This window comes from Elaeis guineensis, chromosome 13, assembly GCF_000442705.2.
Source record: "Elaeis guineensis isolate ETL-2024a chromosome 13, EG11, whole genome shotgun sequence".
Taxonomy (NCBI): domain Eukaryota; kingdom Viridiplantae; phylum Streptophyta; class Magnoliopsida; order Arecales; family Arecaceae; genus Elaeis; species Elaeis guineensis.
In genome coordinates, this window is record NC_026005.2 from 22,540,754 (window position 1) to 22,612,842 (window position 72,089).

At 39.4% G+C, this 72,089-nt stretch overlaps 1 protein-coding gene and 1 long non-coding RNA gene across 2 annotated transcripts; one reads left to right on the forward strand and one right to left on the reverse strand.

Moving 5' to 3' along the window:
• Nucleotides 1–42,812: 42,812 nt before the first annotated feature.
• Nucleotides 42,813–43,459, reverse strand: LOC140853390 (uncharacterized). The gene is made up of 2 exons (XR_012136432.1): nucleotides 43,361–43,459; nucleotides 42,813–43,159 (listed from the first exon to the last, which is right to left on the reverse strand). It is a non-coding gene; the product is annotated as an uncharacterized lncRNA (long non-coding RNA).
• Nucleotides 43,460–48,056: 4,597 nt separating this feature from the next.
• LOC140853370 (uncharacterized) lies at nucleotides 48,057–50,514 on the forward strand. Its single transcript, XM_073247912.1, has 7 exons — nucleotides 48,057–48,702; nucleotides 48,786–49,030; nucleotides 49,110–49,313; nucleotides 49,416–49,508; nucleotides 49,669–49,770; nucleotides 49,864–50,223; nucleotides 50,324–50,514. The coding sequence occupies exons 1-7, from the start codon at nucleotides 48,504–48,506 to the stop codon at nucleotides 50,399–50,401; spliced, it is 1,281 nt and encodes a 426-aa protein (XP_073104013.1). The 5' UTR covers nucleotides 48,057–48,503; the 3' UTR covers nucleotides 50,402–50,514.
• The last annotated feature ends 21,575 nt before the right edge of the window (nucleotides 50,515–72,089 follow it).

The window sequence follows — 72,089 nt, forward strand, 5'->3', positions numbered from 1 at the left end:
CTGGAATGTCATTTTTTATTAACAGTATGTCATCCACATACAGTATAAGAAAGATGACTACAAAATTATTAGTCCATTTATAGATGTAAGGCTCTTCTCCGTTCCTAACGAAGCCATATATTTTGATCACCTTATCAAAATGCATGTTTCAACTCCTAGATACCTACTTCAGTCCATAGATGGACCTATTTAGTTTGCATATCTTAGATTCATCTGTGGATGTGAACCTTTTAGGTTATATCATATACACCTCTTCTTTCAGCTCTCCATTTAAGAAAGTGATTTTGACATTTATTTATCAGATCTCATAATCTAAGTGTATTGCTATTGCAAGCATAATCTGGATGGACTTGAGTGTTGCCATAAGAGAGAACGTCTCGTCATATTCTATACCATAACACTGACGGTAACCTTTGATAATTAGACAGACTTTATAGATCTTCACTTTTTTGTCTACTCCTCTTTTTCTTTTGAAAATCTACTTGCACCCTATGGATTTTATCCTTTCGAATAGATCAACTAGTGTCCATACACAATTGATTTACATGAACTCCATCTCGTACTTCATGGCCTCTAGTCATTTTTGAGAGTTGGGCTTTTGCATGGCATCTATATAAGTGATCGGATCTTCATTATTCTCATCTAGTTCGATAGGATCACTATCCCAGATCAAGAAATCATAGTATCTATTCGATTGATGCGATACTCTACTGAATCTCCTTAATGGTGCCTCTACTAGCTCAGGATTCAATTCTGTAATCAAATCTGATTCTGTATGTCCGGTTCTTCTACCTCATGAACTTCACCAAGTTTAATTTTGCTAGCATTAGTTCTTTCTTCAAGAAACTTCTTTTCCAAAAAGACTGTCCTATTGCTGACGAATATCTTTTGTTCTTCAGCAAAGTAGAAGTAGTACCCCTTGTTTTCTTTGGGTATCCTATGAACAAGCATTTATCGAACTTTGATCCAAGCTTATCTATTTTTAAATGCTTGACATAAGCTAGACACCTCCAAACTCAAAGGTGTGAGAGCACCGACCTATGCCCTGTCCATATCTCATATAGAGTTTTATTGATAGATTTATTGGAACCTTGTTAAGTATATAGCATGTAGTTTCAAGAGCGTATCCAAAAAGAGATTGATAGACTTGCAAAGCCCATTATGGAATGAACCATGTCTATCAAGGTTCGATTCCTCCTTTCAAATATCCTATTATATTATGGTGTTCCAAGAGGGATCCACTGTGAGAGAATCCCATTCCCTTCTAGATATATCAGAAAATTACTGATGAGGTATTCACCCCCTTGGTCTAATTTACCTTAATGGCATGGGTCAGTTCGAATCGACTAGTAACCTAATCAAAATATAATCCACCATGTTAGTCAGGTAAGTGAGATTAGTGGGAGGGATATACCATTAACTCACTGTAGATGCCATCTAGGTGAGTAGCTCCCAATCAATAACCACTTGATCAAAACTGCCAAACTTATTTTAGATACCAACTAGTTAATTAGTTTTGATTTGATTCACCAGAAGATTCGGACTCAACCATTGAGCCATGATCATGGTCTATTTATTAAGATAAAAAATATGGACTTGATCAAGCTTCAACTATTGAGATTGATCTAGAGAAATTCTGACGTAATCTAATTCAACCCATGATTAGATTTAACCAATTTCTTTATTCAATCAATATTTATTTCTAATCCTAGGTCTAACTTAGTACAAAGACCTGATTTATGCTAACCCATTGTTCATCGATTTATATGGTGTCTTAATAATCTTCAATTCTCAAATCTAGATCGTTTAAACTTAATTTCAAATTAAGTATGTGAAACATATGTTTCAGTTTGTAGAACTATTCTACTAGAATTTCAAGTGAAGTATACCATATGTTTTAAATCATGAAAATTAATTTTTTTATATATGTTTAACAATTAAATATGCATAAGTATGATCTAAACTTCATACATATATCACATGTATCATGACTACTTTTAGATCACTACTGATTACATCTAATGTAACATAATTTTTAAATTTTAAAATAATTTTTATATCTAAATTTATCTTATTATGATGAATCATAAATTACTTTAGATTTAATTTAAATTTATTTATGATCAAAATAATTTATAAAAATCTATTCTCTCTTCTTCTTTATGAAATTAGATTACAATGACACTCCTATACGTCATAAGAGAATCCATTGAATAGGTAAGAGAGGAAGATTAATCCCTTCTATCTCTTATAACTGGATGGTCTGGTGATCTCATCAATTTGAGTACTGGACTACTAAGATCTGAAATCTTATTTCAAATAGAATTACATCAACATGTAATTTGATAAAACAATTCATGTCATGAATATGATTTTGATCTTATCAACCATATTCTTCACCTAATCTAATCAGATTTAATGCATATATATATATCATATCAGATCTGAAATATATCTTATACTAATTATAAAATATTAATTTTAGATTTAAAATCATATAAAAAAATAATTAGATGCGCATATAAACACATAAAGATTAATTTTCTGATTAGATCTATTTCAACATTGCACAGAATTTTGTTAGAAATCAGATCTGAAAATCTATCAAAATAGATTTAACTCAGATTTAAAATAAGTCTAACTTCATAATCAAAATAATAATATTAAAATTTTATTAAAATTAATTTAAAATAAATTTTAAAATAAATTATTATTCCAATAAAAATCTGTAACAATAAAAATTTTGTTATAACAGATTTATAACAAACCTTAACCAACAATTGATTAGGTTCTTGTAATCTAATCAAATCATAAATTTTATTTAAATAAATCTAAATCAGATTTAATATTTAATATAAAATTTTAATCATATATAATATGTAAATATATCAAAAAAATTAATTATGCATCCATGTATCAAAGCTTGGCTCCGATACCTGCTGAAGGGAAAGATATCCATTTCTGAGGATGGATCGCCAGGGAGTATCCAAAAATTTTCTATAATATATTAACAAAGATCAGGTCTTTACCTAATACGCAGCGAAATAGGGATCAAATTTCTAAAAATTCTGAATCCAAAATCTCGCAAAAGTTTGAATTCACAAATCCTCTACTTCGTGCGTACGTCAAACTTCGCAGGAAAGCGGGACGAAGTCTTGGATTAAAGCACCTTCACAAGGCAGCAAAAAAAGAGAGGAGGAAGCTTCTGATGTGATGTCTCACACTAGCAAATGGGATGCTCAAAGGGCCTTCACGCCATGGAGAGGTGGGACGCCCAAAGAAGCTCACGCCAAGAGAGAAGGGGATGCCCACTCCTCCTTCATGCCTCCTCTCTCTCTCTCATCTTAGCACACAATCTAATTATTATGCTATGATGGTTAGAGGTTTTTAATCAGTACATCAAATATGTCATAAAAAATATTAAAATTTTTGATATTTAATTTTTATTATTTTGAATTTAATATTTTTTATATATTTTTTTAAAAAATAATTAATTATAAAGATGTAATCATAAATCAATAAGCAACAGTTCTTCAACACATGTAGATGAAGCTCATATTCAAATTCAGACCTTTCAGATGTATGATACGTAATAATTTATGGATGTTTGATAGAAATTTAATGAATAAAAAAATTAAAAAAAAGAAAAGATTCAAATTAGCTCAAATTCGGCCCAAATTTGAAAGAAATGCAAGCCAAATTTAATTCAAAATAAAATGGGGCCCTTGGAGATTTAAAGCATTAAAAGCTTTTGGCTGGGTATGGCTCATGAAGTGAAATGGATTGCTGGTGCTCGTGGTGGGATTCAAACAGTGACAGTGTGCAGCACGAATTTGGTGCCGATGTGGTGCAGGTCTAGGAGGTTTAAACACGATCCTGGAGGTGTATAAGCGGCACGGTTCACGGCTTGGGCATGAAGTGGGCTTTGCTGAGGTGCGTGAGTTAGAGTCGGTCTACAGAACAGTGCACTGTGACATATGCAGTGACGGAAGAAGAGTATGAAATAAACTGAGATTCGAATTTGAGATGATTTAGGAATCCACGGAAGGTTCGAACATGAGGACACTACGAAGGCTATAAAAAGCTTGGCACCCATCAATAGAAGCATCGCGCAAGCGGCAGCAGCAAGCATTGGGTGAATAGCAGTAGAAACCGAGAAAAAGAACAAGAACGGAAGCAGAATAAAATTTTTATTTTATTATTTTAGATCTTAAAAAAAAAATATGAAGCTAGAGATCTTGATGCATGGCTAAATTTTTTCAATTCAGGAATACGATAAAACTTGTCCATGAATTTTTATTTTCTTTCATGTATTTAATTTTTATATAATAAAAATATACTTTTATTTCATATCTTTTTATTCTGAGGTATGGATCTAGTCTACACGGTCTAAACCATCTACTGACGTATCATGATCTCTAGATATGGTACGTACCTAGGAGAGATAGATCATGATATGTTAGATTAAATCCTAATCACAAAATTAATATTGCAACATAGAAAAAAGAAAAATAAATCTAATTTACATGATGGATTCAAAATTTTTGGATTATCTCTCTGATTTATTTTTTTTATAAATTAATTTATATTTATAATTAAATTTTTGCTTTTTTTTTTAATCCTTCTATAATCAATTTTTTTTATTTTTTTATTTTTAAAATAATCGTCCTAGATCTCCGTGAAAATGATCCTGACTCATCTTATCTATATAGTTTGAGTTGATTTTTATTTTTAACCGTCTATGATAGTGATCAAATTTTGGCATCGTTATCGAGGATCTAGGTACGATTATTTTTTTTATTAATTTTTTTTAATTTTATTCTTAGTTTCTTTTTATTTGCTTTCTAACTTGTTTAGTTCCTTAGTCAAACATACTTTCTTCTAAAAAAAAAATCTCTATATTGACACCTCATAATCTACTTAGAAAATTAGATACTTAATCACAAAATCTAAAAAGTTAAACAAATCAATTTACTCTTGACTAACTACCAAATCTGACCACCTTTTCTTCTTGTATTACATAATTCCATAAAATATCTTAAGGGTACAAATCCTAAATAAGATAAGGTGAGAATTTTATCACCCTTCTTTGGCCCACAAACCATCATCCTGCATACTACATTGACCTAAATCTTAACCTAAAATCAATTAGACGTTGGCCCCTAAGAACTCTTGAGCTCAATAGGACAAGAGATCCTAAGAGTTGGATCGGATTAAGATTAGTCAGTTTGTCTGGTGTCTAGAAAAGTAGTTCAGAGAATGTCCCAAAGAAAGATAGTTATTTAATTGGTTTCGTTCGCTTATCTGGCCAACTTAGTTGGTATTTAAGAAAAGCAACAGGGAGATCCTCACCAACCTTACACTTACTTGGCCAGTTGAGTGGCTAGTCTTTTACCTGAAGTGCTCAAAGACAATCTTGGCAGTTAGGAGCTGTCTAGATCTAGGGTTACTCTTAGCAAGGATTGACTATATAACTTGATTACTAATCTACAACCATTAATCCTAATTAAAACACTCTTCTCTATCTTCTCTCGATTTAGGACTCTTTAAGCTCTCATTTTTAGAATTCTGTTCTCATCTATTTCTTTTTCCTCTTCTCTTAAAAAAATTATAAAAATAACTAAAAATTTTTAAATTTCTTCTTGGATAAGGATATCTGGTCGATTTTGGTCGATTAGTGAGAATAAATCCAAACTTTGCATCGAGTCCAGTAGACCTTAAGCCTACCATGGATGAACCTGAATATGAACCTCGGATACTGAAAGACCTTTACTATCTAGTTGGATCAACCCAACCCTCATGTATCTGACTACCATAAACTGATGTCAATTTTGAAATTAAATCTTAGATCATAAACTTGGACAATAGTGACATTCACTCAGAATTACATTACGAGAGTTGATTACAAGGTTCATGATTCCTAAAGCTAGAACTGGAACTTTACTTCCATCTCCAACGTTCAGGAACCTCTCGCCTTCATCAAATCTCCTACTGACCTGCAGACCCTGCATCGAATTACAGATATAATAAGGGCTTCCAGTATCCAATACCCAGGCAGTAGTATCACAAATGAAAAAGTTGCAAGGTGTTATCATATAATTACCTTGCTTCTTCTTCGGCCGATTCGGGTCTAGGGAGGCAATGTATAGAGGACAGTTTCTCTTCCAGTGCCTCTGCTTCTTGCAAAAGAAGCACTTCGCCTGGCTCTGATCGGGCTTGCGCTTCTTGGTCTGACCCTGTGCAGACGTCCCAGCATGCGGCTGCACCTTCTTATTCTTCTTCTTCTTGTTCTTCTTCCCTTTATTAAAGGATCGACGATCAGAAGAAGACCCTCCCACAACATTCACTGACTCCTTATGGAGCTGGTGGTCCTTCTCAAAGTTTTGCAGCAACCCCAACAAGCCGTGGTAGTTCACTGCAGGTTTTATCATCCAAAAATGAGTAAGGAAGGGGAGGTAGGACTTGGACAAAGAATTAAGGATCGCATCCTTACCGAGCTGCTCGTGCAAAGAAAAGCTCAGTTTACTTAGGCACTCAATCATTTCGATCATGTACAATACATGATCGGTGTCTGAGGTCCCATCCCTCATCCGAGCATTAAAAATGGCACAACTAGTTTTGTGCCTTTCAACATCGTCAGGCGTGCCAAAGGAGTCGTTCAACATTTGAAGCATCTCTAGCGGTTGGGCATTCTCGAACCTGCGGCTGAACTCATCATTCATTGCCACCAGCATTATGCACCGAATGGTGGTGCGGTCGTTGAGCCACTTCTGATAAGTGTCTCGGACCGTCCCTCTAGCGTTCGGGGCTGGCTCCTCAAGTGCTGGATCCGTTACTACATAAAGGATCCGTTCATGCTCAAGGATGATTTTTAATTTCCGATACCAGCTATCGAAATTAGGTCCCATGAGCTTGTCATTATCTAATAATGACCGGAGCGACAGGATAGTGGCCATAGCTGCATAAAAAAAAATCAGACCTTTATTAGTACATAAATTATTAATACTAAAGACTTAAACTTTAGTCTAAAGTTTCTCCCAGTATTTTTATGAACTGGTAGCCTCAACCTCCAATTCGAGGAATTACTTTAATTCCTTAGTGGTTACTAGAATCCACACAGACTACATACGAGCCTAACTTTGGCTGGTCAACCTATGTGCATCTATGGGTAGGTTCATAATCAGTTGTTTCTCTAAACAACTTTTAGTAATTGATTTTGCCCCAGAACCTAATCAGAAGGCTTTGGCCTCCACTGAAAAGATCTGGTTAGGTCCAACCATTAACATGACTTGATTTGGTGAATCTGACCAATAAATGATCAGGTCCGACTTTGGCCGGCCAACCTGACCACCATCAGAAAGACTCAACCAAATGATCATATTATGAATGATAATTCCATTAGTCAATAAGCACCAGACCTTTAGGTCTCCAGTGATTATTAAACTAATGGACTCATTATCACTTACTTAATGGGAGGCTATGATTTAGTTATCACTATAACTTAATCATTTTTAGGGACCTAATAATTTTTGAGGATTTTATTAAAGGATAGAAGAGAAGAAATTAACCAGTCAATTTCAATCCTCCCACTGACTTCATCAAGTCAGATTAAAAAAGATTTAATTAAAGTCGGCATTAGGAGCACCTGAATCATCCACACTGATTTACCTAATGACATGGGTGAGCCCTAATCACCAAGTGATCTAATCAAAATCTAACTCGCCAGGTTGGCCAGGTAAGTGAGATCAGTGGAAGGGATATGCCATTAACTCGTCAGAGATCAAATCAATGCGAGTAGCTCCCAGTTAAAAATCACTGATCAGATTGTCGAACTTACCTTAGACACCAATCGATTCATTAGTTTTAATTTGATCAACTTAGTAAATAGGGTTCCACCGTGTAGCCATGAATTAAATCCATCTTGGTCTAGTTAAAGACATGGACCCATTCAACTACAACTATTGAGTTGAGTCTAGAGTGTCCTTGACCTAATCTAATTCAACTTTTGATTAGATTTGACCAATTACTCTAATTTAGTCTATTTCTTTAAGCTAACCTTAGGTCTAACCCAATTATGGACCTAATCCATCTAACCCATTGACCCACAAGTTTATGAAATTGTCTTAGGTCTTAATTCACAATTCTAGACCAACTAGACAACACTTAATTCTTTTAATTAAGTATTTGGGCTGATGGGTTAGGATTTGACATTTCAAAAATAATTTCTAAATTTGAAAAATTTTATTTTTTGTTCACCAAATGTGTTGACTCATTTCACAAACTGATCAACATATTTCATAAACAGCAATCCTATTGCTAATTACATAACAGAAAATAACTCAATCAAAATAAATCATGAATATTCCTTTAGATCTAATCTAACATATTCATGATAAATTTTACAACTGAACCTTTACAATTAAGTCATTTCACTGCTTCGTCTGCATGGGATATAATCGCTCGGCACCCCTACCACCATAGGAGAACCCCATCGAATGGGAGGAGAGGGCCTTTAAACCCTACTTTTCTCCTATGACCAGACGACCATAGCAACCAACCCAATTAGACTACTTGCTACTTGGATCAAGTATATCTAAATATATCAATTTTAAAATTTAAATTTTAAATTTTAAATTTTAAATTTTAAATTTTTGAATTTCAAATTTTGAATTTTAAATTTTGAATTTTAAATTTTGAATTTCAAATTTGAAATTTTAAATAAATTTTAAATTTTAAATTTTAAATTTAAACTTTTAGATTACTACTTAATCTACGCATGCAAATATATATCATATTTTAGAACCCGCTCTGATACCATTTGAAAGTGAATTTCAGTGCAGGGGTAAAACGGTAATTTTAAAATCTTTTCAAAATTATAATTTTACAATGAAAATTATTAATTAATTTAATTAATTAACATGTATTAATCTTACATAAGGATTTAAATATGATATATATAGCATGCATTTAAATTTAAAATTTCAAATTCTACAGTAAACGTTTTACTATTATATGTTCAGAACACATTACCTTCGAGCAGGTAGTCGATCGCTGCAGTCCGATCACCGTCAGGAAGGTCTGATCATCGCAATACAGCTACACAGTATGTCTGACCTCTGCGGATCATCCACACGAAGCTTTCGGTCTGATCGGCTCCTCACGAATGCTAGTTCGTTGCAGAACCCTTTCGATGGTCAATACTGATCGAACTCCTTCGATCGATGTCTGTCGACTCTTTGGATGCTCTAGATTATCAGCAAAAGAACTTGAGAGATTGATGAAGCTCTTCCTGAAGTTTGGTGGGCTCACGACACTCGTAGCTCACCTTCTCACTTCTCGAACCCTAGGCAGAAACCCTAGGGTACTCATAAAAGACCCTGCGCCCTTTCTCTCTTCTTTTCTTTTCTTTTCTTTTCTTTTCTTACGTAGAAGGCCTTTCTCATGCCACCCTTTTTCTCTCAGATCAGATATGCGCATGCCCCACTTTCTCTTTCCTTTTAAAATGGTGCAAGACCGCGTCTTTACAGCATTTTCACCGCGTGAGAGGATAAAGCTAGGTGGTTAGTCACTTGAATTCAAATCGAATTTGAATTCAAATGCCAACCAACCAATCCTTATCCACTCAAGGCATAAGAAGAGAAGGGGCGTGGGTTCTTTGTGCGTGGAGAGTTTACACGAAAAACTTTTTCTCGTGTAGAGCAAGTGGCGCACAAGTGGATAAGGTGGTGCATGGGATTAGTTGCTCATTCAAATTCAAACATCATTTGAATTTGAATGGCCAACTAATCAATCTTTATCCACTCAAATGGCGCACAAGGGAGGAGTGTGGGAAGGCTTCTACGTGGAAGAAAATTCATGAGAACTTGTTTCTCATGAATTCAAATAGGCGCAGGTGGGTGAGGTGGCGCAGGGAGATAAGTCAAAGTGGTTTCAAACATTAAATCAACCTAATTGAACCAACCTTATTAAAATAGGTTAGGCACAATTAGACTAAGTTAAATCCAACATAATTAGACTTAATTAGGCTCAATAAAATTCTAATCAAATCAGAAATTGACTAAGCCCAACCCTTGATCAGATCAGGGATCAAACCACCTTGGCGATTAGGTCAACTCTTAACCTAATCGGGTTAAACCCAACTGAATCTAATTCAATTGGACTTGATCCAAAAATAATAACTCAATCAAATTGAGTTAATTAGTGATCAAATCACTAATTAAACCTCTCATAAATACTGAGTCCAAATTCGATGGACAATCGGGCATCAAAGTCCATCGATATAAAATCCTGATTGAAGAGTCCCAAACCAGTGGGACTCTTGACCTCGGTATCCAAAATATGTGAAACTCATGATTAGAAAATTCTGATTCTCGATCATAGAGTTTTAGACACATAGGACTCAGAGTCCCTGAGCATTAGGACTCTTGGTCGAAGAGTCCCAGTCTAGTGGGACTCTTCACCAGCCATCAGATCAGATAGGAATCTCTAATGTGTGTGACCCCGTAGGTTCGAACCTAAGCCGGTAGCACAGGAACCAATTTTTGTACTAATCGAAGTGACCATCTAACAATGGTATCCGATGTCTGGATAGGTCGAATAGTCACAATCGCAACATTCAGAACCTACGCGAATATGGTTACTGTATAATTCATCCCTTTTGACCCCTATGTATAGGTCGAGTCAAAGTTAAACTGTCAATCCTGATCAGATCATCTGAATCGTGCTCAACTCAAACAGTCCTATGACTCCTCACTAGGACTACCCTGGCCAAAGTTTTGCTAAATTAAAATATGATTGTACACAGCTCCTTAAACTGGAGTGGTCAATCCCATCTTGACACACGCACCGACAAGTCAAGTACTTGACTACACCCAGCAGCCTTCCATCACTGAATTAGAAATTCTGATAGTCCAATGCCTAAGTGTAGTGAGTTGCTTGTAAGTCACTGTGGCAGTCTCAGGTCGGAGGGATAGTTATATCCATATCCCATCAGAGCAAATCTTGACAGCAGAAAAAGCTTCGGAGTCGATCAAGTTCAGTGCAGATGTACCCTTACATCTCACCTGTATGCCATACCAGTGTCTCCACACTTTTTGGTTAAGAGGACAACCAACCCATATGGCACACAATGACCTATGCTTGATAAACGTTGTTGTCCTTGGTAACAATATATCATTTGATCGCGAACAGGTTTAAGGACTAAATGACAAATCCTCCTTTGTCGAGTCTAAATAGTCCTAAGGACTTCACCACAACACAGGAGTTCATTAGAAGATGAAATAATTTGTGATGAAAAATACCAAAATAATTTTTATTAATTTATAATTCATATACTAATACAAGAAAGAGGACAACCGTCAACAGGCTGACGATTGATTTTGGGATACTATTTTCAACAATCTCTCACTTGGCCTAAAGCCAATCGGTGCAGTATCTAATACCCATTTTCGATTTGAAGTCATCGAACTCCTTCACCGCAATGGCTTTAGTGAATAAGTCAGTCAGGTTCTCCTTTCCATCGATCTTCTGAAGGTCGACGTCACCTCTATCCATGATTTTTCGGATAAGATGGTAGCAGTGCAGAATATGTTTCATCCGTTGGTGTGCCTTCGGTTTCTTCCCCTGAGCTAGGGCTCCAGAGCTGTCACAGTAGAGCAGAACTGGACCAACAAGGGAGGGTGCTACTCCGAGCTTGGTGAGAAATTTTCTGAGCCACACCGCTTCTTTGGCAGCATCTGATGCAGCGACATACTCTGCCTCACAAACTGAATCAGCCACAGTGTGCTGGTTGAAACTCTTCCAGCAGATAGCCCCACCATTAAGGGTATAAATAAATTCTGACACACTCTTGCTATCATCGTGATCAGACTAGAAACTAGAATCTGTAAACCCTATAAGTCTCAAGTCCGATTCACCATAAACAAGCCACTGGTCCTTAGTATTTCTTAAATACTTCAGGATAGTTTTAACAACCTTCCAGTGATTCTCCCCTGGATCAGATTGGTATCTACTCAGTACCCCTAGTGAGTATGCCACATCTGGTCGTGTACATGTCATGGCGTACATGATAGATCCCACTGCCGAAGCATATGGAATTCTACCCATACGTTCTCTCTCTTGAGGTGTTGTTGGATAATCTCTCTTCGAGAGAGAAATTCCATGGCCTATCGGTAGATAGCCTTTCTTGAAATTCTCCATGCTGAACCTCTTCAGCATAGTATCAATGTACGTGAACTGGGATAAGCCAAGCAACCTTTTAGATCTATCCCTATAGATCCTCATCCCTAGGATGTAGGAAGCTTCTCCCAGATCCTTTATGGAGAACTGTGACGACAGCCAAATCTTTATTCCCTGTAATGCAAGGACATCATTTCTGATTAAGAGAATGTCATCCACATACAATACAAGAAATACCACTACTGGACCATTAGCCCACTTATAAATGTAGGGCTCTTCTCCATTCTTAACGAAGCCATACGTTTTGATCATCCTATCAAAACGTATGTTCCAACTCCGGGATGCCTGCTTAAGTCCAAAAATGGACCTTTGTAGCCTGTACACCTTAAACTCATCTGTGGATGTGAACCCTTCAGGTTGTATCATATACACCTTTTCATCCAGCTCTCCATTTTGAAAAGCTGTCTTCACATCCATCTGTCAGATTTCATAGTTCAGATGGGTAGCTATCGCAAGCATAATCTGAATGGATTTGAGCATTGTCACAGGAGAAAATATCTCATCATAGTCTATACCATAACGTTGATGATATCCCTTGGCAACCAGATGGACTTTATAGGTCTCCACCTTTCGATCTGTGCTCCTCTTCCTCTTGAAGACCCACTTACACCCTATGGATTTTACTCCTTCGGGTGGATCAACCAATGTCAATACATCGTTGACCTTCATGGACTCCATTTCGGATTTTATGGCCTCTAGCCATTTCTCAGAGTCAGGTCTCTGCATTGCATCCATGTAGGTGATCGGATCCTCATCATTTTCATCAAGTTCGACAGGATCACTGTCTCAGACCAAAAAATCATAATATCTGTCCGGTTGACGTGGTACTCTACCAGACCGCCTTAAGGGTGCAGGAACAATAGACTTCGGATATGATCTAACCAAATCTGCTTCAGGTTCAGCAACTTGTGTCAATTTTTTCACCTATCGAACTTTCTCAAGTTCGACCTTAGAGGCAACAGTCCCTTCACCAAGGAACTTCTTTTCCAAAAAGATTGTCTTAAGGCTGACAAACACCTTTTGCTCATCAGCTAGGTAGAAATAATATCCTTTGGTCTCTTTTGGGTACCCTATGAAATAACACTTGTCAGACCTAGGTCCAAGCTTGTCCGTAATTAAATGTTTAACATAAGCCAGACACCCCCAAACCCTAAGGTGCGAGAGTACTGGCTTACGTCCTATCCATATCTCATATGGCATTTTGGTTATAGACTTACTCGGAACCCTATTTAGAAGGTAACAAGCCAATTCGAGTGTATATCCCTAGAGGGAGATCGACAGACCAGCAAACCCCATCATGGATCGAATCATATCCAACAAGGTCCGATTCCTCCTTTCAGACACACCATTATGCTGTGGTGTTCTGGGAGGAGTCCACTGAGAGAGAATTCCATTCTGCCCAAGATATGTCAGAAACTCATTAGAAAGGTATTCACCTCCTCGATCAGATCGAAGAGTTTTAACATACTTCTCAGTTTATTTTTCTACCTCATTTCGGAATAGTTTGAACATTTTAAACAACTCCAACTCATGCTTTATTAAGTAGACATACCCATACCTCGATAGGTCGTCTGTGAAGGTTATGAAGTAGAAATATCCACCTCTTGTACTTGAGCTCATGGGTCCACATACATCAGAATATATCAGACCCAAGAGTTCACTGGCTCGCTCACCTTTTTCAGTAAAAGGTGATTTGGTCATCTTCCTAAGAAGACAAGACTCACAAGTTGGAAGTGATTCACAATCACCAAGAATTCTTTCTTGAGCCAACTTATTTATCCTGTTCTTATTGATATGACCTAGCCTACAGTGCCAAAGGTAGACTTCTGACATATTATCAATTCTAGAACGTTTACTGGAGGTTTGAACCATATTAACAGGCTGTGATAGTAAGTAAATTCTATTATTTAGTTATCCAACAAACATTGTAACACCATTCAAAATGATATTGCAAACATTTTCTTTTATTAAAAATTCATAACTGTACATGGTCAAAAGGCCTACAGAAATAATATTTAATAAAAAACTTGGACAATAGTGACATTCACTCAGAATTATATTACGAGAGTTGATTACAAGGTTCATGATTCCTAAAGCTAGAACTGAAACTTTGCTTCCATCTCCAACGTTCAGGAACCTCTCGCCTTCATCAAATCTCCTACTGACCTGCAGACCCTGCATCGAATTACAGATATGATAAGGGCTTCCGGTATCCAATACCCAGGTAGTAGTATCACAAATGGAAAAGTTGCAAGGTGTTATCATATAATTACCTTGCTTCTTCTTCGGCCTGTTCGGGTCTAGGGAGGCAATGTATAGAGGACAGTTCCTCTTTCAGTGCCCCTGCTTCTTGCAAAAGAAGCACTCCGCCTGGCTCTGGTCGGGCTTACGCTTTTTGGTCTGACCCTGTGCAGACGTTCCAGCATGCGGCTGCACCTTCTTATTCTTCTTCTTCTTGTTCTTCTTCCCTTTCTTAAAGGGTCGACGACCAGAAGAAGACCCTCCTACAATATTCACCGACTCCTTATAGAGCTGGTGGTCCTTCTCAAAGTTCTGCAGCAACCCCAACAAGCCGTGGTAGTTCACTATAGATTTTGTCATTCGAAAATGAGTAAGGAAGGGGAGGTAGGACTTGGGCAAAGAATTAAGGATCGCATCCTTACCGAGCTGCTCGTGCAAGGAAAAGCTCAGTTTACTTAGGCACTCAATCATTTCGATCATGTACAATACATGATCGGTGTCTAAGGCCCCATCCCTCATTCGAGCATTGAAAATGGCACAACTAGTTTTGTGCCTTTCAGCATCGTCAGGCGTGCCAAAGGAGTCGTTCAACATTTGAAGCATCTCCTGCGGCTGGACGTTCTCGAACCTGTGGTTGAACTCATCATTCATTGCCGCCAGCATTATGCACCAAACGGTGGTGCGGTCGTTGAGCCACTTCTGATAAGTATCTCGGACCATCTCTCTAGCATTCGGGACTGGCTCCTCAGGTGTTGGATCTGTTACTACATAAAGGATTCGTTCATGCTCAAGGACGATTTTCAATTTTCGATACCAGCTATCGAAATTAGGTCCCATGAGCTTGTCATTATCTAATAATGATCGGAGCGACAGGGTAGTGGCCATAGCTGTATAAAAAAAAATCAGACCTTTATTAGTACATAAATTATTAATACTAAAGACTTAGACTTTAGTCTAAAGTTTCTCCCAGTATTTTTACGAACTGATAGCCTCAACCTCCAATTCGAAGAATTACTTTAATTCCTTAGTGGGTACTAGAATCCACACAGACTACACACGAGCCCAACATTGGCTGGTCAATCCATGTGCATCTATGGGTAGGTTCATAATCAGTTGTTTCTCTAAACAACTTCTAGTAATTGATTTTATCCTAGAACCTAATCAGTAGGCTTTGGCCTCCACTGAAAAGATCTGGTTAGGTCCAACCATTACATGACTTGATTTGATGAATCTGATAAATAAATGATCAGGCCCGACTTTGACCGGCCAACCTGACCACCATCAGAAAGACTCAACCAAATGATCATATTATGAATGATAATTTCATTAGTCAATAAGCACCAGGCCTTTGGGCCTCCAGTGATTATTAAACTAATGGACTTATTATCACTCACTTAATGGGAGGCTATGACTTAGTTATCACTATAACTTAATCATTTTTAGGGACTTAATAATTTTTGAAGATTTTATTAAAGAATAGAAGAGAAGAAGTTAACCAGCCAATTTCAATCCTCTCACTGACTTCACCAAGTCAGATTAAAAAGGATTTAATTAAAGCCGTCATTAGGAGCACCTAAATCAGTCACACTGATTTACCTATTGACATGGGTGAGCCCTAATCACCAAGTGATCTAATCAAAACCTAACTCACCAGGTTGGCCAGGTAAGTGAGATCAGTGGAAGGGATATGCCATTAACTCGTCAGAGATCAAATCAATGCGAGTAGCTCCCAGTTAAAAACCACTGGTCAGACTGTCGAACTTACCTTAGACACCAACCGATTTATTAGTTTTAATTTGATCAACTTAGTAAATAAGGTTCCACCACGTAGCCATGAATTAAGTCCATCTTGGTCTAGTTAAAGACATGGACCCATTCAACTACAACTATTGAGTTGAGTCTAGAGTGTCCTTAACCTAATCTAATTCAACTTTTGATTAGATTTGATCAATTACTCTAATTTAGTCTATTTCTTTAAGCTAACCTTAGGTCTAACCCAATTATGGACCTAATCCATTTAACCCATTGACCCACAAGTTTATGAAATTGTTTTAGGTCTTAATTCACAATTCTAGACCAACTAGACAACACTTAATTCTTTTAATTAAGTATTTAGACTGATGGGTCAGGATTTGGCATTTTGAAAATAATTTTCAAATTTGAAAGGTTTTATTTTCTGTTCACCAAATGTGTTGACTCATTTCACAAACTGATCAGCATATTTCATAAATAGCAATCCTATTGCTAATTACATAACAGAAAATAACTCAATCAAAATAAATCATGAATATTCTTTTAGATCTAATCTAGTACATTCATGATAAATTTTACAATTGAACTTTTACAATTAAGTTCTTTCATTGTTTCGTCTGCATGGGATATAATCGCTCGGCACCCCTGCCGCCATAGGAGAACCCCATCGAATGGGAGGAGAGGGCCTTTAAACCCTACTTTTCTTCTATGACCGGACGACCATGACAACCAACCCAATTAGACTACTTGCTACTTGGATCAAGTATATCTAAATATATCAATTTCAAAATTTAAAATTTAAATTTTGAATTTCAAATTTTAAATAAATTTTAAATTTTAAATTTTTGAATTTTAAATTTCAAATTTTAAATTTTGAATTTCAAATTTAAAATTTCAAATAAATTTTAAATTTTAGATTTTAAATTTAAACTTTTAGATTACTACTTAATCTACGCATGCAAATGTATATCATATTTTAGAACCCGCTTTGATACCATTCGAAAGTGAATTTCAGTGCAGGGGTAAAACGGTAATTTTAAAACTTTTTCAAAATTATTATTTTACTGTAAAAATTATTAATTAATTTAATTAATTAATATATATTAACCCTACACAAGGATCTAAATATGATATACATAGCATGTATTTAAATTTAAAATTTAATATTCTATAGTAAATATTTTACTGTTATGTGTTCAGAATACATTATCTTCGTGCAGGTAGTCGATCGTTGCAGTCTGATCATCGTCGGAAAGATCTGATCATCACAATACAGTCACACAGTATGTCTGACCTCCGTGGATCATCCACACGAAGCTTCCGATCTGATCGACTCCTCACGAATGCTAGTTCGTTGCAGAACCCTTTCGATGGCCGATGCTGATCGAACTCCTTCGATCGGTGTCTGCCGACTTCTTGGATGCTTCGGATCGTCAGTAAAAGAACTTAAAAGATTGATGAAGTTCTTCCCAAAGTTTGATGGGCTCACGATACTCGTAGCTCACCTTCTCACTTTTCGAACCTTAGGCAGAAGCCCTAGGGTACTCACAAAAGACCCTGCGCCCTTTCGCTCTTCTTTTCTTTTCTTTTCTTTTCTTTTCTTACGCAGAAGGCCTTTCTCATGCCATCCTTTTTCTCTCAGATCAGATATGCGCACGCCCCACCTTCTCTTTCCTTTTAAAATGGTGTGAGACCGCATCTTTACAGCATTTTCATCGCGTGAGAGGATAAAGCTAGGTGGTTGCTCACTTGAATTCAAATCGAATTTGAATTCAAATGCCAACCAACCAATCCTTATCCACTCAAAGCGTGAGAAGAAAAGGGGCATGGGTTCTTTGTGCGTGGAGAGTTTACACGAGAAACTTTTTCTCGTGTAGAGCAAGTGGCGCACAAGTGGATAAGGTGGCGCATGGGATTAGTTGCTCATTCAAATTCAAACATCATTTGAATTTGAATGGCCAACTAATCAGTCTTTATCCACTCAAATGACGCACAAGGGAGGAGCGTGGGAAGGCTTCTGTGTCGGAGAAAATTCATGAGAACTTGTTTCTTATGAATTCAAATAGGCACAGGTGGGTGAGGTGGCGCAGGGAGATAAGTCAAAGTGGTTTCAAATATTAAATCAACCTAATTGAACCAACCTTATTAAAATAGGTTAGGCACAATTAGACTAAGTTAAACCTAACACAATTAGGCTTAATAAAATCTTAATCAAATCAAAAATTGACAAAGTCCAACCCTTGATCAGATCAGGGACCAAACCACCTTGGCGATTAGGTCAACTCTTAACCTATTCGGGTCAAACCCAACTGAATCCAATTCAATTGAACTTGATCCAAAATAATTACTCAATCAAATTAAGTTAATTAGCAATCAAATCACTAATTAAACCTCTCATAAATACTGAGTCCAAATCCGATGGACAATTGGGCATCAAAGTCCATCGATATGAAATCCTGATCGAAGAGTCCCAAATCAGTGGGACTCTTGACCCCGGTATCCAAAATATATGAAACTCATGATCAAAAAATTTTGATTCTCGATTATAGAGTCCCAGACATGTAAGACTCAGAGTCTCTGAGCATTAAGACTCTTGGTCGAAGAGTTTCAGTCCAGTGGGACTCTTCACCAGCCATCAGATTAGATAGGAACCTCTAATGTGTGTGACCCCGCAGGTTCGAACCTAAGTCGGTAGCACAGAAATCAATTCATGTACTAATCAAAGTGACCATCTAGCAATGGTATCCGACGTCCGAATAGATCGAATAGTTGCAATCGCAACATTTAGAACCTACGCGAATATGGTTATTGTATAATTCATCCCTTTTGACCCCTGTGTATAGGACGACTCAGGATTAAACTGTCAACCCTGATCAGATCATCCGAATCGTGCTCAACTCAAACAGTCCTGTGACTCCTCACTAGGACTACCCTAGCCAAGATTTTGCTAAATTGAAATACGACTGTACACAGCTCCTTAAATTGAAGTGGTCAATCCCATCTTGACACACGCACCGACAAGTCAAGTACTTGACTACACCCAGCAGCCTTTCGTTATTAAATTAGAAATTCAGGTAGTCCAGTGCCTAAGTGTAGTGAGTTGCTTGCAAGTCACTGTGGCAGTCTCAAGTCGGAGGGACAGTTATACCCATATCCCATCGGAACAAATCTTGACAGCAGAAAAAGCTCCAGAGTCGGTCACGTTTAGTACAGATGTACCCTTACATCTCACCTGTATGCTATACCAGTGTCTCCACACTCCTTGGTTAAGAGGATAATCAACCCATATGGCACACAATGATCTATGCTTGATAAACATTGTTGTCCTTGGTAACAACATATCATTTGGTCACGAACAGGTTTAAGGACTAAACGATAAATCCTCCTTTATCGAGTCTAAATAGTCCTAAAGACTTCACCACAACACAGGAGTTCATTAGAAGATGAAACAATTTGTGATGAAAAATGCCAAAATAATTTTTATTAATTTATAATTCATATACTAATACAAGAAAGAGCACAACCGTCAACAGGCTGACGATTGACTTTGGGACACTATTCCCAACACCCACACCTAGAATAGAAACTTGGAGGCTGTGCCAAATCATTTATGAAAGATTAGACCCAAACTCTAGAACTATGTTAGTATTAATGTGTCAGGGTCAATTCATGAATAAAAAGTCTATAGAAACCTGATAATTTCTAGAGGACCTAGCAAAAAAGAGCCTACAATGAGAGATTACTAGGAAACCCAATAGACTCACACTTTTTTCGAGTGCCTACAATGAGATAGCAAATATTCATGGATGATTTTTTTATCTTTGGCTCCACCTTTTTTGAGTGCCTACATCACCTAAGACTAGTCTTAGAAAAGTGTAAGGAGAAACACTTAGTGCTTAATTGAGAAAAATATCAATTCATGGTCAAAAAAGGTATAGTACTTGACCATGCTATCTCAAAGAAGAGAATTAAAGTGGATAAAGCCAAAGTAGACCTGATTGTAAATCTTTTACCATCCAAATCAGTCAAAAAAATTCACTCATTCTTAGGACATACTGGCTTCTATAGGAGATTTATCAAAAATTTTAGCAAAATAACTCGATCACTGATCAATCTTCTTGTCAAAGATGTCAGATTTGATTTCACTTCCGAGTGCCTTGATTCTTTTGAGCATCTTAAAAAGGTATTAACATCTGCACCCATCATTCACCCACCCGATTGGACTCAACCCTTCAAACTCATGTGTGATGCATCTGATCACACCATCGGAGCTATTTTAGGATAAAGAATTGAAAAGCTACCACGAGTCATTTACTATGCTAGTAGGATCTTTAATGATGCGCAACTTAACTACTCAACCATTGAAAAAGAGTTCTTGACTATCGTCTTTGCTCTTGAAAAATTTAGATCTTATTTGGTTGGATCGCATATCATTGTATACACTGATCACTCAGCTATTAGACATCTCTTAATAAAGAAAGATTCAAAAGCATGCTTGATCCAATAGATTTTACTTCTTCAGGAATTTGATCTAGAAATTAGGGATAAAAAAGAATAAAAAATATAGTGGCTGATCACCCATCTCGATTGACTGATGCACCCTCTAACGAACCATCAATAGAAAAGTCTTTTCCTGATGAATAACTCATGTCCGTGATCAAAAAATCATGGTACGCTGATATTGTCAATTACTTAGCCACTGGTAAGATTCTCTCTTACTGGACCACTCAGGACAAACACAAATTTTTTATCCAAATAAAATATTTTATTTGGGACGATTCATATCTGTTTAAACAATATCTTGACCAAATCATTAGAAGATATGTCTTGGACCATGAGATCAAGAGTATCTTATCCTTTTGTCATGACTAAGCCTGCGGTGGCTAGTTTGGATCCAAGAAAACTGTCGAAAAAGTTCTCCAATATGGATTCTATTAGCCCAATTTATTTAAGGACGTACATGAATACTGTAAAAGCTGCACTAGATGTCAACAAGTAGGACGGATCATAAAAAAATATATGATGCCATTAAATTCGATCTTAGTTATTGAGATTTTTGATATGTGGGGTATTGATTTCATGGGACCACTTTCAAACTCTTTCGAAAATGAATATATCTTAGTGTGGCTGTCGATTACATGTCCAAATAGGTAGAGACTATACCGTGTAGATCGAATGATAGTAAAATTATTATCAAATTTTTAAAAAAAAAATATCTTCTTTCATTTTGAAATTTCTAAAGCTATTATAAGTGATCAGGAAACACATTTTTACAATCGATCCTTTGCAATCCTGATGAAGAAATACAACATCACCTATAAATTGGCCACACCCTATCACACCCAGACTAGTGGACAAGTTAAAGTTTTAAATCGTCAAATCAAATAAATCCTAGAGAAGATTGTGAGCACCAATAGAAAAAATTGATCATTGAAGCTAATGGATGCTCTTTGAGCATATCGCACTGCCTTCAAAATCAACTTAGGAATGTCTCCTTATAGGTTTGTATTTAGTAAAGCATGTTATTTGCCAGTAGAGCTTAAACATAAGGCTATGTGGGCTATCAAAAAATTAAACATAGATCTAGATGAGGCTGGACAATATAGGAAGTTACAAATTGATGAACTTGAAAAAATCAAGAATGAGGCATACGATAATGCTAAGATATACAAAGAATGAACTAAGGTATTTTATGATCGAGCAATCTTTAGAAAATTATTTTCATCTAATCAAAAAGTTCTTTTGTATAACTCTAGACTACATTTATTTTCTAAAAAACTTAGATCTAGATGGACAGGGCCCTATATAGTAAAAGAATTTTTTTCTCATGGGGCTGTAGAGATCAAAAATCCAAGCAATGGTGCTACTTTTAAAGTAAATAGACAACGATTGAAATCATTCTTGGAGTTGCCTACTGAAATTGAGAAGGAGGTCATGGTTCTCCATGAGCCTATTTATTCTGATTGATTCTGTATCACGGGTTCAATCTGGTTGAAGATTTGAAACCTAGCGCTCTCTGAGAGACAACCCAGTTTTAGCTTCTATTTTTTGATATGTTTTGCATTTTATTTAGGTTAATCAAGTCTTGCTTCGTATCTTTTGTAGAGATTTGAGAATAATATTGGCTAAGTTGGGGAGAGAACTAATTTTGAAAAAACTTTTGGATCAAATGACATCTCTCCTTTTTCTTTCTTCTTGTATGTACCTTTTATTTTTTTTTACTCCATTGAGGACAATGTCGATTAAGTTGGGGGAGAGAATAAAAAATTTTTAAGTCTTCAAGTAAGTTAGTATTTAGCATTTAAGCACTTAAGTATACTTAAGAATCGAGTTAAATCAAGTATGTTTTAAAAAAATTGATGTATAGACCAAAGAGTTTGTGAGATATCGAAAGATCAAGTATTAAGAAAACTTAATAAAAAGTTAAGTTTAGAATTTAAACAGTTTTCTTTGAGCATTTTTAAATTTTTTTACTAGCATCAAAGAAGAGTTTACTTCTCATGAACTTGTATAGAATAACTATACATTTCTTCATATATATATATATATAAAATAATATGAAAAAAAATTTTCAAGTACTTCATGCTGAGTAACCGGGCCTCTTGGCCTAAGCAAGCATTGAGTTTCACATCAAAAGATATAAAAGATAAAAAAATTTTGTTGTAAAGCTAGTTTTAACTCATAACCTGTTTAATTCGAGCAAGTAAGTTCGAGGGGTATTCTATATCTAGTGCCCTAAAGCCATCTGGTTCGGGAGTCATTGGCTGAAAACTCGCTATATGGGTCAAACAAAAAGCTTAAGGGGTTAAGACACTTAATAGAGATACAATGTTAAAAAAATAATAATAAATGAAGGACGAAAGTAACAATATATTTGTCCATATAAAAATTAATGATTTGGAGATAAAGGTAAGAGTAATTTAGAAAAAATTCAGAAAAAAATTAATATTCTTAGCTTAACTCCCACATTGATTAGTATTAATACTCTAATAACATATCTCACTTACGCTCTACTGAATATCAGTGGTTTTTTTGAAAAATACTTGATGAAATTCAAAACTTTAAGTTAAAAGATACTTGATTCTAAATTTTTTTTTAGTCGAGGACGAGTAAAGTTCAAATTGGAGGGTGCGATCAATACATCAAATATGTCATAAAAAGTATTAAAATCTTTGATATTTATTTTTTATTATTTTAAATTTGATATTTTTTATATTTTTTTTAAAAATAATTAATTATAAAGATTTAATCATAAATCAATAAGTAACGATCCTTTAACACATGCAAATGAAGCTCATATTCAAATTCAGATATGTCAGGTACATGATACGCAATAATTTATGGATGTCTGATAGGAATTCAATGAATTAAAGAAAAAAAAACTCAAAAGCATCTCAAAATTAGCTCAAATTCAGCTCAAATTCAAATAAAATGCAAGTCAAATTCAATCCAAAATGAAATGGGGCCAATGGAGATTCAAAGCTTTAAAAGCTTTTGGCTGGGTATGGCTCATGAAGTGAAGTGGATTGCCGGAGCTCATGGTAGGATTCAAACGGTAACAGTGCGCAGCATGAATTTGGTGCAAGTTTGGCGCAGGTCCAGGAGGTTTAAATGTGATCCTGGTGGTGTATGCACGACACAGTTCACGACTTGGGCATGAAGTGGGCTTTGCTAAGGTGCGCGAGTTAGAGCCGGTCTACGGAGCAGTGCATAGCGACGTTTCATGTCGTGATGGAAGAAGAGTTTGAAATAAACTCAAGTATGAATTTGAAATGATTTAGGAATCCACAGATGGTCTGAATGCGGGGACACTACGAAGGCTATAAAAAGCTTGGCACCTATCAATAGAAGCATCGGGCAAGCGGCAGCAACAAGCATCGGGCGAACAGCAGCAGAAGCAAAGAGAAGGAATAAGAGTGGAAGCAAAATAAAATTTTTATTTTATTATTTTGGATCTTGAAAAAGAGGAGAATATGGAGTTAGAGATCTTGATACGTGGCTAAATTCCTTCAATCTAGGAATACGATGAAGCTTGTAAATAAATTTTTATTTTCTTTCTTGTATTTAATTTTTATACAATAAAATTATATTTTTATTTTATATCTTTTTATTCTGAGGTATTGATTTAGCCTACACGGTCTAAACCATCTACTAATGTGCCATGATCTCTGCATATGGTATGTACCTAGGAGAGATAGATCGTGAGATAGATCGTGGTATGTTAGATTAAATCTTATATCTTATAATTAAATTTAGATAGTTTATACTCTAATAGGACGAGCCGTGATCTACTGATACAGTCCGTACTCCTTAGAGATAAGCTATACTAATACCCTAATCACAAGAATTAATATTGCAACATAAAAAAAATAAAATAAATCTAATTTGCATGGTAGATTCAGAATTTCTGGGTTATCTCTTTGACTTATTTTCTTTCACAAATTAATTTATATTTACAATTAAATTTTTACTATTTTATTTTTTTAATCCTTCTACAGTCAATTCTCTTTTATTTCTTCTTCTTCGAAAAAAAGAAAAATAATCGTCCTAGATCTTCGGAGAAATGATCTCGACTCATCCTATCTATATGTTTGAGTTGATTTTTATTCTTGACCACCTACGACAGCAATCAGTCTTTCCTATTTATAGATGATTCTTGATGACCCATAAGATTAGGATTCCTATTCAAACAGGTTTTGAATTAATTCATCACTTATCTAAGAAGAAATCCTAAAGGAGATAGGATAGGCGCCTAACTAGGCATCCATATGCACCCATGCCTACACCCAAGTATGGGGTGGCAACAACCAGCACCCCACCATATCTTGATCAGCCATAAGGAGCGAGAGTCTCAGTAAAAGTGGATTTTAAGAATCTAATCCCAATATGGATCAATTCGAATCCAATTCGATCCTGATTCGAATCAATTTCGAAAAGACTATCAATCCTAAACTGTTTAGGATTGAGGACTAAGTCCAACTTAGATTTTTTAACTCAATTAAGTCTAATTAAATCAGATCTAATCTAAAATTTATGATCACTTAAATTCAATCTTTCATAGACTCCTTGGATCATAGATCAAATCTTGTTCATCTCGAAAATGAAACTTAAACCTCATGTCTAGTATTAGCTAGATATAATCAACTGTTTAATCCTGTATGACCCATAACTTAATTCTCAATTAAGTTAATTTATATATTCAATCAAATCATGTACTTTCAAATTGAACATATAGACATAGATCAATTTTTTCTTACGTTGCTTGACTTTATGCATAGCTGCATAGATTAGAATATTAAATCGATAGCACAGAAATCGTTTTCTGTACTAATCAAAGTTATTATCTAGCAATGATTTTCGATGTTCAGATAGGATAAATATTTGTAAGACAATATTCAGAAATCTATGCATATGGTTACTACATAATTTATTCCTTTGATCCTGAATGCTCTAGAATGATCTAGGGTTAAACTGTCAATCCTGAAAGAGTCATTCATATTGTATTTCAACCTTTCAAATCCATCACATGGATTATCCTGATTAAGATTTTACTAAATTAAAATACAGCAATGCATTAGCTCCTATAATCCGGAAGGGTCAATCCCATCTTGATCTACACACAGATTTTGTAAGTACTTGATTGTACCCAGTAGCCTTCCATCACTGCATTAGAAATACAGATAGTCCGACATCAAAGTACAGTGAGTTGCTTGCAAGTTACTATGGTGATCTCAGGTTTAAGGGACACTTATGCCCATATGCTTCATGAGTAGCTCTTGACAGCAAAGCACTCAGCAGGTGAGTCATTTGTTCAGTGATGATGTACTCCTATATCTCATTTGTATACCATACCAATGTCTCTACACTTCTTGGTTAAGAGGACAACTAACCTATATGACACACAATGATCTTCACTCGATAAACATCATTATTTTTTAATGACGTATTATTTGATCGTGAACATATTTAAGAACTATACGATAAATCTTTCTTTATCGATTATTTCATAGTTCTAGGAACTTCATCACAACACAAGAGTTCTAACAAGGAAGATATATCTTTGTCATGAATAATGCCAAAATAACTTTTATTTATCGATCAATAATTTATATACATATTATAAAAAAAATATAATCGTCCATATGATAGATTTTAGGACACATTTTCTAACAAGGACTTAATGTATTTCTCGCCAATGCATAGTATCAAGATTACTCATGTACCTGGAGAGCATACACACCGCACATGCAATGTCCGATCACGTGCAATGCATGGCATACATCAAAGTACCTATCATGCTAGCGTACTCCAGCTGTGCAATGGACCTTTTGGTATTCATAGTTAGTTTGATTGAAGGATCCCATGGAGTGTTAAATTTCTTAATTTTCAAGTGCCTGCATTTTTCCAGCACTTTCTCAATATAGTGTGACTGACACAGGACATAACTGTCATCATGTTTCCTGACTTTAATCCCTGAGATAGTATCTACTTCTCCAATATCTTTCATCTTGAATTGAGAAGATAGAAACTCCTTAGTCTCAATAATACCTTTCATGTGAGTCCCTATAATCAGCATGTCATCTACATAGAGATACACTACCACTCCATATTCATCGGTGAACTTAGAATAGATGTATTTATCTGCACTATTATATCAGAATCTATTTGACAAGATCAGCGAATCAAACTTTTCATGCCACTATTTAGGGGTCTGTTTTAGCCCATACAAGGACTTAAACCAATTTACACACCTTATTCTCATTCCCAAGCAACACAAAACCTCTCGATTGTTCCATGTACACCTCTTCATCTGAGTCACTATTTAAGAATGCCATCTTAACATCCATTTGATGGATAGACATCTTATAGATCAAGGCCAAAGCAAACAATACTCTTCTGGATGTAATCCTAGCCACCGGTGCATAAGTGTCAAAGTAATCAACACCCTCTTTTTTCCTAAAACCCTTGGCAACATGCTTGGCCTTGTATGTTTGTACCGATATGTCTGTATTGTATTTCTTCCAAAATACCCACTTGCATCCTATAGGCTTAGAACCAGATGGCAAATCAACCAATACCCAAGTATTATTTCCCAAGATGGAATCCATCTCATCATTGATTACCTCCTTCCAGAATTTAACATCTCTTGATACCATTGCTTCTTTATAGTTCTTTGGATCTTCTTCCATGTTGAGAAGTACCGCAACTTCTTGAATCAAGAAATCCCTATTTCCCTCGACAATGAATGCAACAGCATTAGGGGAGATAAAATCCAGATCGAGATCCTTTTCCTTTCTTAACTGTTGATTCCTCCTAGGTGCACTAGGAATGTCAACTTCCTTTCTTGTTTCACCAAACAAACCAGTGGGAAGAGTATTCTCAATATGTGTTTTTGTTTGCTCATCATCATCCAAGTCCTGTACGAACTTATCCTCAAGAAACTCTACATCTCTTGATTCTACAATGATATTTGAGCTCAAATCAAGCAATTGATATGCTTTGGAATTCTCAACATATCCTACAAACATACTCCTTAGTGCCCTAGGTCCCAACTTTGTTCTTTTTGGATCTAGGACTCTATAATATGCTAAACAACCCCAAACTCTAAGATAACTCAGGTTTGGCACTCTTACCTTCCATATCTCATATAAACTGAACTTATTTTTCTTTGAGAGTACTCTGTTATGCATGTGACAAGCCGTCAATATGGCTTTACCCCATAAATTCATTGGCAACCTTGCATTAAGCAATATGGCATTAACCACATCATTGAGTGCTTGATTCTTTCTTTCAGCCAATCCATTTTATTGTGGGATATATGGTACACTTGGTGTATAATGCTATTCTCTTCACAAAAGTGAAAGAATTTCGAGAGAAAGTACTCTCCACCTCTATCATTTCTCAAGATTTTGATTCTACTCCCGATCTGATTTTTCACTACGGGTTTATACCTTTTGGATATATCAAAAGATTGGTCCTTAGACCTCATCAAATAAATATGTACATACTATGAACAATCATCAATAAAGATAATGAAATATCTATTTCCACCCTTAGTTAACACACCATTCAGCTCATACACATCAGAATGTACAAGTTCAAGCATCTCATAGTTTCTGTCCATCCTAAGATAAGGTTTCTTAGTCATTTTTGCTTGAATACATATTTTATATTTTCCAAAATTCATATCCTTGAATGATATCATACCATATTTAGACATAAATTTCAGAGAATCATAATTCACTTATACTAAATGATCATGCCATAAAGAAAGAGACTCAACGGTATAAACGGAAACAACATTTTCATTAACAGAAAGTTTGTACATTTCATCACTTACATACCCCCTTCCAACAAACACATTGTTCTTACTAAAAATTAGCTTCTCGCCCTCAAGGACTACTTTGAATCCTCTGTTACCGAGAAGACTTCCGGACACTAAATTCTTTCTAACATCAGGGACATAAAGAACATTAATAAGAGTTGTTGGGTATAAAATACCCCCAGCCGAAGTCTTCAACAGAATCAACGACTCTGCCCACGATGCCGACCTCAAAGGGAGACTCCGCCCGGGCTCCTACGGGAGTCGGGCTTCGCCCTCGACTCCAACGACTGCAGACAGACTTCGTCCGGACCCCTACGGGAGCCGGACTCCGCCGACAACTTCGACCGCAAGTAGACTCCGCCCGGACTCCTACGGGAGCCGGGCTCCGTCCTCAACATCAACTGCTGGTAAGCCCCGTCTGGACTCCTACGAGAGCCGGACCTCGTCTTTGACTTTAATTGCAGGAAGACTCCGCCCGGGCTCCTACGGGAGCTGGGCTTCGCCCTCGACTCCAACGACTGCAGACAGACTTCGTCCGGACCCCTACGGGAGCCAGACTCCGCCGACAACTTCGACCGCAAGTAGACTCCGCCCGGACTCCTACGGGAGCCGGGCTCCGTCCTAAACATCAACTGATGGTAAGCCCCGTCCGGACTCCTACGGGAGTCAGACCTCGCCTTTGACTTTAATCGCAGGAAGACTCCGCCCGGGCTACTGCGGGAGCCGGGCTTCGCCCTCGACTCCAACGACTGCAGACAGACTTTGTCCGGACTCCTACGGGAGCCGGACTCCGACGACAACTTCAATCGCAAGGAGGACTCCGCCCGAACTCCCGTGAGAGCCAGGCTCCGTCGCTAACTTTGATTGCCGGTAAGATCCGTCCGGACTCCCACGGGAGCCGGACTTTGCACCTGACTTTAGTTGCAGGGGACTCCGCCCGGATCCCTACGGGAGCCGGGCTCCGCCCGTGATTTCAACTCCGAGAGGACTCCGCCCGGACTCCTACGGGAGCCGAACTCCGTCATCAGCTCCGACCACTGCCGAGCTTCAGTCGATGGATCTGCACTCCCAGGCCACAATAACGGCTATGATCCTGCTCCACTCCCTGCGGCAGACCCTACGCGACCCCATTACTCCCTGACAGGCTGTTTTAACGGCCATGATCCTGCTCCACTCCCTGCGGCGGACCCTACGCGACCCCATTACTCCCTGATAGGTTATTTTAACGGCCATGATCCTGCTCCACTCCCTGCGGCAGACCCTACGCGACCCCATTACTCCCTGACAGGCTGTATTAACGGCCATGATTCTGCTCCACTCCCTGCAGCGGGTGCTGCGTGACTCCACTACTCCCTGGCAATTGGCGACAACGGACGTCACTCCACTACCTACAACAGGCTCCACATGGCAGGCCATAGTAGTGGCCACGGTCCCACTCCACTACTCCTCATAACAGACCCCTCCTAACCCCGAACGGCGCACTGACAGGCGGTTACAAACGTCGCCATCAATCCGTTACCTCCTCCGCCTATAAAAAGGGGGATCCAGATACGTTATTCTCTAAGCTCTCATCTTTTATCTAAAAACTCTGCTAAATTCTTCGTTCGAGCACTCCATTCTTGTTGAGGCAGAGAACTGACTTGAGCGTCGGAGGGTCTTGCCGGAGCAACCCCACCTCCGGTTTAGACTTCCTTTGCAGGTCCCGACGGCGACCGCGACTTCCTCGACTCCAGCTTCTCCGGCGCAAGTGAATTTTTGCACCAACAGGATTGGCGCTAGAAGGAGGGCTGAACCTTCGCAGTTCCCTTGTTCTTAAAGGAGCGCTCAACGGAGCCGCCTCCGACCGTCTCCTCCAGCACCCACTCCTCCTTTCCTCATCCGATGCCTTCTCGCGAGGCATTCGCACAACTACCTCCGGTTATGGTCGCCAACAAGGAGTGGCCGGACGATCGGCCTCTATCGGATTCTGTCAACACCATTTCGGGGGGATCCCGGCAGGAGGCAACCAACATACCGGCTGTATTCCCCAAGCGGCAAAAGGTTGAAGAACCCATAACCTTTACCGAAGAAGACACCTAGGGAGTCCAATTCCCTCATAATGACGCAGTCGTGGTTTCCTTGAATATAGCAAATTACGACGTCCGTCGCATTCTTGTCGACAACGAAAGTTCGGCCGACATCTTGTTCTACGACGCCTTTTCAAGAATGTCCACTCTTGGCGGTCATCTGAGGTCGATTTGCTCCCCCCTGGTAGGGTTTATCGGTGATGTCATTCCGACGGAAGGAATGGTAACTTTGACTGTGGCCGCGGGTCAATATCCAAAGCAATCCAGGGCTCTGGTGAATTTCTTGGTAGTGAAGGCGCCATCCGCCTACAATACAATCCTTGGCCGTCCCGGCCTCAATGCTCTCCGAGCTGTCGTTTCGACCTACCATTTGAAGTTGAAGTTCCCCACCAACCAGGAGATCGGAGAGGTCCGGAGAGACCAAGCCCTGGCCAGATACTGCTACAACATCACCTTGCAAAGAAGCGATCAGGCTGACCCCTGTCCCGTCGATGGACTAGATGCTCGCGATGACCTCACTGAAGAGAGGGGCGGCCCAATCGAAGATCTAGTACCAATCCCTTTGAATGATGGGAACGCGGATCATGTGGCGCTAATTGGCTCCAACCTGGGGGAGGAGGTGCGGACGCGTCTTATTGATTTTCTACGAAGAAATACGGACGTTTTCGCTTGGGTTCCAGCAGACATGCCGGGGATTGACACGGAAGTCATGGAGCATCATCTGGCCGTCGATCCAAAGTATCGACCGATGAAAGAAAAAATCCGGAGTCATGCCCCGGAAAGGCAGAGGGCGATAGTCGAGGAAGTGGATAAGCTCCTCAAGGCCGGATTCATTAAAGAAGTCAATTATCCTGATTGGATTTTCAATGTTGTTCTGGTCAAAAAAGCAAACGGCAAGTGGAGGATGTGTATAGACTTCAAAAAGCTGAATAAGGCTTGTCCAAAGGACAGCTATCCCCTTCCCAGAATCGACCAACTAGTGGACGCGACCTCAGGCCATGAGCTCCTCACTTTTATGGACACATTCTCCGGCTATAATCAAATTAGAATGGCATCGGAAGATGAAGAAAAGACAGCTTTCATCACTAATCGCGGCCTTTACTGCTACAGGGTCATGCCTTTCGGCCTCAAGAATGCGGGCGTAACCTACCAACGGTTGGTGAACAAAATCTTCAAGGAGCAGATCAGCCGAAACATGGAGGTCTACGTGGACGATATGCTCGTAAAAAGCAAGTCTTCCAGAAATTATGTCGCCGACCTCGAGGAGACTTTTGACGCTCTCCGAAAGTATAGAATGAAGTTGAACCCAACTAAATGTGCTTTTGGAGTAACCTCAGGAAAGTTCTTGGGCTTCATGGTATCAGGGCGCGGGATTGAGGCCAATCCAGAGAAAATTCGCGCCATCCAGGAGATGACTGTCCCGAAGTCGATCAAAGAGGTTCAGCGTCTCACAGGGAGGATAGCGGCTCTTAATCGCTTCGTTGCGAGGTCGGCCGAACGGTGCTTGCCCTTCTTTCGAACACTCAAGCAGTCGAAGAACTTCTGTTGGACCTCTGAATGCCAACAGGCGTTCGAAGAGTTAAGAAGCTACCTTAGCTCACCCTCGCTGCTGGCAAAGCTTGAACCTGGAGAGGAACTATTTTTATACCTGGCGGTCTCTCCCATGGCCCTCGCGGCCGTCCTTGTCAAAGAAGAAACGAAAGTCCAGCGACCAGTCTACTACATTAGCCGCGCGCTGAGGGACGCCGAGACCAGGTACACCAAATTAGAAAAACTGACCTACGCCTTGTTGGTTGCAGCTCGGAGGCTCCGACCCTACTTTCAAGGGCACACCATGACGCTACTCACCGATCAACCGATCAAGGTGGTTTTGCACCGGGCTGACACCTCCGGAAGAATGGCAAAATGGACGATTGAGCTCACAGAATTTGACATCAACTACAGACCTAGACCAGCAGTAAAGGCCCAAATACTGGCAGATTTCATAGTAGAGTGCACCATCCCAGAGGAGGCCGAACCTGAGCAAAGCAAAGTTGACGACCTGAAGTCTCAACCTAACTCCCCCAACGAAGAGGCCAATCCCTCCGATTGCTTTTGGACCCTCTATGTGGACGGATCTTCCAACATGGCGGGTGCAGGTGCAGGCCTGATCCTGGTCAGCCCGGAGGGTGTCATCGCGGAGTACGCTCTGCGTTTCGAATTTCCCGCAACAAACAATGGAGCGGAATACGAAGCTCTGATCGCAGGATTAAGGATCGTCAGAGAGCTGGGAATAAGTCAACTCCGGGTGCACAGTGACTCTCAGCTGGTGGTGGGGCAAGTCAGCGGGAATTACGAAGCACAGGAAGACAATATGGCCAAATACCTTGAGAAGGTAAAGGAGCTCGCTCCCGCCTTTAGCGACTTCAACATTAGACAGATCCCAAGGCTGGAGAATACCAGAGCCGATCTTCTCTCCAAGCTGGCGACATCGGCTCTGGCCGAACTGCCCAAAGGCATCCTCTTTGAAGTTCTAAAATACCCGAGTACAGAAGAATCGCGGCCCGTAATGGAAATCGACTACGAGCCCAGCTGGGTCGACCCGCTGACAACCTACCTCAGAGATGGAGTTCTCCCCCAGGATGCGAAGGAGGCTCGGAAGCTCCGAAATCAAGCCTCCCGATACATCCTTTATGAGGGCAAATTGTACAAAAGATCATACTCCTTGCCCCTCTTGAAATGCCTCCGGCCCTCGAAAGCTAACTACGCCTTGTGGGAAGTACATGAGGGGATTTGCGGAAATCATTTGGGAGCTAGATCTTTATCCCACAAGCTGCTACGTCAGGGATACTACTGGCCAACGATGCATCGTGATTCAATTGAATATGTCAAAAAGTGTGATCGATGCCAGAGATACGCCAACATCCAGAGACAGCCCACCACCGAACTCACACCCTTGAGTGCCCCATGGCCTTTCGCACAATGGGGGATGGATATCCTTGGCCCTTTTCCCATGGCATCTGGGCAAAGGAAGTTCCTCCTCGTAGCGATCGACTACTTCACCAAATGGGTTGAAGCCGAACCACTAGCAAAAATCACGGAAGCAAAAGTTCAAGATTTCGTCTGGAAATCGATCGTGTGTAGGTTCGGTCTGCCTAGAACCCTAATCACTGATAATGGACGACAGTTTGCAGGAGCAAAATTCGCCGAATTCTGTGAAGATCTAAACATCTCCCACAACTTCACATCAGTATCCCATCCCCAGGCGAACGGCGAAGCTGAGGTAACCAACAGAACCCTTTTGCAGGGGATTAAGACAAGGCTTGAAAAAGCGAAGGAAACTTGGGCAGATGAACTTTATCATGTGTTGTGGGCATATCGAACCACTCAGAGGCTACCCACGGGGGAGACCCCTTTCGCTTTAGCCTTCGGTACGGAGGCCGTCATCCCCATCGAGCTTAAACTCCCGTCGGCACGAGTCGTGGCGTTCGACGAACATCAAAGTTCGCAAGGTCTTAGAGCCAACCTTGACCTATTGGAAGAAAGACGGGAGATAGCTCAGGTTCAGATGGTAGCCTACAGACAGAAGGTTGCTCGATATTACAACGCCCGGGTTAAGAACAAAGCCTTTAGAGCAGGAGACCTAGTGCTTCGACGAGCCGCTGTCTCGCAACCTCAGGACCGAGGGAAACTCGTCCCAAACTGGGAGGGACCTTATGAAGTCAAAGAAGTAGTCCGGTCCGAAACTTATTATCTTAAGGAACTCGGAGGAGCCGACCTCCCGCGACGTGGAGCTCAGAAAACTTACGGATGTACTACCAGTAACTTCATTTTAATCAAAAATCGCATACCCATATGTCTTTGGACAATTCAAACAAACTGTATCAAAAATAAAAGGGCAACCTCGTCTAGATAAAGTCGAAGGTCCGGTTTCATTTAGACCGGATGGGGGGAGAGGCCTTGCAACGCCCATATGCGCCCCCACAGCCCTGTTAGGGACAGGAGGAGAACCTCGCCCTAACTTGAGCAAAGTCGAAGGCCCGGTTCCATTTAGACCGGATGGGGGGAGAGGCCTTGCAACGCCCATATGCGCCCCCACAGCCCTGTTAGGGACAGGAGGAGAACCTCGCCCTAACTTGAGCAAAGTCGAAGGCCCGGTTCTATTTAGACCGGATGGGGGGAGAGGCCTTGCAACGCCCATATGTGCCCCCACAGCCCTGTTAGGGACAGGAGGAGAACCTCGCCCTAACTTGAGCAAAGTCGAAGGCCCGGTTCCATTTAGACCGGATGGGGGGAGAGGCCTTGCAACGCCCATATGCGCTCCCACAGCCCTGTTAGGGACAAGAGGAGAACCTCGCCCTAACTCGAGCAAAGTCGAAGGTCCGGTTCCATTTAGATCGGATGGGAGGAGAGGCCCCGCAATGCCCGTATGCACCCCACAGCCTTGCTAAGGATAGGAGGAAAAACCTCGCCCTAGCTTAAGCAAAATCGAAGGCCCGGACTCCTGCGGGAGCCGAGCTTCGTCACTCACTTCAACCGGTGGTAAACTCGGCCCGGACTTCCACGGGAGCCGGGCTCCATCGCCAACTTCGATTTCTGATAAATTCCGTCCGGACTCCCACGGGAGCCGGACTTCGCACCCTACTTTGATTGCAGGAAGACTCCGCCCGGACTCTTACGGGAGCCGGACTCCGTCCGCGACCCCAATCGCAGGGAGGATTGCATCTGGATTCCTACGGGAGCCGGACTTCATCACCAAATTCAACTGCTGCCGAACTTCACCTCGACTTCGCCTACGGGAGCCAAACTCCCGTAGCCTCGCTGAGAGCGGAGAAAGATTCCAAATGAAAAAGAAAGGCGATGGACCACATCAACAACGATTGAAAAACAAACAATGCCCGAGGTGCATAGAAAATCCCGACACAGCAAGGATTGAGGCTCCCATCGGGAGTCCCAGCCTTCCAGGAAGCTTTCAACGCAAAATGTGGCAACTTCCTTAGGGCAACAGAAGCTCGGATCCCCGAATTCAAGCCCTAGGAGGGACCCCGGGCCCGAATGGCCCCAAGCGAACCTGCAGCCATTGACGGAAAAATGACAATCGGGTATCTTCGAACGGCGTAAACGAAAAGGAGCTCAACAAATAACAACCCTACACGAATAAAAGAGGTCGTCGATGACCTTAGGACGATGTGAAAAAGAAAAGAAGAAAAGGAGGAAGAAAGAGGAAAGGAAAATGAAAAAGTTCGACAGACAACTATTCGATGCAAGATGCAGACAAGGTAACAAAATCTCCTTTTCATTTTTCAACTAACAAGATATACGTTACAAGACCCGGTGGGTCAAGAAAAAAAAAAGATATACATCATTGCAAGTCTCACGAACACGGTTCGGAAAGGATATACCGGAGGCCGCTCCAAGCTGCAAACTCCTCTTCCCGTCTCTTTCCTTCTCAGCCGCGTTCTCCAGTGCGTGTAACGGACCTATCGGCTCTCGCCCCGCCTCGCTTCGCTCCATCTCCGAAGTCCCAACCCTAGGGGGAAAAGGGTGGGATAGATTCCCGGGGGCGGTAAGGGCAACGGCAGCAGTGACGAAGACCTGTTTCAAGAAGAGCCAGAGTCACCTTGGAGGCAGCGGTGACGCCAGAGATATGCTCCATCTCCGAATGCTCCGCGACAGCCGTCATCCAAAATGCTCCGGCAAGGTCGGCATGCGCTACTTCCACCGCCCCCGCAACGAGCTTTACTGCCCCACCGTCGACGCCGACCACTTCTGGTCCCTCGACCCCGACGGCATCAAGGATCCCGCCACAGTTTGTGATAACAGCTCTGCCCTCTTGACCGGTATCACCCCGCCTTGCTACTTCGAAATTCTCGGGCAGAATACCTTTACCAGCGGCCCCCGTTATCAAACCCCTGTTGTTGAAGGAATTCTTCCTTGAGCCCCCTTTGAAGCGACGGGGATCCTCAGCGGCCACTTGGTGACCGGAGAACTCACCGGCCACTATTCTCCTCCTCGCCTTTCTCCAAGCCCTAGACATCCCTTCGAGGATGGCCTCCGGGGTGGAGGACATGACGTGGGAACCCCTCAGAGAAGAATCGAGGGGCTGAAGACGGCAAGGACCGGTGCGGAGGAAGTGACTGAGTAGCTAGGCTCTCAGGCGAAAGAAAGGTGCCGTCCTATCGGCAGGATGAAGCCACGAAGGGAGAGTAGGGGGTTTAAATAGCCGACGGATCTTCGATAGCACAGTTATGGCGGCGGGTGTTCCTAGGCCAACTGGTGCGTACCACGTGTCCCGCATGTCCCACTCGCCGCTATCGAGGGTTGATTGTTCGCAAATTTCCGTAGCGCGGCGCTTGGGATCGCGTTTCGGCGGGAGTTCCAAAAAGACTCTTCAGGTCGCCTTAACCAGAAAAAGGGCTCTGACGTGCACACATTAAATGCTAAAATATCTGGGGGCGGCAGTGCGCAGGCTTCGAGGGGACGACTTCGGCTGTGCCCATCTCTCTGTACTTCCTTCGTTCGAAATTCAAACTCGAAAGTAGGGGGACTGGTGTTGGGTATAAAATACCCCCAGTCGAAGTCCTCAACAGAATCAACGACTCCGCCCATGATGCCGACCTCAAAGGGAGACTCCGCCCAGGCTCCTACGGGAGCCGGGCTTCGCCCTCGACTCCAACGACTGCAGACAGACTTCGTCCGGACCCCTACGGGAGCCGGACTCCGCTGACAACTTCGACCGCAAGTAGACTCCGCCCGGACTCCTACGGGAGCCGGGCTCCATCCTCAATATCAACTGCTGGTAAGCCCCGTCTGGACTCCTACGGGAGCCGGACCTCGCCTTTGACTTTAATTGCAGGAAGACTCCGCCCGGGCTCCTACGGGAGCCGGGCTTCGCCCTCGACTCCAACGACTGCAGACAGACTTCGTCCGGACCCCTACGGGAGCCGGACTCCGCCGACAACTTCGACCGCAAGTAGACTCCGCCCGGACTCCTACGGGAGCCGGGCTCCATCCTCAACATCAACTGCTGGTAAGCCCCGTCCGGACTCCTACGGGAGCCGGACCTCGCCTTTGACTTTAATCGCAGGAAGACTCCGCCCGGGCTCCTGCGGGAGCCGGGCTTCGCCCTCGACTCCAACGACTGCAGACAGACTTTGTCCGGACTCCTACGGGAGCCGGACTCCGACGACAACTTCAATCGCAAGGAGGACTCCGCCCGGACTCCCGCGAGAGCCGGGCTCCGTCGCTAACTTCGATTGCCGGTAAGATCCGTCCGGACTCCCACGGGAGCCGGACTTTGCACCTGACTTTAGTTGCAGGGGACTCCGCCCGGATCCCTACGGGAGCCGGGCTCCGCCCATGATTTCAACTCCGAGAGGACTCCGCCCGGACTCCTACGGGAGCCGAACTCCGTCATCAGCTCCGACCACTGTCGAGCTTCAGCCGATGGATCTGCACTCCCAGGCCACAATAACGGCCATGATCCTGCTCCACTCCCTGCGGCGGACCCTACGCGACCCCATTACTCCCTGACAGGCTGTTTTAACGGCCATGATTCTGCTCCACTCCCTGCGGCGGACCCTACGCGACCCCATTACTCCCTGACAGGCTGTTTTAACGGCCATGATCCTGCTCCACTCCCTGCGGCGGACCCTACGCGACCCCATTACTCCCTGACAGGCTGTATTAACGGCCATGATTCTGCTCCACTCCCTGCGGCGGGTGCTGCGTGACTCCACTACTCCCTGGCAATTGGCGGCAACGGACGCCGCTCCACTATCTACAACAGGCTCCACGTGGCAGGCCATAGTAATGGCCACGGTCCCACTCCACTACTCCTCATAACAGACCCCTTCTAACCCCTAACGGCGCACTAACAGGCGGTTACAAACGTCGCCATCAATCCGTTACCTCCTCCGCCTATAAAAAGGGGGACCCAGATACGTTATTCTCTAAGCTCTCATCTTTTATCTAAAAACTCTGCTAAATTCTCCGTTCGAGCACTCCATTCTTGTTGAGGCAGAGAACTGACTTGAACGTCGGAGGGTCTTGCCGGAGCAACCCCACCTCCAGTTTAGACTTCCTTTGCAGGTCCCGGCGGCGACCGCGACTTCCTCGACTCCAGCTTCTCCGGCGCAAGCGGATTTTTGCACCAACAAGAGTCAACTTCTTTCTCGAAGTAAATTGCAGCTCTATAGTCCCTTTTCCAAGGATCTTGGTGGTATCTTGGTTGCTTATGAGCACCTTCCTTTCCTCAACAACTTCTTCAAATTTCTTGAACTATGCTTTGTTGTTGCACACATGAATTGTTGCTCCAAAATCATACCATCAATCAACGGACTTAACCGCAGTAGCCATATTCGGCTCCGTCACCATTCCAATGTGGAATTCAGACAGTACTATGGCAACCAAAGGTTTAACCTTGGTATCCACCATGTTTGCGGCACCATCCATCCTTGCTTTCTTGAATTTACAATCCCGCTTCAAGTGTCCAACCTTCTGGCATTTCTAGCAAATCAAGTTCTCCATGTTTGTGAAAGTGTCCAGGTCTTTCCTCTTGTTAATTTCCTCCAAAATTTTGGATATTACTTTTCCTCTTGGTCCCTTTTTCAATGGCATTCATATTGGAAGCGTTATCAACTGATTGAGACCTCTCATGAAGCCTAGTCTCCTCCTTAATCCGAATGTGCTTCAATAATTGCTCCAACGTAAATGCCTCTGAAGAGTGTAACAACTTCCTTCTATAGTCATTTTAGGTTGCTGGGAGTTTGGAAATAATCGCAGCAACCTGTAATGCTTCAGAAACCTCGACTTTCAAGTCTTTATGTTTAGACACCAAGATTTGCAATTCATCGACTTGAGTTATGATGGAAACATTATCAGCCATTTTGAATTCTAATTACTTGAGAGAAAGAAAGAAGCTTATCTGTTCTTTGCTTTTCGATGTTGTACTTGAATTCAAGAGCATCCCATATCTCCTTAGGCGACTTGTAGGACTTGAAGAGATCATAAAGCCTATTAGAGAGAGTGTTGAGGATGTATCCTCTGTAGCGAACTTCATCTTCCTCACGCTTAAGACGCTCTTTCTTCATCTCCACCATGTCTTGTTCGGTTGGTGGGGAAAGAGTGGCGGTCACCAGCACATAGAATACCTTCAATTCAGTGAGAAGGAATTGCATCTTATCCTTCCATCCATTGAATTGCGAGCTATCAAAGTGATCCAATTTGAAGTCTTGATTCATCAACTTGAGGGCAACATTCGCGCCGGACTCCATTGCAATAACACTTTAGAAATGTTAAATGTTAGAAAAGAAATGGAGTAACATGGGGATTAAAATTTTGCTTCGAGGCATGACGTGATCACTTTCTCTGAAGTGTTATTGCGCCTACCACAGATGCTGTTGGAATTGTATGGCAATACACTTTTCGAGATACAACGAAGCCCCAAAAATTAAAAGGACAGCACACCTTGAGATTTTTCTTTTAACGTTCACACGCTATTTTGGTAGAACAAAGGAATACAAAGGCACGAAAAAGAATGTCAAAAGTTAAAAGTTTTGTCTGTAGCGCATGACTCTTCTATAATGCACAATGTGTCTCTTTGATCAATCTACATGATGGTTGGAACCGTCACAATGTTTTGACTAAAAAAAAAACTAACCAAATCCCAAAGGACGCATTTCCATTGAGTATAAAATGAAGGGATATGTTAAATATACTCAATAGAAGGGTCATACCACGTCCATTCAACAAAAGAAGATAGTTACACGTCTAAAAAACCACCAACGGTAGGTATCAACATGACCCGATTGATCCTCACCAAATTCGGATCGGTCCAAAAGCCTGCAAGGCAATACTTTGCATCATATTTTACACTTCTTTCAAGGACGTAAACTGTGCCTTAAACTTTTAACCAAATATCATGGACCACCACCGTGTAACTCAAGTTACAATACATCTAAGAGTAAATATTTGTGAATAACTTATATTTCTAGACATAGAGATAAAGAAGATTCTTTTATAATTTATTTTACGAGTGTAATAACGTTAACAGCAGGTCCCTAAAGGGCTAAAGATTCAAAGGATGGCTTTAGACAACATCCCTCTATGAAGAACAAGCCCCTTTGCTGTGCTTAAGAGCTTATTCTGGATACTTTCATAGGTATTTTACTTCTTTACTTGAGTCATGATAAGAAAAAATTGTTCTGATGGATGAATTATACCACCTTGTAACTCTGTGCTCTGTATGCTTCTATTCTTTTTTAATAAATTAAGTTGGGTGTTATATATATAAGATCCATGCATTGAAGAATGCTATTGCATGTGGGATGAATTGGCATATGCATTGACTTCCGCATGGTATCAAGGGTATGTAACTTTCCTTTTCCGGATAAAATGTTTTAGGCCTAAATCAATCTCAGTTTATGCATTAATATTTAATATGTTGTTAAAAGCAAAATGTCGTTAACCATGGTCTAATTGATGAGGACTCAAGAAATGGATTCTTTCAACCTACCTTGCTATGAAGCTTATGTGAAGAAGCTAAAGCACCTGGTACAGGCCAAAGGACCCTTCGTCGATAGCGATGGACTAGCAGAAGTAAAATGGAATAAAAAAGGTTGACCATGACAGTGGTGATGGTTGCTTTATCCCTCCAAGGTATTAGTAAATCCTACAAGAGTAGTGGTTGAATTTAGTCTAACAAGTCATTTTGGATAGAAAATAATTGATGAATTATTTCAAATTATGGAAGCACATTCCTCCAAGGAGTTATCCAAAGGGCCCTACAATATTATATTACTATCTCACTTATCAAAGGAGGATGATATGAGAATATGGGCTCCTATTGCCCAAGAATTCTATGGTTCACTTACCTCTGATTAAGTATTGGCATATGTTGTTAGACTATAAGCTTCTTTATTGTTATTTTCTTAATTTCTTTTGTTGAAAAGTTATGTATCTTTGGAAGGTTGTATCTTTTAGATTAGAGATGTATCTCTTTGTAAGGTTGTGTCGTTTAGTTCTTTGTAAGAATGTGTTTCTTAGTAAATGATTTTTTGTGAAAAGTTATATCCCTTCATTTCTATAAATAAGAGACATATCACTACAAGAAAATATGAATTTCCCGACATTTTTTTGCCGACGCTTTCGGAAAGCGTCGGCAGGTTGCGCTGACCTGCCGACGCTTTTAAAAAGCGTCGTTTCTTAACGACGCTTTTAAGCGTCGTAATTTTGAAACTGTCAACGCCGACGCTTTTAGAAAAAGCGTCGTTAAATAAGGATCTTTAACGACGCTTTTTAGCGTCGTTAGGTTCGTTTAACACCCCGACCTTTCGTGCCCTAATCCATCTACTGCCGCCCCTTTCCACCCGACCCCATCTCCGCCGACCCCATCTCCGCCGCCAGCAGCGCAGCCGCCGTCCCCCTTTTCCTGTCGCCGACGATCGCCGGCGCCGACTTCTCCTCTCGTTTTTTCCTCACCGCTGCTCGATCCCGTCTACGATCGTTCGATCCCGTCTCCGATCCCTCTAAGGCTGTCCTTTCCGCTTCTCGAGCTCTTCCTCTTGCTGGCACCGGTGCTTTCTCGTCTCTCCGAGGTTTGATCTCTTCTTCCCTTCTATTTTTTTCTCTCTCATGTCTAGTCTCACCCCTTGACCGGAACCCTAACCCTAATTTACTTGTTTCTTGGTCGGCTGTCATCACTAGCTACCCGAAGGTCTCCAACAACGACTCCCCGGCCTTCAGCGTCTGAGAATTGAGGTACTTTTCTGCATTACCTCTCCCATGCCTACTTTTCCATGAACTGGTAGTGATTGACGAGTTTGGATTAATTTTACCGGTGATGAAGCTTGTGTGGTTGAATGTATCCTTTGGCTGAAGATTTGTACGATTGCTTTGATGGATTTTGGTTTGGCTTTGTATCCTTTGGGCCCCCTGTATCGTGTTGCTTTTATGTATTAGGCTTTATGCATCCATTACCGTAAGTTTGGCCGACTGTATTATGATGGATTTCTTCTTTGATGTGGTTTGAAGAATCTGATGTTGAGTGCGCCTGTAGAGGAAGTTTTCTGATAAATGCTGTGTTTGAGGAAACAAGGAAGAGAGTTTTCTGATAAATGCTTTGTTTGAGGAAACAACGAAGACAGTGCACACACACAAAAAAAAAAAAAAAAAAATTTGTTATGTCTACCATGAGACTGTAGAAATGTTTGATTAACACCATTTTATTTCTCTTGTCCAAATGGATTATGATTATGAACAACATAAGCAAATGAAGGACAGGATGCCAATTTTCATCAAGGGAAAACAAAAAGGTCACAAAAATAATTAACTATTCTAGGTGTATTTTCATGCTTAGAATTTATATACAAAAAACTTGATGCATGAGTAGGTCCAAGTCACATTCAGTTCCCATCATCTCGTTGGCTGCTATCGTCAGAAAGAACCCTAGGCTCTGCCTCCGTTAGATTTTCTGCTTCTCTATTAATGTCATCATTTCCATTGTCATACACTTGGGAACTTACCACATGACCACTTAAATCCTTGTGTTTTAAATTGCCTGTTATAAAGAAGATGGTTAGACACAAGGTAAGATTCAGTGTACATGACCACCTATTCTGATGCTGAGTCGATAATATGGAAGGACTGTGATGAGCATGAACACACACCAACAAAAATGCTTAAATGTGTCATATGAGGAGACAGGATGATAGTGGAAATGAAACAGAAAGTGCCTATGTCCATATGATTATGAACCTACCCATCCAAAAACTGCACCCACTTGAGGTATTGTGTAACAAAGCCTTGACATGGAACACAAAGCGCTCCAAAGACCTCTTAGTAGCAGGAACATTGCGTGATAATGATATTCCAGTGAAGACGGAGAGATACTGATCTGTCAAAGACAGCTAGTTGCACAAATAAAATCATACCTTGGCCTCAGAACACAAGGTCTGTATAATTCTTGTTGCCTTTTGAAGCTCTCTGACCTGCAACACATTATTAAGGCGAGAAAAGAGTATGATATGAAGATGATTTGACATTGTCAACTAGTGGGAAGCAAGATGCATCTTACCGTTTGAATTATAATGTCATTGTGTTCTTGGAAATGGTCATGTAAGAAGTCAAATGCTGGAGAAATATTCATCATTCAGTGTCCTACCATCAATCATTTGAAAACTGTTAGGATTTGGATTGTAGCTTTAAGAAATATATCAACAAACTTGCCTCCATACTTGACTGCCATAGCATGCACAGCTACCTGCATTCCACAGCATAGTAGATAGACAGTATTTTTTGCACAACATTTCTTTTATTATTTGTAAAGAAGTTATCTGAAAACTATACATTCTTTCACAGGTGACAAAAATATAGATTAGAACCTTCTGATGCGTGCTCTCAAATTTTATTAATTAATTAATTGCTTCCGTAGCGTAGAAAATTGATCTATCATGTTATGATAATAATTTCTATGCAAATGCACAGACAATGAACCTGGTATATTGTCCCTAGTATTTTCAGGTACTAGAAAAATTGCATTCCATAGAAACGTAGACCCGTCTTTTGATTAATGTACATATTCTATTGTATCCGTACATTTATTTATTTTTGTACGGATAAAAGAATTATGTACATTGATCAATTGATTGTCCAGTATGGACAGTTTGGAAAATGTGAGTAATTCTATAGGTCATTACCATAATCAAATGGTATGCTGAGGGTTCGAAAAAAATTTCGGATGGTATTTTCCTTTTGTTCTTCCTATACGGAAGAACTAAGGAGAAATGCTGCCGAAATTTTTTTCGACTCTTGTTGCATATCATTTGATTTTTGTAATTGACCTATAGAATTAATGCATTTTCTGAATGGGATAGGACCTTCTTTACCTATTAGTTGATGATAGCAAGCATTTACTATGTAAACTTTATGTAGTTGTTATTTTTTTGGATTTTATGAAATGACTGATATTTTTTACTCATTGCATTAATATAGATTGTATAATTTTTTTTTATTTTTAGATAAATTGCAAGTTCGATCAGTTTTATCCTACAATGGACAAAAGTTGGATAAATAAACCAAGGAATAGTAAAGAATATTTAGATGGAGTTCATGACTTCATTAAATTTGGTATGGAGAAAAGTAGTTTGAATGGAAAGATTTTATGTCCATGTCGGAAATGTGTAAATAGTTCTTCTTTAGATCCACAAAATGTTGAAGAACATTTGGTATGGAATGGTTTTTTAAGAGGTTATACCGACTGAATTTTTCATGGAGAATCTATGTTGCCATCATCATGTAACCAACCCCTGACTCATTGCGGATCCACTAGCCTAGAAGACAATTCTGCAAGAGATGATGATATAAGGGGTTTGATCACAGATGCTTTTGGATTTGATGTTCAAAATTTAGGAGAATCCAGTAGTATACAAGAAACAGTTGGGATGTTTGATGGATGTACGCATACGGAACGTATGCATCTTGAGGAGCCCATACATACATCTAATGATGAGACAGCTCGTTATCACACCTTAATGAAAGATGCAGACGAAGAATTATATCCGGGTTGTACAAAATTTTCTAAGATTTCTTTTCTTGTTCATTTATTTCATATCAAATATTTGAATGGATGGTCTGGAAAGAGTTTTACCATGCTGCTCAAGTTATTAAAGGATGCATTTCCAGAAAGCACTCGTTTACCACCATCGTATTATGAAGCCAAGAAAGTAGTAAAGGAATTGGATCTTGGATACGAAAAGATTCATAGTTGTCCGAAAGATTGTATGTTATATCGGGGTGAAAATGCTAATCAAGAGTCATGCAATGTATGTGGATCTTCAAGATGGATAACACAAAAAGAAGATCGAGATGATGTACTGAATGAATTGGATGCAACGCGGAGTAAAAAGAAACCGGCCAAGGTATTGCGTTACTTTCCTCTTATACCTAGATTGAAAAGGATTTATGCATCATCAAAAATAGCTTCATCAATGAGATGGCATCATGAAGGACGTACAAAGGATGGAATGTTGAGACATCCAGCAGATAGTCTTCAATGGAAAGCATTTGATGATAGACATCCTGATTTTGCCTCTGATGTTCGCAGTGTTAGGTTTGGCTTAGCTTCTGATGGCTTCAATCCATTTCGGACCCTGAGTTCTACCTACAGCACTTGGCCAGTCGTTTTGATACCTTACAATTTGCCACCGTGGATGTGCATGAAACAATCATCACTTATCTTGTCAATGGTTATTCCAGGAGATAAGGGTCCAGGCAATGATATTGATATTTTTCTATAGCCTTTGATAGAGGAATTGAAACAGTTGTGGGAGGGTGTTGATGCATTTGATGCTTCCAACGGCCAAACATTTAAACTACGGGCAGCATTGTTATGGACTATTAATGATTTTCCAGCATATGCTAATTTATCTGGCTGGAGTACAAAGGGACGGGTCGCATGTCCTTGTTGTGGAGATTCAACACATTCAATTTGGTTAAAACATGGAGGTAAATTTTGTTACATGGGACATCGTCGATGGTTGGAAGCAAATCATCCGTTTCGATTTCAGAAAGATTTGTTTGATGGTACTATAGAATTGGGATGTGCCCCTATTCCACCTTCTGGAACTGATGTTCATAGACAAATGGATGGCATGAATTACAGCTATGGTAAGCACTCAAAGTCCTCTAAAAAAAGAGGAAGGGATGATGTTGAACGCTCAGTGCACGAAGGGTTACCAGAGGAAGTCAGTATCAGTACTATAGATGCAGAGTTGTTTCAAGATCCAGACAATTATTTCGAGGATGAAAATGAGGAAGACACACAGATAGCATCTACACAACAGCCAAGTAAACATTTATGGAAAAAACGAAGTATCTTTTTTGACTTACCTTATTGGAAACATAATCTTATTCGGCACAATCTTGATGTCATGCATATAGAGAAGAATGTTTACGATAATTTACTTGGAACATTTTTAAACCTTGATGGAAAGAGCAAAGATAACATGAAGGCACGTCTTGATTTAAAAGAAATGGGTATCCGACAGGAACTTCATCCTAAAATGCTTGCTAATGATAGAATTTATGTGCCTCCTGCATGTTACACAATGTCTGCTCGAGAAAAGGATAATTTTTTGGGAGTTTTGAAAAGTATCAAAGTACCCGATGGATATGCATCGAATATTTCACGATGTGTGCATCTAAAGGATCGAAAACTTTCAAATCTTAAAAGTCATGATGGTCACATATTGATGCAAGATATTTTTTCAATAGCTTTAAGATCGTCATTGCCGAAACAAGTTATTACAATTGTACTTCGATTATCGTCATTCTTCAAGGCATTATGTTCCAAAGTTATTGATCCTCGGGAACTTGATCAGTTAGAATCGGATATTGCAATTACACTTTGCCAGATGGAAAAGATTTTTCCTCCTGGATTTTTCACTATTATGGTACATCTGCTCGTTCACCTAGCTTCAGAAGTTAAAGTTGGTGGACCGGTACATTATAGATGGATGTATCCTATTGAGAGGTATTATTACAAACCTTAAATCTTTTGATAATTTTATTAGAAACAACAGCATACTGATATTTTAATAAATATTTAATTCTTGAAGGTATCTTGTGCGTCTTAAAGATTATGTGCGAAATAGAGCCTATCCTGAAGGCTCGATTGCTGAAGCATATATTGCGGATGAATGTTTGACATTTTGTTCAAGATATCTTCAAGGTGTAGAGACTATTTTTAGTCGACCTCAACGGCATAATGACTTTGTGGAGAATGCAGAACTGTATAAGTTCTTAACTGCTGGAAAATTCTTGGGAAGAGGTGAAGGTATTGTACTTGATCAAAAATCCTTAGCACAAGCACATCGTTATGTGTTACTTCATAGTGACATAATATCTGACCATCGCAGGTTAGTATATTTAAGGAATGACATCAAAATTTAAATTTTATATTAGATATAATGTTCTAAATGATATATTTATATTTTATGCAGTAAATTTTTAATTTATCAGAGACGAGCCAATCATAACATTCGTCCTAATGCAAGGATTGAACAGCGATGGTTGGTCGAGTTATTCCCTATGTGGCTTTCGAATCAGGTGTGATTTATATTTAATTATGGGATATATTAATTTTTGATACATGTTTAATATCAGATAACTCAACTGCACTTCGTCATATCATTTTTTGTTAGGTATCAAAGATGATGGAGACAAATAATTCAGATGAACTAATAGCTCTTGCTCGAGGACCTAACAAGATTGTGAATAGATATAATGGTTTCATAATTAATGGCTTTAAATTTCATACTAGAGAACGGGAGAAATTTAGAAAAACACAGAATAGCGGTGTTATGGTGGAAGCGGATGGAAAATCCTATTATGGTGCACTTAAAGATATCTATGAGTTGGATTATTACGAAAAATTTAAAGTAGTACTGTTTAGATGTGATTGGATAGACATAAACTCACCAAGGGGTTTGAAACAAGATGCAAATGGATTTACACTTGTAAATTTTTCAAGGTTGATACACACTGGTGTGTTATTGAAGGATGATCCATTCATTTTTTCATCTCAAGCTCGTCAAGTATTTTATGTACAAGACGCAAAAGATAAAGATTGGTTTACTGTCATCAAAACAAAACCTAGAGACTTATATGATATGGGAAACCAAGTGGAGGATGATGACGATGACACTTATACACAATGTATGCCCTACAATTTTGTGCCAGCTGATGATTTAAATGCTACGACGACGTTGGTTAGAACAGAATTCGAAGAAAACACTACTGCTTGATTGTTACTGGTAATAATTATTTATGATGTATATATTTTGCATTAATTATTGTATTATTTTACTCCATATATTAACTGATTCTACCTTTTATTTATATAAATGCTAGGTGACATCATGCATCGCAGGGGACGATATGCTGGTGTGCAGTTCCAGTTTTCACAGACAGAGGCCGGTACGTCTTCTTCAGCACAGCAGCCTGAGGCCAGTTCAGCTGCACAGCATTCTGAGCCCTGTCCTTCATCATCAGCACAGCACGATCCTCCTGTTCATCAGTCAGATGATGAGATACACGTGCAGGGTATATATTGTCTTTCATGTAATTTTTTTTTATTTCATTTTATGTATATTTATGATATAGTTACTTTTATGTATTTTTTGCAGACGGATCCGGGAGAGTACGCCCCAGACGCGGACCCACAGTAGTACGAGATGTGTGGCAGATGCGTGAGGGCGAGAGGATTGTTGTGGAGTGCAATCAGCTAGGTCAGCCAATTAAAAAAGCTGCCTGCTTATTGACTTCATTTTTGGGGACTGTTGCTCGGAGGCCTCAGCTATGTCCGTTGGGCTATGCAAAATGGAATGACATGCTTCCAACGTACAAAGTTGAGCTCCTCCGAGTTATAGAGGTAATGAATTGATGTTCATACTGTATATTAATTGTTAATCATTTATATAATTTATTTCATTTAACTTTTTTTTTTATAGAGCAAGTTTGTTCTCCCTCCATCCACTCATGATTTTGTAATGAAGTCTCTCAACCGCAAATGGAAAGAATATAAAGCACAATTGAAGAAGGACTATATGAGACAGGGTATGACAGAGGAGGAGGTTGCTAGGAATTGTCCTCCTGATGTACCCCCTCATCAGTGGATGGAGTTGGTTCATTACTGGTTCTCCGAGAGGGCACAGGTATATTATCTGTTTATTATCTTTTTTTCTTAAATATTTTATAAAAATATTGATTTTTATTATATATTGTATATATAACAAGTTCTTTACTTTATTTTACAGACTTATTCTGCTATTGGTAGAGCTGCACGAGCAGCTCAGTCTGTTCCTCATACATCGGGGTCGAAGAGTTATGCACGACTCCGACAGGAGTTTGTATGTTCCTTAAACTTTCATAATTAACTTTTAATTTTTATGTTCAAATATTTATATAACTAATATCATTATGTATCGTGGACCATGTCTGTATCATGATACTCATATATTTTTTTAAATTATCATAACTGTTTGCTTAAAATTGAAATTATTTGTGTAGGAGGATGAGCATGGGAGGGAACCCGGACAAGTGGAGTTTTACCAGATGACTCATACTCATCAGGATGGTACTTTTGTTCGAGATGAGTCGAGAGATTTATATGTACGGTATTGTTAATATTATATTTTTTGCAATGATTTAAATTTAATTTTGTTAGCTATTAATGTATAACTCTTGTTTTCAAAAAAAATATAGGAGAGGGCTACATCTCTCATTGCGGAGCGTGACGATGAGTCCGCAGCATCTACGCAGCAGAGCCGTATCGAGGCCGAGGTATTCACAGAGTTGATGGGACCAGAGCGCTACGGCCGAGTGAGGGGTTATGGAGTAGGAGTCACCCCCACTCAGTTATCTGAGGTTAGTAGATATACGCAGCATGCTGCAACAGATGCTCAGGATTCATGCGTTCACAGACTCGAGGCGGAGATACAGGAGATTAGACAGAGTCGTGCCGCTGAGATGGAGGAGATGCGAAAGAGCCGTGCCGAGATGCAGGCCATGAGGGGACAGATTGATCGCCTTACATCTTTATTAGAGATGTATGGTTCATCTCAGGTAAACACATAATATTAAATATATATTTTTGTATTAATTTAATGATTTATATATTTTATTTATAGATATGCAAATCATGCTTTTGATATATTTTTTGTAGGCTCCTGGCATATCAGGCACCCATCGAGATAGCGGCACGTCACGTGGAGACAACGACGACCATCCGCCTGCAGATTGATGTTATTTTATTTTTGTTGTATTTTTATATTTATTTATATTACTCTTGATTGTAATGGACGATTAGTACTTTATTTTTATTTATATAAAATATTGTCTTTTGGTTTGATTAAATTTTCTATTTCAGCTTGCTTTTGATGTGAATGATGGTGATTGTACAGGTGTGAATGTGAATGTGGTGATTGTACATGTTTATTGTATTGTACAGGTGATGTGAATGATGGTGATTGTACAGGTGTGAATGTGAATGTGGTGATTGTACATGTTTATTGTATTGTACAGGTGTGATATGATTTCGTACAGGAATGTATTGTATTATTTTTTTTTAAAATAATATTTGTATTTTTTTTTTCCTCTTAAAACCTTTAACGACGCTTATAAGCGTCGTTAAATTTGTCTTTTGCGACGCTTTAAAGCATCGTAAATTTTTACATTAACGACGCTTATAAGCGTCGTTAAATTTGTCTTTTGCGACGCTTTAAAGCGTCGTAAAGATTTACATTAACGACGCTTTAAAGCGTCGTTAAGAAAAATTTAACGACGCTTTAAAGCGTCGTTAATGTAAATATTTACGACGCTTTAAAGCGTCGTTAAAAAATAACGACGCTTTTACAAAGCGTCGGCGATATTCGTCCCCACTCTTGCATAGTCGACGCTTTGCCGACGCTTTTCGAAGCGTCGTAAAGCCGAATAGCGACGCTTTAAAGCGTCGTTAATGACCATTAATAGCGTCGTTAATGGCCATTTTTCCTGTAGTGTATGTTTTGTTTTGTACCAAGTCATTTGCAATTGAGTTAATTTTATACTTAAATAAATCTCATTTTTCTCAACTATTATATTTAATAGTTCATAAATTAGTAAGCTCACCAATATTTAGTATCAGAGCCTAAGGTTGTTAAGAAGAAGAGACTCTATTAAAAAAATGGCCAATCAACTTCTTCAAACCCAGATCCTATAACTATTAAAAGATAATTATGAGAATTGGTGCATTTAAATGAAATCATTATTAGGATCTCAAGATCTTTGGGAAGTAGTTAATAATGGATATCAAGAATACACAGAATAAGAAAAAGCTGCATTGACTATAAACCGATGAAATGAGTTGATGGATGCAAGAAAGAAGGATAAAAAGGCTCTCTTTTATCTTTACCAAGCAGTAGAGGAGTCAACGTTTGTAAAAATTACCGAAGCAACTTCAAGCAAAACGGCATGGGACATCCTTACAATCTTCTTCAAAGGAGATGAAAGAATGAAGCGGATTCGTCTACAAAAGTTTTATGCAGAATTCGAAGCTATCTGTATGAAAGAGTTTGAAAGTGTTGCAGACTATGTTTCTTACATTTTGATTATTGTAAACTAAATAAGGTGAAATGGAGAATAACTCGATGATGCATGAATTGTGGAAAAGATTATTCACTCCCTATCACCAAAATTTGAGCATATTATTATTGTCATAGAAGAGTTAAAAGATCGACCACTCTGTGTGTCATGCCTCCAATCCGAGATCATGAGTTAAGGGTTATGACAATCACTGCATATTCATGAAGAACTCTCTTCATAAGCATGTAAGGTATTTTATTACGATATCATAAAGCAATAGCGGAACAAAATTTAAATGATTAATATTCAACTTTAATTCAAATATCTAAATCAAATATTTTACAAAATAAAATCTCATGGTCTTCCAATAAATCATAATCTAAAATAAAATATCAAAGTCAGCCACTAATTTACTCTCCCATATTGAATCTTCAAATCAAGCTAGGCCTCTGAATCTATAAAAATAATAAAATATGAATAATGAGCTAGATAATCTAGTAAGCAATGATTATCTTGACCAGATAATTCATGTGATAATATAAACATAGTTTATCATTAATCAATGCATAAATATAATCAAATCCATTTTCAAAAACACGAACTCAGTAATGTCAATATCTTTCAAATATTCATATATATAATCATATATCGGATTTTGAAAATCAATCATATCCAAAAATCTGATTCAAAATAAATTTTATTTAATTGCTCAACATTTTACTATGACCATACTTATACCATGTGGCTAGGCCAAAATACTATACTTATACCCTGTGGTTAGGTCAAAATACCATACTTATACCCTTTAATGGGGCTAAAGTTCTATATTTATATCCTATGATCAGGTTATAATACCATACTTATATCTTATGATCGGATCAGAATACCATACTTATATCCTATGGTCGGACTGGAGTACTACATTTATATCCTGTGGTCAGGCCAAAATACTATACTTATATCCTGTGATGGGGTCTGAAATAGAATCATGAGCTCAGAATATTAATGTATAACTCCTAATTGATAGGGTTCAGAATCATGAGCTCAGAGTCCAAAATCGATTCTTATCAAAATTCTTTTCATATATTTCATAATCAAATCAAAATATGCATATATGATTTTAAATCAATAAATAGTTTCGAAATTTCATATCAATTTTCATTCAAAATATATTTTCACAAGATTCATAAATCCCATATAAATCAATTAACAATTTATTCACTATTCAAAAATAATATTATATAACTAAAAGATTTAGAGAAGGTAGATCATTACTTACCTCACATACGCTGCAATAAATCCACATAACTTCAAAAATTTATCTTTTAAGATCTAATATCCAAAATTATACTTTTAACAAATTTTAATCATGATTATTTACAAAATAAAAATTCTAAATCCTTATAGGGCTGGCTATGCGGTAGCATCCGACATCCAGTCGGTCTAATCTAGAGCATTAGATCGATCTACTACAAATCAAAGATCAAAATAGGATACTATGATGAGATCGACGATGAAATCTTATGATGCTCGATCTGATCAAGATAGGGACCGGCAACTGTCCAATAGTCAACGATCAAGATTCATTCATGAGGATCTTTCAAGACTAGAAGGTCTTTCTAAGGTTCAAAAAATTTCAAAAAAAAAACATAATCCAAAAAGAGACACTTTTAGAGAGAGAAGATAAAATTTTTTTAGAGAGAGAAAGTAGAGAGAGAAAATTAAACTTTTAGAGAGAAAAAGTGGAAGTCTAGGAAGAGAGAAGGGAAAGAAAAAAGAGAGAGAATATCTCTCTTCTCTTTTCTCTTTTTTTTTCTTTTTTTTTTTTTCTTTTTTTTTCTTTTTTTCTTTTCTTTTTTTATTTTTTTCTTCATGGGAGAGGGGACCCACGTCCCTCTCTTCTCCTTTCTTTAATGGAATAAGGGACTTATGTCCCCCTATTCCTTCTCTGTACAGTGAACCCACCATCGACTGTGGCTTTGGTTGACGACGGTTGAGGCCATGGCATCGACACCACAGGCGCATCCCACTGGTGATCAACAATGGCAAACAGCACTGATAACTCAAAGAAACTCAACGAAAAATAGAGAAAATAAGATCGGTTTGTCCCAATAAAAATTTAGGGATTCTCGATCAAAAATCAAGCTTTGATGGTTGAAAGATTTAGGAAAAAGATCAATCTAAAAGTTTCAGGTTCTTACCTGACTTTTCGATGGCTTTTTGGTTATGATTTCCGACGAACCCTAAGACAAACTTTCGTGAAGAAGAAAAGAAGGGAAAGAGGGACATTATGGGTGATTTTGGTGATGACCCAACGACTGATGGTGTGTGTTTCACAAGGGACACCATCCCTTTTAAATAGAGGGGAAGAGGGAGCGGTTTGACTGCTCCTTGATGATTGATTCTGACTCCGATTCGGAGTTGGATGAAATAGAAGACTCCTACGCAAGTCTTCGCTATTTTTCTATTTTTCTTGTTTTTTAAAACTTGCTTTAAAATACGTGTGGTTGGGATTAGGGTAATACATTCTTTCCTCCTAAAAAAAATTTTGAATAAAAAAAAATTTCATCTTCAAAATTTTTTTTTCTTATCTCAAAAAATTTAAGATTATTTTTATCACTACAAGAAAAATAGTTTTTACCAACAGCTATTAATGATGATAAATTTGCCATCGCTAATAATATTTTTTACTGACGAAAAATGATGATCAACATATTTACCATCGTAAAAAAAAAATTATTAGCGACTGTATTTTTGGCTTTTAGTGATAGCAAGTTGCATCGCTAATAGAAAGTAATTTTATTTTTTTTAATTTGATTGTAGGATTGTTAGCAATGAAAAGTTCTTATTAGTGCGGCATTTTGCTGTCGCTAATACTAACCTTAAAAATACCCCGTCGTTTCTTCACTTTTCATTTTTGCTCTTCCCACTGCCACCCCCCTCTTCCCCCGCCTCCGATCCCTCTCTTTCCCCCACTGTCGGATCTCATTGCCCCGAGCCACCGGCCACCTCCTCGAGTCCCCGACTATTGGATCTTACTTCTTTGAGCCCCCGTCTGATGGATCTCGAGCCCCTCGACTGCCTCCCGCCTCTTCGAGCCTAGACAAGCCTGCCTCTCCGAGCCCTCGACCTACCTCTCGCTGGCCATGCCCCACCATCGAAGCCCTCAAACTCCTCCCCCGAGCCCCCACACCGTTGGAGCCACCTCAGATCCGACGTCCCCCCTTCCTTGAGCTCCCCCCTTCTTTCCGTCTGCCTCCTGGAGCTGGCGTCCCACCGCTTGGCCTCCCTTTCATGCCTCATCCCTCTCCTTGGCGGATCGGACCACCTACCGCCTCTCCATTCTCCCCTCACCCCTTTCCTTGTCGAATCAGACCCTCTGCTACCTCCTCCTTCTCCCCCCACCCCTCTCCTTGCCCGATCGGACCCACGGTGGCCTCCCTCTTCTCTCCCCGCCCCTCCCCTTATTGGATCAGACCCCCCCACTGTCTCCCCCTTCTCCCCCCGCACCTCCCTGTGCCGGACCAGACTTGTGGCCCTACCTCCTTCAGAGTGCCCAACCATCGGAGTGCCGAGCTGCTAGAACATCGCACCATCGGATCCATGCTACCGTCGCACTATGAGTATTAGTGACAGTGACGACAATGGCTCCATCACCATCGACACACCCCGTTCCCATCTTTTTAAATTTTAAATATTTAAAATTAGATTTATCTGATTATTATAATTAATAATATTTAAATTTAATTTAATAATATTATTAATTTTAATAATAATATTAATAATATTATTAATTATAATATATTATTAATAATATTATTTAAATTAATATTATTCTAGAGAGGTGGAATCACTCTAGGAAGCTCTCCAACGAGAGTAGCCTTACTGCCTTCGACGATAGGAGTTTGAGGTTGGGCCACCGTCAGACCAGTTCAGGCCCACTCATCTATTCTGATGGCGGTCGGAGTAGCTCAGCGATTGGATTCTAGGCCCTAGGCCCAGCCTAAAAGAATAAGGAAGGAAGTAATAAGGATAGTTTAGGTAAGAAAAGGATATGGTTGGGATAATTGGATGTGACTCTATTATTATCTTTGAGCTTTTTGATCTGTTTTTAGTTGACACACTACAAGAAATCTATGTATTAGTGATGGCAAAAAAGTCGTTGCTAGTAGTGCTATTCATCGATAAAATATTACGGTAAAATTTTTTTCCATAGCTAAAAGTCAATTAGTTATTAGCGATGGAAAAGCCATCACTAATAATCTATTAGCGATGACATTAGCGACGGAGCGCATGCCGTCACTAATAACTAGAGAGTCTAGATAAAGATCGATGGAGGTGATGCATTTCTGTTCTTGTTGTTGTAGTTGCAGAGCAAGCTTGGATGGTCTATTACATTTCAGACAACCGCTTGTAGCTACCTCATGGTTAAAGGTGTAGAGGAACTTGCAATGCCTTATTTTTCAATGGTAGATCTGAGCCTTCTTCTTTTTCTCTTTCCCTTGTTACTTTGTTGGTCTCTGATTTAAGTACTATTTTTAAGTTTCTATTTTATTTTTTTAAAAAAATTTAATGGGTTCAGGTCAGGCTCGGGCCTCCCAGAGTCATGATACTTTAGGTGAAGCATTTAAAAAATATGATTTTTAATTATTGTAGGTAAACCACTTTCAGGTAAACATGATGAATACAAGTGCCACATACCTTTGGAGGTGGCAAGATCCGGGCATCAACTGTAGCAAGCCTGATTTCTAACCATGATTCCAAATTCTTTTGCATACTTATTATTGCTACTCGATTTGGTTGAGATTGGAGAGAGGATGACTGAGCCTCGTGTAGGGATGCTGACACTGAAGTGATCTGCAAACCAAGTCTAGATTGAAGGTTTTTGACCCGACGAGGATCCTCCGACGCTCAAGTCAAATTTAGAGAACAAAGAAGCAGTAATGAATTCTTTGAGAGGGATTATTTTGCTTCTCTTGATCCTCGGGGCTTTGGTTGCTTATATAGAATGCTGTCGATCAGTTGATCACACAGCTGTGAGATTGTACGATTTCGAGATTGCAGGACATGCTATAACAGATGAGACATTTTAGCCCTCAATCATTCTTATAAGATTAGGAGAGTTGATTACACCTGAGTCTATCCACTTGGAGCAGACAGCTGTTGCATACATTAGGAGTTGAGTCGGCTGTGATAACAGGGGTAGCTTACGCACTAAGGTATTGGCTTGCCGAGGCAACAGGGGTAACCTACGCATCGGGCAGACCATGCGGCAGATCAGATGCAAGTAGCTTTGCTCTGCATATGGCTCTTCATGCCTTAGCTCTGCTCTTGGGTCAGTGATCCTGATGACAACTAAAAGACCTGAGATATCCTATGGTTGGCATGCTGATCTGAGGTACTCATGGTAACCACCGTAATACTATCCCTTACTCTTGAGTTTAAGAATCAGATAAAAAGAGTATTTCGAAAGTCATACCTCAGATCTGGGGATGTGCGCTCTCACATCTTTGCATATGTCCGGCATTTAAGATTGCTCATGTCATCTTGGCATAATCATTGTGAATGATTGTGACTGATGGGACCCCACAGCTGGTGGTTTTCTCAAAAGTTTAATTTCTTAGGTGGCAGCTTTTTATCTTCACTTTTGATCCCCTTTTAAATTAGGCTCCTGGGTGCTTAGTCAAAGAAAAATAATTGCAAGGCCTCTCTGCTCCAGGCTTTCATCATGATCTCTAGAGACAAGATGAGTTCAAAACTCATGAAGAAGCTTGAACTAGCGTGGGCCCGAAAGAGACAGGCCAAGGCTCCATCCGTCGGTCCTTCAGCTCCAGTGGATGACTATGCCCAAGCTTCGATCATCGAATCAACTCCTACAGCCACGGGAGATGGAAATCCCCTTCCAATCATTGGGCCAGTGGTTGCCCCATCGAAGGCATGGTAAGAGTCCCGTCGGAAGAAATTCCGACAGAAGAGATGCCAGTGGAGGGGGCTCTAACGATGGGTGCAACCAGCTGCCCTGGAGAAGTTCTAGCTATGGCAACATAGGTGGAGGATGTGGCCAGTCATCTTGAGGGGGCTCCGATAGTGGTGGTGGAAATCGAGGAGTCTCCGAAGCCAATACTTCCTCTTGAGTGCTTTCCCTTTGCCGTCACTCAAGCAGGTCCTTCACGACCGACACCTTCTGCTTCTTCCGCAGTAGAGGACCTCCAAGCCACGGCTGGACTTCTGAAGGACTTTTTTCTCCATTTGAGAGGTAACTTTTGGACGGACAAGGAGCCCAACAGTAAATGTTGGGTCCTCTCAGATCTCTCACCCAGATGGGGAGTCCTTGGGCATCTTCTTTTAACCCCTTACAACCTATGGCATTTTAATGATTATTTATAAAATTTTGCATAGATGGGGTGTTGCCTAGCCAGTTTCGACAGTTCCACCCCTGATGCTTCGACATTGGATGCCAGTTGGAGCAGATAGAGAGAAATAATGACGAGCTGATAAAAGAGCTTAGTTCTTTTGAAGAGGCCTTTTAAGAAGCCCAGGAGATGATCGACCATCAGGATGATGAGTTGAGGAAGGCTGAAAGGAGGATTGAGGACCTTGAAAAGTAAAGGTCCAGTGCCGAAAGAGATTGGTGCCGCACCCATGATGACCTAGGATGCTTGAGGAGGACACTCGAAGGGAAGAGAAGTCGGGATTATACCTCCTCCAAGGTTCATTCTCTTAGGGGTCCCAGTAAAAGCTTACCCAAGAGGGCTAGAACTTTAAGTGGAGCAAGCTGCAAAGAGAGGATGCCTCAAAGGAGTGAGGGTTCTGCCTCCAAGGGAATCCTGATGACTCCAAAGCTGACTGCACCTTCAGCTGAACTTTGGGAGGCTTTATCAATAGTAAAGCACCTGAAGGAGAAGTTGAAGGAAGAAAAGGAGAATAACGACCTCCTCTGGCACAAGCTCATGGATCAGGAGCTTCTAACCAAGAATGCTGAAAGAGAAAAAAAACATCTGGTGACAAGAGGGGCTGGAATTATAAATCAGGCCTGCAAGACAGTATTCTTCGTAGGTTTTGAGAGATGTAAAGTGATGGCCTGGGTGTATCTCCCTGCTGAAAGTATCGAGCTTCTTCAGGTCGATTACTTAGATGAGAGTTTATTAGCCATGGTGGTGGACAGTACGGAGAAATTTGCAAAAGCATCTCGTCATTCTGGTGAAGCAAATAAGATCAATGCGGCCATCCAAACCGAAGAAGCTACCGATGTTGAGGGAGACTATTCTGGAACAAGCCGTCCTAGCGGTGCTTCAAAGTAATGGCTTGCACCACATCTTTTCTTTTCTTTTTCTTCTTTTGATAATCCAAGTGATGTAGTCAAATTCTGTATAAAATGAATAAAATTCACCTTTCACTGTTAAAATTCACTATGCTCGACTTAGTGTAGATTACATTACGAGCCATGTTAATTGAATCGTAAGCTAAGCTGAATACGATCCAAGCTATAATCCAAATTACAACCCAAGGTAAACGGTATATCGAAAGTCTTCATCACCCATCATGAGGGTTTTTAAAAAGATTAGAATTTTAATCACTTACATGTAGTAAGTACCTCCACATGTCTCCCACATCTCTCTGATTTGTCTGCCACTGGCATTAACTATCAAATCGACGGTAGGAGCTGTGAATGATGAGAAGTCACCATGTGTCAGGTGTCCATTCAAGTCTCGCTGATCCACGTCTTAAGCAATTAATGCACTGAAAAGAAATATCGCTTAGAGATCACATTGATCCCGAGTCTATTTAAGGTCCAGGTGGTATAGGCCTTTAGGGTTTCTGGTTTTCCTTTTTTCTTTGTTGCAAGTTTTCTTTCATCCTCCTCCATTCTTTTGAAAGTTTCCTTTCTATAAGGAGAATGGCCTTCAAAAGCTCCGATCTAAGATGATGGAGAGGGACATACTCTTGCTTCACGAGCAATACCAGATTCCCCTAGCATTTTAGTTTGCAGTTCCAGGGGCGAATGACCATGCTTGCCAACCTCCTCCAGGCAGGATGAGTCTCTACGAGGAATGCTTCCAGGTCGGCTGAGGCTTTTCCTTCATCCTTTCTTCATCATCCTCCTCCAATACTTTGAGGTGTTGCCATGCACAATAGTTCCCAACTCATGGTGGCACATCTGCGGTTTCACCGCAGTATGCGTGTTAGCTGGGATCGACCCCAACATCTCACTCTTCCACTTCTTCTTCAGTCTAAAGAGGCATCCAGAGTCCCGTAGGTGGTGGTATGTATCACCATAGAGGAGGAAGAACATCCACCCGCTAATCCAAGACATTCCAATGGCAGTCCATGGCTGGAAGGGATGTTTTCTTTTCGTCTCTCAAGTGTCAGGTGAAGATTGGGGGTTTGTCGCCTAGAGTGAACCTCAAGAGGCGATGTTGAAAGAGCCCTTGATGGATGAATGCTTGAGGCAGGACATGAAAATCCTGCATCGCTTCAAGGTCTCGGAGCTAAAAGAGCTTTTGTTAGCCCAGATGCTATTCAATGTCGGCATCAGTCAGGCCGGCCCTCAAGGTGCACACGCATCACCTGCCTCGAAGCCATCCATCTTTTAACTTTTACTTTCTCCTTTTTTTATTAAGCCTTTGGCTGTGCCAGTTGCAGAGATGGGTCTGACAAAAAGAAAGAAATTAGAGAAGAAGATCTATCGAAAAAGGACAGTTGAGCTTGCAGGTAGTTGGAGCACCCGCATTAGGATCGAAAGTCCCCCAGTGGTGCTTGCTTCTGGGTCGAAAGAGCTTGAATCTCCCCATGCTGGCAACTTCAAAATTGTGAGGGTCGATTTATCAGCTACCTTGGCCTCCGACAGGGATCGAGGAAGCCAAACAGAATATGGCTTCGAGCAAGTAGCGCTGAGCCTGCCAGCCCCTTCGAGCCCACCATCTTTGCCATGCAGGGAAGCGTGATGGTTTTGTACATGCATTTTTAAAATTGTACAGCGGAATATACATAAATTAAATAATTTAATCTATAATACATGCATAGATCAAATCTAAAATTACCATACAGGATCCATGACATGAACTAATATGCATGTATACAAATCTAAAATTTAAAATTTATTCAATATAGATCATATCTATATGTAATTAGATCATATCTAATTTATATTTAGATTATATCTAAATATGAATTCAGTTCATAACTTCATATCTGAGTGCGGATAGTAGATCACTACATCCAAAATCTATAATAATTAATTCTTTATGATGCTTGACAGCCGCATATGTGTCCGACTTCTATGGATATTCATACGAAGTCCTTGTGCTGATCAATCTCCCTGGGAGTGCTAGCTCGTGAAGATATCATGCTTTGGCTGATCTCAGAAAAATCACAAAGAAGATAAAGAATAAAGAGACCCTCTCCTTTTCTTCTTGGATCCACGCATCCAATCTCTACAAAAGAGATCAAGAGAAGAACCCTTTCTTCTCAATTTTTTATGCACAAGAGAGAACCTTTCTTTCTTCTTTTTACATCTTTGAGAAGAAATTTTTTTCTCTAATTTTTTATGATAAAAATCAGATCTAATCTAATTTCTTATGCTAAAAATCATATAAAATCTTAAACCCTAGAATAACCCAAAAGAGAGACCCAAGAGAAGAACCGTTCTTCTCTCTTCTTCTCCCTTTTTTTCCTTGATTTAGAACTCTAATATGCCCCAAACACCCAACCAAATTTTTTTAGTATTTTTTCTATAAATTTTTATATTAAAAATTAAATTTAATCTAATTTTTATTCTAAAAAAATTAGAAAAAAAATTTGAAAGAAGAACTCCTTCTTCAAGGCTACGCACAAGAAAGAAGATCCATCTTCTTCCTTCTCTTTCTCTCTTTGGGAAGAATTTTTTCTCCAATTTTCTACTGTATAACCAGCAGAGGAGCCTCTCTTTGATACCCAAAAACTAGCAGCAAAAACTCTCAAAAATCCTTTCAAGTGGGGATGAGAAGAGGGATGTCATCATGTGGAATTGGGGCGTCCAACTCTTGGATGCCCCTTCTTGTTTTTGGCGGCAAGAAAAGGAGGGGGGACGCCCATCTTTCTCACAGAACAAATAAAGGGGCATAGTCTTTAGTGGAGCATGGAGTTTTTTCTTAACGTGAAGAGAGATGGAGTGTGGAAATTTATATCACATAGGGTTTAGATTTTAAGTTGGTTAAGTCTTATTCTAAATAGAATTCAAGATCTTGTTCCAACTCTAACTAACCCTTGGACCCAATCCTAACCAATTTAAGAATTAGTTATAACAAACTAACTAATTGGATCTTAGCTCAATTATGAAATCAATTAGGCCCCAATTCAATTGAAGAATTAGTTAGATTAAAACCCTATTGATCTAGGAATTGATTCTTGATGGATATTATGAAAGTTTTTGATAATAGGGCTTGATCCAATCAAGCTTATTATTCAACAAAATTTGATCCAATCAAAATATATATAAAATAATTGAATCTTATTCAACTTAAAATTTGATTTGTATTCCTGAAATCAATTGGAACAAGCCCTGTTATCTAATAGGGATGCATCCAATCAATTCAAAGCCAATCTAGTTGAATCCAATTCAATTATATATGATCCAATCTCTATTACTCAATCAAATTAAGTCAATTAATAATTAAATTATTAATTAATTATTCTTCTAATTTACCAACCATTAGTAAATAATTTATTACAATCTTTGGATAGAATTAATCATCAATCAAATTGATAATTAAATCTCTTAACGATTCATAATTGTCGATCAGTCATTTGATCAGACAGGTACTTCATATGTGTGACCCTATAAGTTCGAACCTAAGTCGGTAACACAAGAATAATTTTTATACTAATTGATGTAACCATCTAGCAATGGGACCGACATCTGGATAGGCCAAATGTATGTCCAGCAATACTCTAGAACCTATGTGGATATAGTTATCGTATAATTCATCCCTTTGACACTTGATGCTCAAAGATGATTAAGAGTTAACTATCAACCCAAGAAGAGTGGTCCACATTATGTCTCAATCTTAAAAATTCTGTGATTCCTCACTAAGATTACTTTGACTAAAGTTTTGCTAGATTGAAATACAATGATGCATCATCTCCAATTTTACTTGGAGCGGTCAATCCCATCTTGACTCACACTCAGATTTTACAAGTACTTGACTATATCCAGAAACCTTCCTTCATTAAATTAAAAATTCGGATAGTTCGGTACCAAAACACAGTGAGTTGCTTGCAAGTCACCGAGGCTGTCTCAGGTCAGAGGGACACATATATCCATATCCCATTAGAGCAATCCTTGACAGCAGAGTACTCTGAAAGTGGTTACGCTCAGTGAAATGTACTCCTACATATCATCCGTATGCCATATCCATGTCACAACACGCCTTGGTTAAGAGGACAACTAACTAATATGGCATACAATAACCTACACTCGATACAATTATCATCTTTATAATAATTATATCATTTGATTGCGAGCAGAATTTAAGAACCATACGATAAATCCTCCTTTATCATTTTGAAAGTAGTTCTAAGGACTTCATCATAATATATGAGTTTTATAATTCATATACATGTATAGAGCACAATCATCTACAACCTAAATGATTGGCTTTATGACATATTTTCCAACATGCTAAGTCCCCAAGTCATTGACTCTTCCCCCAAGAGAGCATCGGTCAATACAGTTGGGACTTCTGGGATAGTGCCGGCTGGAGTTTCTAGAGCTGCACCATCCGGACTGGAGCTAGAAGCTTTAGCTCTAGAAGATTATAAGTTGGTGCATGAGCTATTCACTAGAATGCTCCTCCCAGCTGACATGACCAAGCTACTAGCCATGCCATGCAGGGAGATGAGGAAAGCAGCCATGGAGACCGTCATTTGGGTTAGTGGAAGCCCCTACAATTTTATTCACTTTGCATGTACTTATCATGGGTGCTGACAGGAGGTTTCTCTTAACAGCTCATCCATTACTTGAATGGGTATATGGAGAGCTCCATCGAGCTTGTGAAAGATGCAAAAAAGTACGAGCTCGAGATCGGGATGCTTAAGGGCACAAAGGTCAAGGCTACAAGGAAGGTTGGAGAGGCCTCCATGAGAGCCACCACCACCGAAAGAAGAGCTAACGTTGTTGAAGTGGTGCTAAGAGGAGCTGTTGAGGAGAACTCCCGGTTACTAGAAAAAATAAAGGGGCTTGAGGCTCAACTCGAGAAGAGTGCGACCACAGTCGAAGATAACTCTCGACTATTAGGATTAATAAAGGAGTTTGAAGCTCAATTGGGGGTGGCAGAAAAGAAGGCAGTAAAGGCCACTTCTAAGGCCGTTGCAAACTTTCGAGTGTCAGCGGAGTATCAAGACGAGAATGTTGAATTTACTGCTAATACTTACGACCTTGGGAAGCAGTTGGTCCAGGACAGGATCACTGCTAAGTATCTGAAATTGAATCTAGACTTTTTAGATGAAGTTTGGGACTCTATCATAGCCCACGAACCCATGATAGGTGCTTCAGCTCCGGATGCCACTTCTTAGACTTCTTATTTTTTCTTCTTTCTATACTTGGACCTTTAGGGTTATTGTAAAAACTCTTATTGTTAATATTTTTCAGAGGATGAATGAACAAAGTTTGCTCTTTTTACTTCCCACCTTTCACTCGTGATTGTATATTATTATGCAGTACACAGGCTGATTAGGACACCAGATCTTGTAGTGAACTTAACTCTGATCATAGGAAATAGGAATATTTCGAATGAAGGAACTTCAATAGCAACTGATTTTTCTTTCTAGCCAATTTTTCTTTCGAGCTAGGGCTGACTAGAGGCAATTGCTCTCATCTATCGATCAGCGGAAATTTCTAGCATACGTTAATCCAAGGCAATAGTTAATGCATGTCGATCTGAGGCAATGGTGAATGTACGTTGATTCGAGATGGTCATTCGGGTGGCATCTTCGCTCTAACCTTTTGAATGCTAACAGTCATGGGGAATGATGGCTATTGACTTTTTTGATGGAGTAGCACCTGAAAAAGTGTGTAGGACCTATGGAAATGTGCCACTTAATCACACCCTGGTTAGAGAAGCATCATATAGATTTATTTTTGATAGTAGGAAGGCCTACCATTTATTACCTGGTGGATACCTGTATCCCCTCAAGCCATCGATTGGCGGTTGGTGTGAGCACTGGTGCCTATAAATAGAGGCCAAAGGGCATAGAAACCATACATTTTATCTTTCTCCTTCATCAAAACTTCTCCTCTCTATCATGATGGCATCACCCTCACATCCTCCTTTGCATCCTCCTTTATTAGCGATGAAGGCTAGAGTGAAGGTGAGGTGGGCCTTTATGAGAGAGGCCTGGAGGAGAGCATGAGCCAGATGTACTGGCCCATCCACTTCTCACAGGGCACCTTCCACCTCACGATCTCTGTTAGGGCCTGAGGGTAGGCATACCCCCCAATTCGAGCAGATTCCTTCTGACGTTTGAGCTCACTGTTGGATTTTCTACATATGCTAGTGTATGTAGATTTCAAAATTTTTCTAAATCTAAAATATAGTAAAAAAATTAGATAAAATATTTTTAATCTAAGCATGCATTCATCATATGAAAGCACCTATAGATCTAGTTCATATGCTGAAATTAACATAAATTGATTTTAGGATGAATGAATGAAAGTCTGTGATCAATTCATATACCTAAATCACTTTTTTCTTGCTTCAAACCTGTAACTGGGGTTGAATCCAATTTAATCCCTGGATCTGGGATTGAACATATTTTGAATCAGCAGCATAAGCATTTTGCCTCTATGGGTATTGGACTTTGGTTGAGGAAATCTAATCTTATGATTTTTTCTACTTCTGGTTGGATATTGGACTCTGGTTCGAGTGCTCATATATGTACTTCAATGTAGGGCCTAACAGAAAGTAGGAGATTGAGGAAAGGTGACATGATCCTTTGGATCGATAATGGAGCAAAAGTTATCGCAAAAGTCGTTGGTACTTATCCTCTTCGATTACCGTTAGGATTTAGATTAAATTTAAAAGATTATTATTTTGTTCATGTAGCTAGTCGGAATTTGATTTCTCTGTCTATGCTAGCATAGGATGGTTTTGAATTTAATTTCAATAAAAAATTTTATTTTATTTATTTATGAAATAAATTAGTTGCACATGATCTTTTAATTGATAGTTTATATCACTTACATATTGATGCGGATGTGAATTTGAATGAGCAAATAGTGAGTGCCATAGGTCAAAAGAGATCCAGAGATGAAATTAACCAGAAGTACTCATGACATCATAGACTAGGCCATATTAGAGAAGACAGGATAAACAAACTGAAAAAGGATGGGATGCTTGGCTCTCTTCATCCAGAGTCCTACTTAGCTTATGAATCTTGCCTTCAAAAAAAATGATCAAGTTATTCTTAGTAGGATATGGGGAAGGACCATCAAGTTACTTGCCCTAGTACCCATCGATGTGTGTGGGCCATTTGATGTGCAGGTCAGAGGTGGTTATAGCTACTTCATTACCTTTATCGATGATCTGTCTCAGTACGGATATGTGTATTTAATAAAATATAAGTCTGAAGCTTTTGAAAAGTTTAAAAAAATTCAAAAATGAAGTAGAAAAATAAACAGACAAATCTATTAAGATTCTTTGATTTGATCGAGGAGGTAAGTACCTTAGTCAAAAATTTTTGGGATATCTTAAAGACAACGTCATAGTCTCTCAATGGACTCCTCCCGAAACACCTCAGCTCAAGGGGGTATTCGAAAGGAGGAATAGAATCCTATTAGACATGATCAGATCCATGATGAGCTTCACTGATTTATCTTTATATTTTTGAGGATATGCCTTATTAACTGCAATTCACCTATTGAATAGGGTTTCATCAAAATCTATTCCTACCACACCATATGAGATAGGGTATAGTAAGAAGTCGAGTCTAGGTTATCTTAAGACTTGAGGATGTCCGACCTATGTCAAGAGATAGATGGCAGATAAATTAGAGGATAGATCTGTAATAGCTCATTTTTAGGATATCCAAAAGAATCAATGAGATACTACTTCTACTTTTCATAAGATCACAATGTGATTGTGAGTCAGAATACCATATTTCTAAAAAAATAGTTTATTCAGAATGGTGATAGTGGAAGGTTGGTTGAGCTTGAAGAGAAGGTCTCTAAAGAGCAAAGAGCTATGGATCCTCAGGAACTCATTATTCATGAGTCAGTAGTTGATGTTTCTTTACTACCTCATAGATCTAGCGGAGTCTCCTGACCTCTTGAAAGGTACATGGGTATGCTTACGGAGGAAGTAAAGAAAATATTCCTTATGAGAGATAAGAGTCATGGTGATGATCCTAATACTTTTGACGAGATGATGTTTGACATCGATTTTGAGAAATAGTTAGATGCAATGAAGTTAGGGTTGACTCGATGCACTCGAACCAAGTATGGACCTTAGTGGATCCACCCGAGGATATAGTACCCATTGGGTGTAAATTGATCTATAAAAGGAAAATAGATGCCGATGGTAAGGTAGAAACCTATAAAGTTATGCTCGTGGCAAAAGATTATAGTCAGTGCGAGGGCATTGACTATCAGTAAATCTTTTCATCCATAGCCATGCTAAAATCTATCCGTACTCTATTTGCTGTTACAACTTATTATAAAATCTAGTAGATGGATGTGAAAATTGCTTTCCTGAATAGATATTTTGAGGAAGATATCTATATAGAGCAGCCTTTGGGTTTCACATCTGGTGATGGTGATCACAGAGTCTGCAAGCTATAAAGATCCATATACGGATTAAAGCAAGCTTCTCAAAGTTAGAATTTTTATTTTGATGATACGATCAAATCATTTGGTTTCATCAAAAATGAAAAGAAACCTTGTGTATACAAAAGGGTCAGTGAGAGCACAATAACATTCCTCATATTGTACGTGGATGCTATTCTTCTCATTGGGAATGATATTCTTATGCTGACCATAGTCAAAAGATAGTTGTCCAAAGAATTCTTTATGAAAGATCTAGGGAAAGCATTCTATATTCTTGAAATAAAAGTTTATAGGAATAGATCTAAAAGGATGTTAGGCCTGTCACAAAAGTGGTACATAGAGAAAGTACTGAAGAGGTTCAACATAGAAAATTCTAAAAGAGGACTTCTACCTCTTGGGTATAGTAGTATGCCATACTACATACTCGATCTGATATAGCCATTACTGTGAGTATCACGAGTAGTTATCAGTCGAATCCAGATTAGGAGTGCTGGATTGCTATGAAAATATCTTTAAGTACTTAAGAAGAACTAAAGATTTATTTCTGATCTTTGAAGAATGGATAGAGTTAGGAGTGGGAGGATGCACGAATGCTGATGATAGAATCTCTACATCAGGATGTATTCTTATGCAATATTGGTTCGATATATTAGAAAGGTTCCAAACAACTAATCAATAAAAGTTGAGTATGCTATAGATATGTAGGATAAAATCTAATTTTAATGTTAGTTACAGAACTGGATATCATACTAATAGATGCTATAACAATGTACTGTAAAGACAATGGTGTCATAGCTCTCCTAAGGAGTCTAGGTCTGACCAGAAGTGCAAGCACATAGAGCAGCGGTATACGCGACTACCTCGAAAAGAAATATATTAAGGTGCAAAGAGTAGACTTCACGGATAATGTGGCAGATCCACTGACAAAGCAATTGAGCCATCCAAAGATGGAAGTCTACTTTGAAAAGATGGGACTTAGATTAGTGGCCAATTGACTTTAGTCCAAGTGGAAGATTGTTAGATGTATGTCCTAGAAGCCAACATGGCTGACATATTGTAATAAATCTAAGGTATAATTTTATACTTAATTCATTGATTTGATCAATAAAAGAATAAGTTTAATTTTTATTCAAGTATGATGTGTCCTTCAATCGTCCATGAAATTAACATTTCGATACATGTTCTCAAGGTGTTGAGAATTAGAGACATGTATATAATTCCTAAATACTTTCCATCATAATATCATCATGAGGATGGTGATTGATCCAGATAGACCGATGCACAGATCACTTCTTTTAGGGTAGATGAGTCTTCGGTCAACAGTCTAGAGATACTGAGCGATGAGTGTGATGGAATGCGCAGGAATTTCATGCATGCATTTCAAAAATTTTTACAGTAAAAAATATTAGATTAAATTATTTAATCTATAAATATATACATAATATCTGATCTTAAAACTCCTACAAATAGATTTATGACATAAATTTATATGCATAAAAATATGAATTTAAAACAATAAGTATGTGAACTAAAAATTAGCATTTAGTAATAGATCTAATCTACTACTATCAGGATTCTGAACCCAATATCTGAGCATGGATAGTCAAACTTTATGATTGAGAATATAAATCTAAAAGTCCTCTCTGATCGCTCGCAGCCGCACAAGCATTCGACCTCTATGGATGGTCCACACGAAGCCCTCGGACCGATCAGCCCTCCACGGGAGTTCTAGCTCGCGCAGTCGACTTCTGATGACGGATCTGACTTGAACTCTTTCTTTGATCACCTCAAATCTTTCTGATGTCGAAGATGGATCAGAGAAGGATGGTGGATGGTGGAGGAAAAGTAGATGAAGACTCTCTTCTTTTTGGTTTTTCCTTACCCAAAAACCCTAGAATAGTTCTAGGTCTCTCACCCAAGAGGAGATCGGTCTCCTCCTTTGTTCACACCAAAGAAGATGGAAGCCAACCCAAACGTCATACCCCAAGAAAGGTATTCAGCCCCTCTTTCCCTTTGGTATCTCATAGTGAAAAACTTAGATTTTTTTGCACACAAAAAAGAAGGCTTTTTATGGTTGTCGCACACATGGGATTAGATAGGATAAGGATTGGAGTTTGTTGTAATTCAAATCATTTTGCATTTTAATTTAACTCTAATTTTTTTTCACTTTTATCTGACTTAAAGAGGGACCTACCAAAGGATTTTGGGCATGAAAAACATATGGAAGCTCCTACTTTTGGTCGCACAAAATAGGCTCCTTCACAAGGGGCCAGTGAGTGGGATGATAGGGATAGGGTTTTGAGTTTAAATTCAAACCTTTTGAATTTAATTTAAAACAAACCTTATCCACTCCAAAGAGGATGATAAAAAGAGGTTTAGCTTCAAATTTTCTCATGCATAAACTGATTTTTTGCAATGAGAAAAGGGTGAATCTTTCTGGGTGGTGCAAGGGAGAGAGTCCTATTCATTTGGGACTCTAGGATTTAACTAATTAGATTTCTTTCAACACCAATCCAATTAGACCTAAATAAAATATTATGAACCTAATCTAATTAGGCTCAATAATCTCAATTAAATCTGATCAAATTAGTAAATTAATTAAGTCATATAGTCGATCAAATCAGGATCATTTCTCCCTTATCGATTAAGTCATCTCATAACCTAATCAGACCTGACCTGATTGAATCCAATTCAAGCAGACTTGATTCAGACTTTAATGCTCAATCAAATTAAGTTAATTAATAATTTAATTATTAATTAATCTTTTATTAATGATATAGTTTCAGTCCAGTGGGACTCTTCACTAAAGTCCCAGTGCAGTGGGACTCTTCACTAGAGTTTTGTCCAGTGGGACTCTTCACTAGAGTCCCAATCCAATGAGACTCTTTAGATTAACCATATGATCAGAGAAAAAATTTTAATATGTGTGATCCCATAGGTTTGAACTTAAATTGATAGCACAGGAATAGATTTTTATACCAATCGGAGTAACCATCTAGCAATAGTACCCGACGTCCGGATAGGCTGAATGTATGTAAAGCAACACTCAAGAACTTATTTGGATATAGTTACCATATAATTCATCCCTTTGACCTTTGATGCTACGATAACTTAGAGCTTAAACTGTCAACTCTTAATAGTACATCCATTATGTGTCTCAACCTAATAAATCGTATGACTCCTCACAAAGATTGTCCTGATCAAGGTCTTACTAAATTGAAATACAAAGCATTCTTTCCAATCTTTTAGAGTGATCAATTCTATCTTGACTCATGCACCAACTTCACAAGTACTTGACTGTGCCCAAAAACCTTCCGATCCTAAATTAAAAATTCAGGTAGTCTGGCACCAAAGCACAGTCAGTTGCTTGCAAGTCACCATGGTGATCTTAGGTCGGAGGGACACTTATATCTATATCTCTTCGAAGTGACTCTTGACAGCAGAGTACTCTGAAGTTGGTCACGTTTAGTGAAATATACTCCTACATTTCACCTGCATGCCATACTAGCATCTCCACACTCTTTGGTGAAGAGGATAACCAACCTATATGGCACACAACAACCTACACTTGATATGTTTATCATCCTAGTAATAGTATATTATTTGATCTTGAACTCATTTAAGGACTAAACGATAAATTCTTTTTTATCGATTTAAAATAGTCCTAAAGACGTTTATCATAACATAGAAGTTTAATATAGAAGATGTACAAGCTTTTATGAAAATTATCAAATAAATATTTTATTAATTAATTCATATATAATTATATCAGATAGTATGACCATTAATAGGCTGATGATTGATTTTAGGACATATTTTTCAACAACTCCCACTCCTACTAAAGCCAATCGGTACAGTATCGTATATCCATCTTCATTTTGTGATCTTCGAACTTCTTTATCGCAAGGGCTTTAGTGAATGGGTCAGTCAGGTTCTTCTTTCTGTCAATCTTCTGAAGGTTGACGTTACCTCGATCTATGATTTCTTGGACAAAATGGTAGCGACGCAGAATATGCTTCATCATCTAATGTGCCTTCGGCTCCTTTACTCGAGCTATGGCTCTAGTACTATCACAATGAAGCAGAACTGGACCATCGATGGAGGGTGCCATTCCAAGCTCGGTGATGAACTTTCTCAGCCACACAGCTTTCTTTGTATCATCGGATGTCGTGATGTATTCTGCCTCGCACATTGAATCGGTTATGGTGTGCTGCTTGAAACTTTTTCAGCAAATAACCCCATCATTTAGGATAAAGATATATCCTGACATGCTTTTACTATCATCACGATCTGACTAAAAACTAGAATCAATGTATTCCACGAATTTCAAGTCAGATTTTTCATAAACAAGCCACTGATCCTTAGTATTTCTCAAATATTTAAGGATGGTTTTTGCAACCTTTCCATGGTTCTCACCCAGATCTGATTGGTATTTGCTTACTACTCCTAGTGAGTATGCCATATCTGATCTCATACATATCATGGCGTATATTATAGAACCCACTGTCGAGACATACGGAAATCTACTCATACGCTCTCTTTCTTAAGGGGTTATCGGATAATCCTTCTT

Bases quoted from the DNA above. Each gene is read 5' to 3' on its own strand.
- LOC140853370 (XM_073247912.1), top strand. From the start codon at position 48,504: ATGCTAGGTGACATCATGCATCGCAGGGGACGATATGCTGGTGTGCAG. The intron at 49,031-49,109 runs GTAATGAATTGA...TTTTTTTTATAG, and splicing joins AGCTCCTCCGAGTTATAGAG to AGCAAGTTTGTTCTCCCTCC. The intron at 49,509-49,668 runs GTATGTTCCTTA...TTATTTGTGTAG, and splicing joins CACGACTCCGACAGGAGTTT to GAGGATGAGCATGGGAGGGA.